At 37.0% G+C, this 72,089-nt stretch overlaps 1 long non-coding RNA gene across 2 annotated transcripts; it reads left to right on the top strand.

The window, feature by feature from the left end:
* The first annotated feature begins 16,965 nt into the window (after positions 1-16,965).
* LOC308064506 lies at positions 16,966-63,425 on the top strand. Of its 2 annotated transcripts, XR_013928413.1 has the most exons (4): positions 16,966-28,468; positions 31,556-31,710; positions 33,931-37,591; positions 40,214-63,425. It is a non-coding gene; the product is annotated as an uncharacterized lncRNA (long non-coding RNA). The 2 variants fall into 2 exon arrangements; XR_013928414.1 differs by having other exon boundaries at positions 31,556-37,591.
* Positions 63,426-72,089: the final 8,664 nt, after the last annotated feature.

The raw sequence follows: 72,089 nt of genomic DNA, 5'->3' as shown, positions 1-72,089 counted from the left end.
GAAATACCAGGATCTGGGATAAGCACATCAGAATGCACTTCAGCTTCCAGATACTAATGACCATGTGAAGATGTGAAGGGGTTGCATGCCTTGAACTAATTTCTGGGGGTTCTCTCTAATGTCTGCTCTTGTCATTCATGAAGTGCTGAGAAGAGCAGTCATTCAGTAAACAAAAGAGTTCCAACCCAGACTCCCATAATTTGAGTGAGATGTTCATTCAGAAGCAGTTCTCTAAGTATTTTTTAAGCCTCAGGACATGGCTACCTTGTAATTTTGCCCAGAAATTAATTGAGAACACCTATGGGCTGCCTCAAACTCTTCAGGCCCATCAAATCTGGCTTCAGCCACGCTTGGCCTACATTAACAAAGACTTTCAGATCCCATTTTCTGTGTGTTCTTGTAGTTCAGTAATTTTACTGGTTGTGAAACTCTCTAGATACCCACAAAACAGCAACATCTGCTGTGAAATCATCTTGCAGTTGCTCACAGCAATGCACCTAACATTTATTCTCATGAGCATTAAGTAGATTGTGCAGCAGAGATATGCTAATGTGTGCTGCAGGTCCTGAATACTGAGGTGTCCAGATCTGGTGCTGTGATTGCCTTTATAGCCTATCTGTACATGTGCACTTTTTCCCTGCATAAAGACCAGAAGATGGAGTAAAAGATATGCTTATGTCTGTTCCTGCGGAGCATGGCATTCTACCTAGATGCCAGACAGCAGAAGCGCACCCTTGCTTTGCAGTTTTGATGTAGTACAGGCATTGTATTGGAAGGAAATAAAATATCTTTACCGTGAACAAATATTTATTGTGAGATACCTGTACAATGACACTTTGTCTGAACTCACCAGTTTGTTTCACGTTTTCTCTTGACAGCTATTTAGATGTGTGTGTGTGTAAGACTCGGTTCAGCTCCTCTAGAACTAATCTTTCATACAAAGTAGATTAGCACTTGGACACCACACAACGGACTAAAAAACCTACTAATGCTCCTTAAGGAGACTTTGCAAGCATATTGTTTTGATGGACTCATCCAGTCTTTGTTGAAACACCATAACAGTAACAATATTATAGGTTAAAGTCAAAAATATTTCACCTTTTCAAAATCTTGAGAGGTGTTGAATAAATGAAGGTGGAGTGGGTTTTTGCTCAGAGTACATGTAAGTTTGCTAAGTTTTACACACTCCCACCTATCTACAGTAGAAAGCAGATTATGTTAGGCTCCAGAACAGAACTGAATGTGAAAAAAAAGACAGTAAAGTGATGCATTTTTGGAGCAGATTTGTTGTGGTTTTGTGGTATCCAGATCAACTTTCCAAAGTACAAAGTTAAACTGTCAGACTCGCCGGCTTTCTGTGGATGCCAGACTGGTTTATGATCTCTAGCAATACCTGGCTCTGCAGCTCAGACTTAATGCACTCAGCCACATATCTGCAGCAGCTTTATCAACACCTCGAAAATTTAATTTCCTTTATAGGTTTTCTGCACAAAATATTGTGTAATAGCACTGTTAAATAGCATTTACACCCTCCTTTTTAGCCCTTCAACTTTTGGTGCTGATGTTGGGAAGCCAGTCTCCCTACACACCTTGTGAGATCAAGTAAAAGAAACAAGCTCCATCTTTAACTGTCTTCCACAGGAATTAATTCATTTTTAGAGAAATAAAAGGAATTCAGCCTCATAACTTAGCCACCCAGATGCTTAAACATCCCAGATACCATCTCAACCTTTTTCCCATAGAGGAATAATTTCTTCTCAACATGTTATTTTCTAATGAAGCTGATTTTGATCAATCTATCAGAAATCTGTTCTAGAACAATCGTTCAACAGAAATATCAAGACACCGTATAAAGATGGTCAGTAGTTACAATTGAATAGGACCTAGCTAGCATTAACCATTCTTACTCCCTGGTGGAAACTTGGTAGGTATTATCACCACAGAAAGTGATGATAATTATGTATGACTATTACATATGTGCACCAAATAAATACCAACACCCCCTGTCCCCACCCCCTTTCAAATCAATGTTTTCAATATTTTTTTTCCATAAAATTCTTGGAGCTGACCACGTCATGCAACTCAAATTTTATTGAGGAAAGCAGAGAGTCCAGGAGAAATCAGATGAACGGCTTTATTATAGTGCCTCTGACCAAATGATCAGTAAAGAAGGGGCTTCTCAGACTTAGCTACATCCCTCCTCCCCCTGGTTAGAATAGCTTCTCTGCTCAGGAAGCAGCAGCGTAACACTGCCACCCACTGCCCCACTTCACACAGGTAAAGTCATGAGGGTAGACAAACGTTCAGGAGTAGTTGTGACATCTTTATTAAGTTTTGAAAGCTTCTCAGGGTAAGTTGGGCAGGCTTTACTTACTTTGTTATGAATCAGATGGAGTAAGATCGTCACCTGCTGCAGTAATTTGGCACTAAGCATTACACTACCTTCGAGTGTCAGGTCTTGCTTACCCACTTTCAGATGTTACCGTCTTCCTCTACAGCTGAATAGAGTAGTGCTTTGCTGCAGAGAAACTCATCCTCTGAGCTATCTCCAAGTAACAGGCAATCTCTGCGATGCGCACCCACCTTATCTAGCATATTTAGACAGGGAAAGCTGCCGCTATAAAGTTATAACGCATGACACAATGAGCAACATTTCAGCAAAACTGAAATACTGCTCCAAACTTTTCATTCTACCTTTCTGAATCACTGCATTTGCATATTTTACATTTATTTGAAGGAAACTTTTGCATTTCCCTTATCAAAATGACATTGCTTTCACTTTGCTGATGCAGGAATCATTAAAATTCTACTCATACAGGCTCATGGATGTTATTTGTTTTTAGTTATTCATTAGCTGGAAAAAAGAGTAGAACCACTTTAGCTTGAAACAACATATATATTTCTTTAATTGCCACGTTTGTGTGTGGTCTTAAATCATGCATTCACTTCTGTTTAAAATTGCATTCTGATTTGAAACTCACAGACTCAAAAGCCAATTGGAAATCTTGCTGATTACATTTTCTTCCCCCAGTTTCCAAAAACCTTCAATCACTGCTGGCATTCAAAAAGTACATGAGGCACAGGTCATGAGGTGCTGCAGTGTTAAGATATTAGAGATTACTGCAAGGTCTTCTCATTTGAGCACATACCACCATGCCCACTTTTGGACCTCTTGATATTTAAAAATAATAAAGAGGAAAATTACTAGTTTTGCTCTCAAATACTCAGCAAATTACTAAGCACTGCTTTCACTCATGTAAAATTAATTCACAAGCTTTGTGCCTGGCATCACTTTGCTATAAGAAATTGCATTGTATCTCACATGCATTGAATATAGGACTTAAGGAAAAAAAAAATCAATAAAAGAAATTAAATATAGCTAGCCTCCTTCAAACAATAAAAATCAATGCTATGTTATCAGGTACCTAAGAAGCAGGTTTATTTTCAGTATTAATCTGGATAGTAGTTTCATGGTAATTGATTTCTTTTTATGCTTAAGCTGTCAAAAACTATAACAAGCAATGATTACTTGTTATTTTCTAAATTCATAAAAGAATTGATTCTGTGGGGATTGTGTTTTTTCTCCTTCTGTCTTTCTCTGGCACTGAATTAGTTTTGTCACTGAAACAATCGCTAATCTTTCTTGTAGTGACAAAATTGATGACAAAATTGAAAAATAAATATTCACTAGGCCTTAGATGAAACTGCTTTACAACTGCAGTGAAACTAAAGCAATCATGTCTTCATTATTTTGATTGGTAAACAGTGTTGCAACTGTTATCTATGTCTGAACTAAATGTTGCATTGAATATTATGTTGTCATGAAATGGAAAAGGACTTATTCCTAAAAAATAAAGCTAAAAGCAGGCTATATATTCTTCAACTATTTTTACAAAAAGTTTTTTATCTTACAGGAAAACAGCATATCTGCTATATGTACTGTAGTACAATATGGAAGAAGAAAAAAAGAAAAGTATTTTTATTGAAGTTTTCTATGGGAATTCTGAAATGCTGGGTGTCCTTAATATAAAGTGAAGTAAGAATTCAGGTATTTCCCCCCCATATTTAATATATTTAAGGATGAAAGAAGGAAGGCAGGACAAATCTGCAAATAACTTAATTGTCTGCAATCTAGAAAGAGAAGTTAAATACAAAATAGGATGCAAATTAGCAGAAGGTTATTGCAAAATGAAGACATACCATCCTGTTTCAGGGATTAACTTTAGTTTTCAGTAGATCAATTAAAGTGTGTGTTGGGAGGGTGGGGGTGGGGGTGGGGGGGAAGGAAGGATTTCTATACAAAATCTAAGACTCCTTGCTAGATATTCTTGGTTATTTTATACAAACCTTATCCCATTACACCCTGTGCTTAGAGGAATAATATTATCTGGAGAGTAATGAAGTAGTGAACAAAGAAAACAGTCTTTACACTGACAGTCTACATGTAAAATTCCTTCCAGTTCCCCAAGACAAATCAGAGCAGTAACAGTCCTACTTATTCCAGGCAATTTGTAACTACGCGAGAGGTTTATTAACACAAACTTGCTTTCCATAAATAGCGGTGGCAGCTGGAGCAGCAGCCAAGTTCGAGCTGGCAAAATTAACATGACAGAGAGGCACACACCCCTCCAACAGCATCAGTATTGGCAACACGGCACACAGTATCTGATCACATTTATCATGAGAGTGGCATGGCTGTAGACAACCTAGAAGATGATATGTCATTAATATTGATATGGAGTTCTGCCCCAGAAGAAAAAGGGGCAGACACAAAATTCCTTGGTAAGCATTGTATTTTGATTGTTATGATCTGTGGAATGAAGCGCCACAGACTATTTTGTATTATTGGAGAGGGATGGCAGTTAGATGCAGAAAACAGGTATGAGGTTTTCAGCTCCATCTCTCTACCTGACTGTGAAGCGCTCTTCAGTATGTTTAAATCACTTATTTTCTAGATGTTTTAAATGTCTCAAGCTTTGTAATTTTCAAGACCTGCCATGCAAAAATATTCCACATTCCAATACCAAATGTTAATAAGATTTCCTTCATTCCTTTCTCTTCAGACATGGAGCTTAAATCTTTCCTTTTTTTAAATTCCAATAGTAATTATTCATCCTTTCCCTTCTGTACTGATTACAGACTTATGCTAATAGCAGCTTTTTTTCCCTTTTTTAGCTAGCACAGAATTTCTACGATGATCTCTCTCATATAAATGTGTGTCAGTTTGTATTTTGTTATAAATTTTTGATCACATCTACTTTAAACATTCTTAAACTATCGCCTTCTCGTTGTTGCTGATGTACAGCATTTCTTTTCCCAGCACTGCATTTTAATCTTTTCTATTAACTGATAATTTTTGACCTTTTTTTTTTTCCCCCTGAACTGTTACAATTCCTCACTGCCCTCCCGGCAAAAAGATGCCAAATGACTCGATCAACACTGCAAGCCAAAGATATGGGGAAGATTATAAATCTTTGTAAATGATGCAACCAAATGAGCAATACATATTACCATTAATACATAAAAAGATAACACTATGCCAGTATTTAAACATTCCTACATTATTAAAAGAACCTGAAACCTTCATTAATCATAAACTTTTTATTTCCTTTTTTTTTTCTTTTTTTTTTTTTTTTTGCCTCTCTCTGATGTGGAGACAATTGCGTTTTGATAGCATAAGTTAAAAGCCACAGGACTTTTCTTTGAGCAGATTACATTTTTTCAGTTGAGGATGTTTTCATTTTGACATTATGTCCTGTTTCTGTATATTCTTCATATTAGACATTGTTGCCATTCTTGCAGTATAGTTAGATATCTGCCTTGTAGACAAAGTAGTAAGATTATTTTTTTTTTTTATAATGACTTACTATGATATAATGAAATGTACTGGCAGTGCAGGAGGTTATTAATTTCAAAGGGTTTCAAATAAAAAATAAGAAAAAAGTCACAAAATGGGGGAAGTCCTTAGATGAAAGGCATGGATTGTCACTTACAAATGTGTAGACTTTTGTCAGAAACTGCAGAAAATCTGAAAGATCTTGCAGAAGCTTCTCCATTTTTCAGCCAACATCCATAAGCATCCTAAAGCTCAGCCTCTCAAAAGACAGGCCTATGGCCCACATGAGTAAAAAACAAAACCAAAACAAACCAAAATCACACTTCAAGGCATTTGTCTACATTTCTATTTTCATATAGGTATCTCTTAACGTGATATCCTAGGACCCCGGCTCTTAGCAGAGCTCCGTTGTGATAAACACTACACATGCATGCAACAGTAAGAGGCAGTCATAGTTCTGAAGAAAACTCACAACGATGTGTTGCAATGTCACCTTCTAAAAGTACCCCTGACAGGGGGTAACATGAGCTGTAATTTTCTTTCGGTTCTTCCAACAGATAAGAACACGGAAATAGAATTGTTTAGTTTTAAAGAGCAGTGAAACCTCCATAAAGATCCAATATAATTGCATTTGGTTTGACTTCCCATTGCTTAATAGAAGCTCTTGGTATGAACAGGTAATACTTTCCCAGTACAGGGAAATCTCTAACAAAATATACTGAATATTTCCATTAAATACTTGCAAGTCTGAAAGGTTAAGTGACAAGGTTAAGTGTCTATTTTTGCACTCTTTTTGTTCCTAGTGTGTTCTGAGGGTTTCCTTAATGATAGGATTAAATTTGGTTTCCAGCTACAAACAGTTGTTTGTCATTCCCTGTAGGTTAGTCTCTATATTTTGTGCTTATCACTAACAAAGAGGAAATAACTTTCTCAGTCTTTGAGAGTCTCTTAAAACGCACGCACTTTGGGGAAATCATATTTTCTTGCAGGAAATGAGGCATGACCAATCACACAAAACGTGAGAAAATCCCTTGATAGGTGACCTTTGCCACGTGTAAAAGAAGCTGTTCAGTGGCTGAGGTTTCATGGATTTCATGCATGAAAATCAGATTTTCTGGCCACCAGTGCTGTTCAGTAAATAAATAATCCATCATTGTGTCAAACAGTAGAAACACGAAGATACTGGCACTAACAAAATAGAGGGTTTTAGTTAGCAACTTATGCAACTCTTCAGGAGCTGTGCGTGTCTTTTTTGCAGTGTTTAGTTTTCATTACTTGAACTTAGGTTATTCATGTTTAGGATAAGTGTGAATGAAGTCTGCTAAGGACTATATCACCAGTTTGACTGTATATACGCAGATGCACATAAATAAAAGAGAATAAAAAATACTACTATCATACAATGCACTCTAGAAATGCTTTCTGGAGCCTTTCACAGAAGAAGTTCTTCTGCACTATACTGTTTTAAAAGAATGCTATAAACTTTCCTGAGGTATATCAAAAGCACAGAGAAACACATACTCCACACAAATTCATTTAGCTCTTTTACCTCTGTGTGTATTGTAAATTTGCATGAACTGGTAGAATATTATTTTCTCATCTATATTTCATAATCGCTGATCAAAACTTTTATTTAATTAATCAAACATTTTTCTCACCTATATTGTAGAAGATACTTTTCCCTGTTGTCTCTAGCAAGCACTTGCACTGTTTTTTTTCTTTTTCACCTTTCTTTTTTTTTTTTTTTGACAAAGGGGTGAGAAACTGGGTATTCAGCATGAAATGACAGAACAAAAGGATTTAAAAAGTCTTTGCATAGTTGTCTCTTTTCCTTAGTCAAGAAATTATCTACATTAGCTTTAATTTTGTTTATCTAAAAGGTATTTAATCAGTTGACATATTTAGTCTTATATGTAGAATTCTATTTCTTTAGTCTATTGTGCACAGTTTTAATTGCCTTTGTTATAAACCCAAGAAATATTAATTATAATAAGGCAAAATTTTTAGCTCCTTAGAACTCATCACTGTAATAAACAGCTCACTTTTTCCCATTCACCTCCTGGTTTCTCTGAACAAAGAGGTGCCCTGACTTCTTCAGTCCACCCCACAACTGGCACTTCCTGTTTGATTTTCAGCTCCTCACCGTTTCCACTGCTGATACTAAATAAATAAATGAATATAAAAATATATTTTTTTATTCTTCTTATGACATGACAAACATCTTTACTGCTTGTGTCCTTTTGGTCTTGGAAACAAGACTTATTTGTCCAGTTTACAGCTCCTTTCTACCTATCAAATACTACTGCAGATAGGTTACTGTAGTCACTCGCTGCAGCATGGACTCAGTATGTTTTATCAAAAATATTAGATGTGATCTAAAGGTCCATTAAAATGCATTAATAATATAAACCCATGTATCTAGTTGTTAAAAGAAGTTAAAATAGTACTATTGGGTATTTTTATTGTTGTATTTTTCTTAGAGGAAATGAATTTTTTTTCAGTTACAAAATTTCTTGTATCTTATTTTAAATCCACACTACTCTAGCACTTGAGTATGAAAGGATTCATTAAGCTTTTGCTTAGTATCCATCAGACTGGTTAGAAATTCACTGTCAGCTCTTGTCTGTGGATCAAGTTAACAAATTATGCTGAAAGAAAAATTGTTGGTTGATATGCTTTCATAGCCTTATATCTCAAACTTTTTAAAAGGCCTAACCATTCAAATATTTTGTGCTGCTGGTTTTCTTTTTTATTGTGTACTTATAATGAGAGGTTGCATCAGGACAAATATTAGAATCAATTTGTGCATTTGAGCATTCACACATACACAAACACACAATGTTCTGTTGTGATTTGTCCATGACGATGTGAAAATCAAGACTAAAGTGCTTCTGATACAGTTGTTATAAGACAACTGTGTTCTCATGCAGATACACACACACGCATAGATATAAATATAGTTTGGTTTATTTTTACTTGGTGATCAAATCAAGACTACATGTTAACTGATCTATGTTAAAAAAAAAAATTAAATGGAAGTCTTAAATATAGATCATCTTAATGAAAAAAGATCCACACCTGTCTGTAGGAAAAAGACGCAGAAAAGCTCAGACTTTTACCAGAAGTCATATGATGCTACCGTTCCTGGGAAAAGCCTTGACTTCCTTCCCTGAAAAGGAAATTCCCAGTGGTCTGGCTTTCCACTTACCAGGGCTTCAAGTCTGATGAAAAACAACAGACTGTCCACAAGTCCTTCCAGTGTAATCTATGTTTGCAGAGAGGACAAAAATGTAGACCAAGCATCCCATTTATCTTGCCTCTCCCTCAGCCCATATTGGATGTGTATGTTTTTCCAGTTCTGTCCTGTGACAGTTCTGGGAGACTTCTACAGGTGCAGAAGTTAGTGGCTGGTTTCACAAAGATGAAAGCTTTCCCTAGGCATGTCTTCAATTTTAAAGGAAACATTTGATATAAATTTTCTTTCCTTTATAATAAAATTCTGAATGGTATTTCATTATTATTAGATGGCTTGTTGAGCAAGCTGCTTGATTTTATCGTGACTGAAGGTAGCAGTGGGATTACGTTCTTTGAATGTACACAGTGTGACTTCTATAATGGGAATAAAGAATGCAAGCAAGTAAAATGAAGCAAACAATAGAAACTAGGTCCTTCTCAAAGGCAGGATCTTGAGTTCAAAAGGTGTCATGCTAATATAATAAAGGCAACCTTTGAAAATAACTTTTCTGATATTTTCATCTATCAATGAGATTTCCAAGATTTTCTCCATTCAGATGTGGGATACCGTCTGTTTTATTTATCAGGAAGCAGAATGAAATCTCAGCCTTTTCTATGTTATAAAAGAGAAAAAATATGATGAAATACCACAGAGAAGCCATAATTCCCAAAACTTTGGCTATACATGAATAGAGTTTTATATTTATTGAATTAATTTTTGTGGCATAAAAATACTCAGGTGATTATATGAGTGTAAATTGGGTATAGGATTCATTTGACCTACCTTTAGACATCTAAAGGTCTATTTAAGCCTGGGCCAGTCATGCTCGACCACCCTTACAAGCAGTGGAGTAAAACAGACTTATAGAAAAATGCATCTTGCTTATTGTAGACAGCTATTTTAGGATACGTATAGTTGCCTCCTGGATATGTCACTGTTGTCGATTAGAAAGAGAACCCAAGTTGACTGGTTTAGAGTCAAATGATTAATTTTAGATATACAGATTATCCTGAGATGAATTCCACCAGAATTTGAAAAGTTTGACCACAACCCATCAAAACGTGTATGTGCAACCAAGTTGTCATCGCAATTTGAAATTAATCCAGGCTCCAGTCCGCAGCTGGGCTTTAACCAAAGTTGAGGTGGAAAAGAAACAAGCTGTTTATGGCTCCTCTAGATTCCCTTCTTTGCTTAGAGGTGTCAGCAAAGTTCATGTTAAAATTTCACCACCACCACCACCATGGTATCTACCTCGTGCCAATACTTACTGCTCTCAGCAGATACACTGGGTCCGCACATTGCTCTGTACGCACTCAGGAACTCAATGTGAGCTGGTGGTTCCTGTGTCTCTGCCACTTTTTTTCACTCCCTCCAAAGGACTGGAAGCTTTTGGAGAGGCAGACTCAGTCTTGCACATCCTTCATCTCCAGCTGAGCCTTCAGTCAGCAGCTGTGAGGAAAGTCATGATAGACAGGCCAGGAGAGATGAGCGTTGAGAGGCTGCTGCTGACAGACCCATGGCTACCTCTGAGACTGCTGGTTCCTCCCTCCCCTTTCCTTCATCTCCAGATCAGAGTGGTTAAGTAGCATTCCCCCATTCCTAGCGGAAAGATTCAATCTCTTCTCCCCACTTCCTTTCTCTGCAGATCTATTAAAGACAACTGTTGTTATCAATTGTTTCTGTTTATTTTGTGTAGCAAAGAAAGTTCTTAATTTGCTTTTTAAAAGTTAATGTACGTTTTTATTCTGTCATTGATTTTTCTGGGAAAATAAAACAAAACAGTGACTTTTCATTTGGTTTAGTTTCTAAAAGAATATTTTCATTTTGGTTGTTAAAAAAAATCCCTTTTTTTTTCTGCCTTATGACTGCGTTAAAAATTCTTCATGAAGAAAAATGATGAAAAGTGACTACAAAGGAAAGGAATTGAACTTCTTACTCTTATTGCATGTATTTTAAAGAATTAATTTGATTTTCCTGTCAAATTCCCTCCTTTCTCTTTCTTGCACCAGAAAAATTCCTTGTTCTTATAGACATACAAGTATAAAGCTAACAAATGTCAGTTGCTGAATGGATAAAATATTTGAAGAAAAAACAACATCTCTTCTTGTAAGTGTTGAGTAGCCAACCTTTACAGGGAACAGTTTATAAATTCTGTTTCTTAATTTTTGATAGTTTCAACTTCAAATCCAACAATGATGATAGTACCAATTTTGGGATTCACGGGTAAGCTTTTGAAAGTTACAATTTTAAATTAAAAAAGCATACAATTGCTCATTGCAATGATAGGATATAGTTTACTCAAATGATGCATCTATTTTGGTGATTCTGGTCAAATGATACAGATAAACTAGTGGTATTCTATTTCTGTTTGCGTCAGCTTGATAGGAAGACGTGAAAGCAAGGCTTTTGTAATAAAACATTGCAAGATGTCTTGTCTTTATCAATTATAACCAGAAACTGATGCAGAGAGCAGAAGTAAAGCACTGATGAGCTTTTAATGTCATTTTCAATGAAGATTATGAATTTCAAGATTCAAATTCAGATTATGTTTTATGCATAAATCAAATTTGGTTATCTTTGTAATAGATAAAGCAGTCATTAAAACTAAACTACTGGAGAAAAGAATACTTTTGCTAAGCAATTCTACAAGATAAAAGAATATTATTTTTTTTTAACATATTTTTTCTGGATCCAGTTTTGGACCACTGAAGGTTGCTTGAAGTACATTGTAACATTAATCCAAGATGTTAAGGAAAGAGTGAGAAAGAAAAGGTTAGTATAAATATTCTTATATATTTCTTTGGAGACCAGAAGTATAGCTGGAACATTATGAAGGTATGGCATTTCATGAGCATTCCTATTATAACTGAAATATAATCCAGGTAAATAAGTGTTTCCCTCCCAGGAATGTTAGGAGATGAACAATTAGTCACATAACTGTAGTTAGACCCCTGGGAGCAATTCAGAAAGCAAGCACAGCAGTGCCTCACAAATAAAGCCCTCATTTAAAGGAAAACTTTAGGAATTCCCTGTAGGTTTACTGCATGGGAATGGTAAGAAAGGCTTTGATGAAGTCTGTTTAGGTAGGAAATCCCCTTTGTAAATGGCTAGGTAAAAGAGAGAAATCTTAAAGACTTTTAGAGGCTTTGATCCAAAACTCAGTTCAATCATGAAGGCGCTGCAGTCAGCCTCAAAGAGTCTGGAAGTATCCTGAGAACAGATCTGTCCTTCTTCGTTCCTTCTTTTTAGATCTAGGAAGATATGTCATTCTTGCATTTCCCCTCATTTACACTATCTGATATCAGTATTCTGTCATAATTTTAACTTCTCTAATTCCTATTGTCAGACAGCTGAGAAGGCATATTTCGTGTGCCCTGAAACCCAAAGAATTGATTTGAAATCTTAATCAACAGCTGAATCCTTAGGATAGTAAATGCAGACATACTGCCTTGAGGAGTCCTTGTCATTCGTATCGGAAATCAGAAACTCAATCCTGCTTACCTTTTTCAGCCTGCAGCAGAGGAGCACTGAACTCTTCTTCAACAGGCAGATACAGAAGTAGCAAATCTGGAGAGTACTGTGTTCTTTCTCTGTCCCTCTGAATGATGGAGACAGATATTTTTTTGCTGGGTAAAAAACTCGCTGGATGGCTGAGCCCAAAGAGTGGTGGTGGAATGGAGTTAATTCCATCTGACAGCCAGTCACAGATGATGTTCCCTAGGGCTCAGCATTGGCACTAGTATTATTTTTTTAGTATCTTTATCCATGATCTATCTGGATGAGGGGATCAAGTGCACCCTTAGTAAGTTTGCAGATAACACCAAGCTGGGGGGGAAAGCTGATCTGCTGGAGGGCTGGAAGGCTTTGCAGGGGGGTCTGGACAGGCTGGACCGATGGCCAAGACCAACTGTATGAGCTCCAACAAGGCTCAGTGCCAGATCCTGCCCTTGGGTCACACCAGCCCCGGGCAGCGCCACAGGCCTGGGGAAGGGTGGCTGGGAACTGCCTGGGGGAAAGGCCCTGGGGGTGCTGGTCAACAGCCGGCTGGACATGAGCCAGCAGTGTGCCCGGGTGGCCAAGGGGGCCGACAGCATCCTGGCTTGTGCCAGACACAGTGTGGCCAGCAGGACCAGGGCAGTGACTGTCCCCCCGTACTGGGCACTGGTGAGGCCGCCCCTCGAACCCTGGGTTCAGGTTTGGGCCCCTCACTACCAGACAGACACTGAGGTGCTGGAGCGTGTCCAGGGAAGGGCAGCGAAGCTGGTGGAGGGTCTGGAGCACAAGTCCTTTGAAGAGCAGCTGAGGGAACTGAGATTATTTGGTCTGGAGAAAAGGAGGTTGAGGGGAGAATTTATCATTCTTTACAATTACCTGAAAGGATGTTATAGCAAGATGGGTGCCAGACTCTTCTCCAGATAACAAGTGATAGGATGAGAGGAAATGGCCTCAAGTTGCACCAGGGGAGGTTTAGAGTGGATGTTAGGGAAAATTTCTTCCCCAAAAGGGTGGTCAAGCATTGGAACACGCTGCTCAGGGAGGTGGTGGAGTCACCATCCCTGGAGGTATTTAACAGACATGTAGATGTGGTGCTTAGGAACATGGTTTAGTGATAGACTTGGCAGTGTTAGGTTTGGTTGGATGCGATAGTCTTAAACTACGGCCTGTGGGCCGGATATGCTTCCCCAGGGTCCTCAATCCGGCCCCCTGTATTTACAGGCCCCCCCGCCCCCCCCCAGCGGGGGTTGGGGGGGGAAACCAAGCAGACGCAGATGACCTCCTGCCATTTCATCTGCGCGCTGGCCCCTTGGTTAAAAAGTTTGAGGACCCCTGGTATAAAGTGTCTTTTCCAACCCAAATGATTCTATGATTCTATGATCAATTCGAGTGAGATCTGATGTCGTTTACCACACTCATGAATTTTATACATGGCCTACCGAGATTGGTAAACTTTCAGAAGATGACTAAGCCTATTTCTTCAGTTTCAGACAGTGCACAGAATGTAGATTAAGTAATTAGAATTCATTGAGGGAATTGGTAGCACTGCTTTTGATTCAGAGGTGGTAGAACTTGTTTGGTTTGTTCATTCATAACTTACACTACAAGGAGACTGGAATAGGTATACACGTTACAGTAAACAATATATATTCTACAGTAAGAATATATTTCTAAAATATATTACAGACTAGTTTTTGTTCTTTCTGAAAGGCAAAAAGGGTGGAAAGCAGGTTGTGAGTATGTTATCATATTGTTGGAGTAAGGGACTGATTGCAAGTGAGGGAGAGAATGCTCCTTTCTGAGAGCAACTGAGTATGGGATAGAGTAATAAATAAGGAAGATGAAGCCTGAGCATGTCCTAGGAGTCTAATATTGAAGGAACAGGGACCTATTGCAGCACTACTGAAGTAAGATTTCAGAGATGGAAGACAGTCCCAGATTTTGTTCAAATCACGGTTCTTTTAAGTTGCTGGACTGCCAAGAACAGGAGGAAAGGTCTCCCATTAGCTCCTGGAAACATGCAGTGGCCGTGATATAAATTTACTGTGAGTTGTTTTATTTTGTAAGCAATCTCATACAGGGAATCTGCACTTTCCCTGTTTAAATTGTGGAAATAGCTGGCTTTTTGAGAATAGAGAGTTTCAGTGTACTTTGGTTAACTTGTTTTAAAGAAAAGATGAGTAGTTCCAATTTAAGAGTTCAGCCAACTCAGATTCACCATAAACCCTAAGACTAAAATGATATTAGGGCACAGAAGAAAATACTTGAAATTAGTAAATATAAAACATGGGTAAGAACAATACTTTTATAAATAACTTCATTAATTTAAAATTTAATATCAAAATGTTTTTTTGAGATCATAGTAGGTGTCCAAAACCAAAATTTTCATTTCTGAAAGGGTAATACATAGGTCTTACAGCTGACCCACAAAAATGTATGTTAACTGATTTTCAAGCCAACACCTGTTTCAGTACTGAAAATCTCTGAAAACCCACAGACCAAATCATACCCTTACATTCTTGGAATAAGGTAATTTTGAAGGAAAATTAGTCTGTTGTGAGGGGGAAAAGTTTCCTGTAGTAGAGTATTTCCAAGCTATTTTTAAAGTACTGAGGAAGTTATAATGTTACATCAAGACGTGATGACAGATTATATTCTACTTGTGTTGTTCTGTATGCTGCTATTTTATTTTGGCTAGTACACATAAGTACATGAAGCGATGCATGTAATAGTGGTAGGATTGGTATTCATGTAAGTAGAGTCTTCAGCTGTTCTCATTGTAAAATCTGTTTAAAGTTTAAGTAACACAAGACCCATTCTTTCATGAGAGCCCTCAAGTCACAAGATAGTGTCTTTAAAAACTGGTGACTCAAATACAAGAATTGCAGATAAGAAAACGGTCACTTCTTAATGTAGGTGGGATTCCAAGAGGAGGTTAGGGTTTTTGTTTCCTTTTTGTTTTCCAAAGCTCTCCTGTGATTTCATAAAGCACCAAACCAAGAAAACAATTCTACAAGCCAAAAAAGTTAAAATACACATAACTCCAGTACTCTTGAGATTTAGGAACAGTGCATGATAAGTAGGAAGAAACAGCTTTGAAATGAATCCAATGTCACGTCATTGAAAACTCTAACTGGAAAGATAACTTTTATTTTTTATTTTTTCAGTCTGCAGTGATTTACAAAGCTTCAAATGCCCACAAATCTACTAAGCCAGGCCATTTAAAGAATCTAAATAAGCTTGCACGGTTTTAAGCTTTCTGACTTTGAATATTAGCTTTGAAGTCATGCCAAAAACTGGCTGCAGCAGAGCTGCTTTAGAGCTGAATTCCTGACACTGGAATTAGTGTTGGGTGTGTGGCATGCCTAATGATAATCTTGACCACGCTTACTGTAGACAGCCATCACACATGGTGCCTCTGAGTCAATAATTCTCCCAAGATAAGATGTGGAGCATCCTGGCTTTTTTTTCGTTTTCACAGACTGGTGTTTTGGACACTGTCCATTCTGCAAATCCAGCTTGCTTAATGACACATGGTGTTTTTCTCCAGGACAGAAAGATCACTTGAACGCTCCTTTAGTTAGCTCCTGGTGAACTGTTATAGCAGGAACTTAAGAAAAACATTAAAAGTTAAAATGCCTCACATATAGGCTATAACCAGAATTAATTGTATTCTCAAGTTACTTAAATTTCCAGACTTCTTACAGCATCAGTGTTTTGTTTACACAAAAGCTTAATATTTTTATCAATACAAATATCATCACTGTGTAAAAGAAGTAAACTAGCATGCTACTTCATCTGTGTAACAGCACACACCCTCCCTGTCATACTTTTTTTGTTCTCTGTGCTGCAGTGAAGAGTATATGCTTCTGTTCCTGAAGGCTTTTGAAGTAGTACAGTATGTCAGAGGTAAAAAGAAAATCATACACCAGTAGACTGAGTTTTTTCTAAAACACATGCACATACATCACTGTCTTCCTAACAAAAACAAAAAAAAAAAAAACAACAAACAAAAAACCCCCCAAACAACTCCTATCCTGTGCTCAGAAAGGTAACCAACAGCGTTTTCATTGAATTTAGTGGAGCAGAATCAAGATCTAGGTTCCCAGAAAATAAATATGTCTTTCACTCAAACATTAGTCACTAAGAAAGAACAGATAATTCATTTGAAATATGGGACTCTTAAAATGCATTCTTCTTCCTGGCTAGATGATTTCATTTAACTTTTATGACACGATTAGTCATCCTATCGTGATGCAGCACAACGTAACTGAACATATCAGGCATTTTAAATAAGAGTTGCCTTGCAGATTCGGATGTTGGCAATGGTTTTACAGCCCATTCTGTCTTCAGCATAGGAGTAGATTACACAAACATGGCAAATATTAAAACATTCTGAACCCTATTTATGAATTTTCCTGCATCTCAAATGATATTCCAGTCCTTTATTTAGAAAAAAATAGAGAGTGAAAACTCCACAATGTAAACATGATACCTGTCAGCAAAATTCATGTTTCACAGACCTTTGGCAATTACAATTTTCTAAGTTAACGTATTGCTACAAAAATTGTGTTTGAACTTTATTTTCCACTGCTTTATAGCTTGTGAAATTACTACTGCTTTAACAAAGAATGAAAAATATGGCATATAAAATATATTAATTTTGTAAAAAAAAACAACATTACTTATCTAGAAATCTATATTTTAATTACAAAAAGCCTTACCAACAATAGCAACACAAAATATAAATTTGAATTTAAGATGAGAAAGCAAAACATATATAACTAAGAAATTACTTGATGCTCAGAAGCTGGGTTAAATTTCATTCCTTTTACTTAAACATAACAACCACTGGCTAAATTTAATTATGATATTCTGAAATAAATTCTGAGGTGCTGTGTTACTACATCTTGGAATATTTGATGTGTGAAAAATATGTAGAGAATTTTTAAAATTCTTTTATCATGTATTGAATGTTTGTGAAATTATATTTTTTTAATAGCTGTCACCTCTAAAATACTTTATTTTGTTTTAATGGTCTAAAATTTGCTGTTAGAAGATGTTACATGATTTACTTAAAACTTTTAAATTTTTATCACTCACTTTCATGGACTGATTATGATGGAAGATATACATACACTAGGTATTTTATCTCTAGCTCAGAAAAACAAAACCAAACAAACCCAAAAATGTTGGAAACTAAATATTTTTACGTGCAATACTCAACATCTCAAATCTATCCTCCATTTTGCTAAAGCAATTCCATTTGTCTCATGGGTTACTTCAGCATTTTTGTGAGTATATGTTTCCAAATGTAAAATATTCTACAGTCTGTAAACAAAAGATGCTTTCAATAATTTCCTGAAAAGAACATAGCAAACAGAAATATAATGGTTGTGAAATGTATATATATTGTCTGTTTGTAAAATATGCCAATACCTAAGGGTTTAAGTTAAAATACAGTCAGCTATGCCATTTGTTGTGGGTTTAGTTCATTTCATACCGTTCATGGTGCGTTGCAGCAAAACTTTCAAGTTTTTAATTAAGAATTATTTTCTTTTCAGAAGTTCACTTAAGGAAGGGAGTAGAATTATATTTACTAAAAGATTTCCCATCCACCCCACCCCCGCCCTTACATTTATAGAACTTACCTTTCATGTTTATATTGTAGCAGACATTCTAAGGATGATTTTGCTTTAATTTTTCTTGCTTTACATGCTTTTTTATTTGTGTTAATAAATTAATATTTTTCAATCAAGACTTTGATTAATTGAAGTCATAATATTGTTGCGGCTACCACGATGCTCAAAGGATACAGGCAGGACAAATTATGAAGGAAGAGAACTGTCTTTTAAGCTATGTGTCAAAAATATGTTTTGAATTTATATGTCACTGATGGAGTCATGGGAAGTAAACATAATTCTAGAACATCTTGTATTGTATGTGTAAGTAGCCACTTTTTAAGCAAATGAAGTTTCCCTCTTCACTCTCATTCAGCTGTAGTTTTTCTTTAAACTATTAGATTGTGTCACAGGGGTAGGTTTTAACTTTAGAAAAAACATATTGTTTAAAGAAAATAATTCTCACAGATATTTCTTAATATAACATTTAAAGATAAAGAGGATCTTCTGTCTTTTATTGCTAATTCTGTGGAAGTGTAACACCATTAGTCTCAAAACTATCACTTGTGGGATAAAAATCCTGGCTCTGCTGATGTCATAACTGTCACTGACCTCACCGTTATCAAGACATTGCCACTGATTTATATCAGTATGAGATAAAACTCAGGCTTCAAGATATTGTCTTAAATTTGACAAACCAAAACTGAACAGCTTCTCACAGGCCTGCAAACAGAACTGTTCATTCTTCTGAGTCTTACATGGAAATGCCAAATGTCAGCTGCTTTGTGCGCTACTGTTCAGAAAGGCTGGCATACTGTGTTTCAGAAATTGGCCTTCAGAGTGGAACAAGTGCATTGAGAATGCAACCAGCTGCTTCTTCATGAGAATAATATCATAAATGCATGTTATCTTCCTACATACAACCTAAACAAAAGGACTGTCAAATCAGAAGTTGCCATAGATAAGAAATCTGCATCCAGTACCTCTGCTTGTGTGAATTGACTCTATAGAGCTTGCCCTTTTTCCTCTGGTTGGGGATTTACCAACATGAAATAGGTGGAGAAATAACTTTTTCATTAAGTGCAAACAAAGATAAATGCTCTGTTTCACCTCACATTTTCTTGACTTGACAAGGTAGTTTTTTCCATCAGAACACATGCATTTTTCATTGAAATATGGAACTTCTGAAATCTTTACTAAAGTTTATTGTACATGCTAAATTCTGAACATCTACATATGTATGTGCATGTATATATACATACATATATATATACACACTGCCAAATGCAAGGGAATTTTGCTAAGAAAGCCAATATCTAAGGAGAAGTTATTTCTTAAGATTTCCTTTGTTTATTTTATAGATTCCTAGGTCAGACTATTTTTTTTCCATATATTGTTTCAGCTTCTGCTTATACCATAGCATTTGTGTTCCTTCCATTCTAATTGTGTAGAGGGTATGATTTCAATTTTCTAGCCTTAAAGCTTGAAATATTTAGGCTTTCTGGGGTCATAATTTTGCATTAAAAAAAAAAAAAAAAAGTAAACCAAATCCACACTCAAACAAAAAACAGTGCCACAATTTAGTCATCTAAGATTATTATTTGGGATATAGGAAATCTTTTCTTATGTTCATAGCAGGACGATGCCCTGCTTTCTAGATGCTGCAGCAATATGAATAAAACTCAATGATTTGCCTGGGAAAAGAACTTTACGCATTTTTTGAAAGAGACTAAGCAAATGTACAGTATATGTATCTATAAATAAAGCCTCTTTATCTTGTCTGAGGAGGTTATACTTTGTTTCAACAGCCTATAGTCTAGAATTCTTTGGAATGAAAATTACCGTGCAAACGCTGAATATTTACTTGGTCACTAGTTAAGGCACTATGTCAGAAAGAAGTCATGTAATCTCTGTAAAAGCATGATTCTCAAAACCAAAGTAAACACTCAAAAAAAAAAAAGTAAACACAAAAACTCCTCCAAATGACTTTTATGATATTGGGGCCTGATTCTTTTTTTTTTTTTAATGGTAACATAACAATAGAAACAAAATGGAGAATAAGCCCCACAGTTTCTCCCTTTTAAACTTCCAGCTAGATAGATTGAATCTCTTGCCTCTTAATACTTTTCATAGGCTTTGAAATAGCTAAAAGTAAATCAGACATCAAGCACTAACCTTTACCTTCCCAGAGATACAAACCAAGGGAAAAATTCCGTTCTGTTTGGGACCCAAGAGCCAAGCATGCTAGAAATTACTCCCATCCCTGTATTATTAGTAAAAGCCATGGCTGTGCAGACCGACAAAAGATTTCTATCAAAGCCAACAAAAAGTAGCTAATCTGCTTTCAAGTTTCGAACTAAATCCCCCTGAGATGCTGTAGCTCTAGAAAGGTTTGTTGGTTTTGGTGTTGGGGGCTTTTTTAAGTATGTTTATAACTAGAAAAAAATATATATCATAGACTACAAAGTGTGGAGCACTTTTCAGTTCTCTTTTAAAGTGCTTGTTTAATTGATTTTTTTTGTTTTTGTTGCAAATGGTGATTTCTCTCTTGACAACAGCTGCTGTGTTTTTTGTAGAATCTGGTAAGCATCAGTGCTCCAAATGAGCCTGAGTCTCAGGAGGAGGAAGCAGGGAATCAGAAAGAGCATTGTGCCTCTTTTGTCACTATTCTGTTAGCAGCCTTGAGTTAATGTATGCCTGCCTCTCAGGCAAAGAAAGCTCGACAACTTGTCCTTGTTTGAAACGATAATACACCACTGGCTCAATTTTCTAAAAATCAGTCTTCTCAGCTGTGGCAACAGACATGTTTTTTCTGTTGTGTGATGTATGCAAAGAGTATCACCATACGCTCAGCACTTGGATGATGGGATTTTAAATGTCAGGAAATAAATGAAAATATCAACAGTTTGGCAATAGGAACATTTCTGTTTAATGTGAACCTGACTTTCTGAGAGTCTTTTTGTGAGCTACTCCCTAAAACCTAATCAGCGAATATTAATTTAAAACTGAAAAATGACAGTAGATTTGAGTTTGCCTATGTGTAGTGAATTTCATTGAGGAAGAACCAGAATATTGTATCTTGTTATGGATACAGTGAGAGGGATACTTGAGGCAAGGTTAAATCTATTCCACAGTTTAATTTTTAAGATTAATAGAAAATATGAATTTTCAGATTATTTTCAATTTGTGAGATACTTGTCAGTATTTTAGAAGATATTTTATAAAATTTCCTTATTGAAATGTTGTGCTATTTTTCCTGTTTTGTTTGGTTTGCACTCCTCAACATTCACACATACATACACTCTTACTCATTCACTCTTAAAATAAGCAAAGTAAATACTTTGTTCCCCCTTTCATAATTAAATTGAGCTTATAATAGAGTTTCTGCAGAAATCAAACTGTTCTTCATTCGCAGTAACATCTCCTGATGCCCTAACTTAAGGCAACATATCTGTGATAATTTTTTGTTAAATAAAAATTTGTATGTAGGCAATACCCCTGTTTTCTGTGTGAAATGTGAGAAAAGTTAGAGTAATCATGAGAGTTTGTAGGGATTTATGATGTCATTAGTAGGGAAAAGAGTAGTAAAAGAGTACTAAGGACATTTATAAATGAGTTTGTAGCAAGGTCTTAGAGAAAATAGAGGGTGGCAGTAGTCTGAGTGAGATATAGCAATGAAGTGAGGTGAATGGCGATACAAGGCCTTGCATATGGAAAGGAATTCACCTACAGAAAGAACTTTGCTTCTGCATCTGTTCCCATTACAGTCAGTAGGAAAATTTGAAGATATCTGTCACCTTCATTGGTAAAGGCTTATAAACACCTTTCCATTCATTGGAATGAAAAAAATGACATTGCCAAGACTTCCGTTCACCTAAGAAGTTATTTATTTGCCTCTGTTTTTTGTGGAAATAACACTATGGCAATCTAAACCCTCACTCTCTGTGTATGTGCGCATGTACATACGCTTCTGTGAATAAATGCATTCAAATATACATATACCAGGCAGCAATATAAGCCAGCAGTGCTGAAACTGAGTGCAACTGAGACATTCCTACATTGTTTATTCTGAGTCTGAAGCAAATCTATTGTAATATTCCCTTCAGCCATCAGCACTCTTACTCCTTTGTAATATAGAGCAGTGCCGATATATTCTTAGTGTGTTTTTAAAAAGATTAATGCTTAGCAATGAACTCCATATAAAAGGTTTCCCTTCAAATGGCATCTTGGGTTCACTGAATCAATGTAAAACATGAGCTTGTATCATAAAGGTCACAGTTAACACTGTACTTGGCTGCCAGGTGCTTGGTTTAATATAAGCTGAATTAGACCCCACTTTTTTCCCCCAGTACAGAAATTTAAGAGTAACCACGACTGAAGCAAGAAGGTTTTTTCAAATGTAACTTAGACACTGACAAGTATTAGATTCCTGGAGGTGTCCTTCACATTGGCCACCTAACTGATAAGGTATTGCTTTATTTTAACTGTCAAATATTTTTAAAAGTGTGGTGTGGCTAGAGTTCAACGAGGACTAAAAGTTTGGCTCCAAGGTAATGGGAGACACCTCTCTCCATCTGGAGTAAACAGCCCCGAGCCCTCTTCTGGGGTTAGGCTCTACAAGAAGTTCAAACTGAAGGAGAAAAGGGGCTCTTCTCAAGTAAAGCTTTCTGGTTCAAAAAAGTTCCTTTTATTCTGCAAAGGACTGAGGTCCAAATCCCTCTGCTGACAGGCTAGGGTTCAGTCCCAGTGTGAATTCCATCTTGCCTAATTAGATATTTGAAAGTGAGACATTCAAATCTAAACTAATCTATCTAGCTTTCCTTTGTAGTTACTAGTAAGAGGATAGGAGCTTCTGCTGATTATCCCAGACAGCTATTCTAAGAGATATCTCTGGATGTGTCTATTTCTCTATGGATTATAAAGTCAGCCCAGGGTGAGTACTTCAGTCTTAGAAATGAAGCTTTTAGTTGGCTGAGTTAGGATAGATGAATCCCTCTCCAAGTCTCTAACCTTAATGATAAAGTACCCTAATAGAGTGAGTCTTGGTTAAACCTGTTTCAATTTGAATAAAAGAAACAGCAATATTCACTTGGGGGGGGGGGGGGGGGGGGGGCGGGGCGGGGAGAAGGCAGAGGAAAGATTTCCTTGCCAGCTGATTGAGTCATAGAAAGCTGCTGGATTGTCAGCCCACTACATGTTCTAATGAATATGCATATCGAGAAGAATAACACAAGCAGGAGACAGTGACAAAGGCTCACTTCGGAGTATAGGAGCCCAGCATGCTTAAGGCTGTGGGTGCCCACAGATCAAATCCAGTAAAGGAAGGGTGATGTTCTAACCACAAAATTTAGTCATAAAAGGTACTTTTTCTCCTCATTATGCATAGGTAGACTAGGTCCTAGAGGTACGAGTGGTAAAAAATCCTTAATTTTCTTAATATTTGCAGATGTTAAGATCTGAGTCGGTCATCAGCTGCCACTGCACTGTCAAGCATTTAAATCTTCTGCCAGTGTTCAGGGCACAAATTAAAGTGCTTATCCTTGAGAGATTTACACTGCTAGGAGATTTAGAAGCCACAGAGATTATGTGGTTCTTTTGAAAATCTGGCATTGAAAGAGGAGTATGTGATAAAACAGATGGCCACCAGGAGCTCCAAGGACCACCTTGACTTATGGCATTTCAGTAGAAGATTGGAACTGCAACCACAGGTTTAGCCTAAAGAGAAAGACATGAATATTATTTTTTTTTCCTTTAGTCTTTAGTGTTTGCTATGCAGAACTCTTTCAAAGGGTGAAAATTTGTGTCAGTTCTTAGCACAAACCTAAAGAGTTATTTCTTACAGTCACTGAGCAAACATTTTGTTCTCCATCTTCTACACTGCAGTCAGGTCTGTGAGGTCTAAGGATCAATGTTGCCTGACTGTGGCTCCCAAGCATCAAGGGCCTAGCCACAGCTTTTCAAACAGACTTGCTCTGTAGTCAATGGAAAGAGGGAATCCTGCAGAGAGTTATTCATCTAGCTAGCAAACTACTTCATCTCCAGATAGGTGTACAAGTGAGTTGGATCGATCCCCCTTTGGAAAGGCTTATCTCTTCCCACAGAATTTTTGCTCTCTACAACTACCTGAAAGGAGGTTGTGGCAAGGTGGGTCTCGGTCTCTTTTCCCAAGTACAAATGATAGAACTAGAGGTAATGACCTCAAGTTGTGCCAGGGGAGGTTTAGATTGGATGTTAGAAAATATTTCTTCCCCAAAAGGTTTATCAGGCATTGGGCCAGGCTGCCCAGGGAAGTGGTAAAATCACCATCCCTGGAAGTGTTCAGAAAATGTTTAGATGTGGTGCTCAGGGACATGGTTTAGTGGTAGACTTGGTAGTCTGGAGTTAACAGTTGGACTTGATGATCTTAAAGATCTTTTCCAGCTGAAATGATTCTATAAATTACAGAGACAGTTTAGATGATGAGTTGAGCTTACATGGCTGAGCCTTCCAGTGGCTTAAAGGCAGATGAGATAAAACCCACTCAGTATGTCCAGTACCCGTAAAATCTCTCTGCAAAGACAGGTCTTCACATTAACTCAATTTTTTGTTGATTTTTTAGGGGGGAGGAAGTTTTATTTGTTGTTGGGAGGAAGATGGGGAATGGGATTACAGTAGCTGTTGTTTGGGGTTTTTTTCTAGAAAATGTAAGTAAATAACTGTTTTTTTTATAACTTTTTGTGTCTCCATTCGATACGTTTTATGCACAAGAGTAACCTTGATTTATTGGCTGTAGATAAATGCTCAACTGTATCTTCTAATATTAGAGAAGGTAACCTCCTCGTCTTTCACCATGTATTTCCTCTTCTTCAAAGAGGCTTTATCTAGACTACAGAGTGCTTGACTGCTTCCACATTTCTATAAAGTCAAAAAGTAGATGATCTACTGAGAGAATCGCCTTCCTAGAGAAACCATAAAAAAATCCAAGAGGCAGATACTATGCTAACAAATTCATAATAAAAACGGATCAATGTTAAAACAGTCTTTGAATACGTCCACAATAAAGATCGGAGGGGATGGGTCGGGGGGTAGGAAATAAAAAATTATGAATCTGTGTCTAAATGGCCTTTCCACTTACTGTTACAGAAAACATAAATTATACACTTTGTTACCATCTGTAATGTCAGTATCAGCAGCTGCTCCCAATTTACTGCATGGTACTATTGTACATATTATTTGCTTTGGAAATTATTTGCAGTTTCTGGAGCTACATCTTGACTGATTTATTTTTTTTTCTGCATTCCACAAATTTACAAAGCTATAGCTAGTTAGCAGGAGTGACTCTACAGTTAATTTTTCTAGTACTGTTTTCCTTTCTGCCATCTTCCACCAATGTTTATTTAATGTTATGTACATGAGAATGGTGTTTGAGTATGTGTATGTGTGTAAATTTACAACCTGATATATGCTGACAGAGTTTACTTTCCAGATATTTGTGGAAACTGCTAGTGCCTTCTGTTAGTCTGACTTCACATCATTTGGATCTTATCCTTTTAGGATAATTTCCTAACTATGGAAAAGAGAGCACTGAAAGAATAAAAACACTGAAGACAGCAGATGTAAAACCTGTTTAGAAAATAATCTTTCAGGAAAAAATGAGGAGGAAGGAAGAAATAATTACAATGCAAAAAAATTTCCAGTGATTTTGGCTATAAACTTCCTTGAAGTTCAAATAGACACAATTCTTAGGTTTCTCTTAGGTGTCAGTTACGCTCTCACACAGGGGATGGGCCAGGCTAGTATGGAACTTGTGTGTTCTGCCCTGTTTGCTGGCTGTCGAGCAAGGAAAACAAGGTTATATTAAGCAAAAATCCTAAGACACTTCTTACTGGAATGGTATGTTAGTCATATAGTGTGTGATGGATAATGAAAGATAATCTTGACTTTGAAATTTAGTCATTTTATTCCATTCTTGATCAAGGACTGTAGCGTTAGGCTCTTGTTGTCTGACATAAAAATAACTGATGGTCTGGATAAATATTCAGTTGTTTTCCTGGAACATATCAAGAATGTTCATTAGAAACACGTTTCTGTACAGTGTCAGCCTTATACCTTTGTGGCTCTGTGGATTGTAGCTGCTCCAGGCTATTAAATATCAGACCTTCACATTCTTTCATTTTGTAGTCAGCAAGAAATGCTTTGCAAAAAGATGTTGTAATAGATGAGAGACTCTCAAAAGGTCTTTTTCACTAAACTTTTAGAAAGTTCACAATTTAAATCACTAGAACCTTTGTGTAGTATAATAATTTCTTCCCTTCAGCTTTACTTTTGTAAGGTATCTTCTGGAAATTTGATCATCTATTTTCTTATACAGTGTTCTCCTCCCACCTCCTTTCTCTTTTTTGTCCCCCCTCTCTCTTTTCCTTTCTCTCCCATATTTGCTATCAGATTTTCTTTTTATTTTTCCTTTTTTCTTACATTCCAAGCCTAAGTTTTACATTTTATCTGTGGGTAGATTTGGTGCTTGGGCATAGCTATAAAAGACCACTTGTAAATTATTTGTCAGCTAATACAATCTTTCATAAATGATCTCCCAGAACTTCATAAAATTAAGTACTTGGTGAGTTAATACTTGAAAACACCATTCTCAGAAGGCTGTGAGGGTGCTATTTGTTTATTTACTTATTTTATTTTCTAATGATCAAAGTTTCCTAAGTAAAAAAGATCCACTAACTTTTAGCTGTGCTCTGAGGATTCTTCGGCAGTTTTGGAAGTGTTCTTTCTTGCCTCCAGGGTTTCCAAGGCAATAAATTTCACAAAGAGTAAATATATTACAGAAATAATAATAAACCAAATTAAAATAAGAATTTTATAAATTATTTTATTTATAAAATACAAAACCAGAAATAAACCAAAACAGAAATAAGTGTTAATTGTTGCTTTTAAAACAAAATAGAAAAATAACAGCAGGGATTTTGGGGGCGGGGGGGGGGGGGGCGGCGGGGGTGGTGGTGGCGAGGGTTGAAGACAACTGTCATTTACACTTCCTTTTGCCCTTCAGAATTTCAGTAATTTAAGCTGTGTTGGTTTGGGGTTTTTTTTGGTTTGGTTTTGGTGTGTTTTTTTTTTCAGGAGAAACCAAGACAATTCTAACTACCACTTCTGTACATCCCCTCTGTTTCATGCATTATCCCAAACAGTAAGAAATAAAGACAGAATAAAATCTGAATGAAATATTTAGTTGAAAATTTTGTAAGTAATCTGTATGGTCAAACATAGTATTTCTTTATTGTGTTACAATGGAAAGACATTCTGAAGGTGACAAAATCAGAGCCATAAAAATTATTTTCTACTAGTGTTAAATATGTAAAGAAAAACTGAAATAACATAAATACTGGCATTCAAATACCACCAGAAGAAAATAATTATTAATAATAAAAAATATAAATAAAAATTAATTAAAAATAAGGTCAAATGAAATAGGATTTTTTTATATAATTATAGATATTAGCATGTTATGCTTCACAATGTACATACGTCTGATAAGTGTAAGTATCTGGGACTAGGCTGAAGAGACTCGGTAGATCTTGCTGTTCTTCCTCTGTCCCAGACTCTCCATGACCTTCAGCAAGACCTTCATGTTCCCTATCAGCAAAACAGAAACAATGATATTTAGAGAAAAAATCTGCAGCTACAGCATTTCAGCTGCCGATCTCACCCTAAGAAGGATTCCCAGGCTGCTAGTGATTATGTCTGTGGGAACACATTTCTGGTAATGACACCGCTGTGGTGAAAAATGAAGGTCATCTCCTGCCTTTAATGTTCCTGTGCAGCCCCACTTTTGCAAGAGGTGTTAACAGCAGAGTCCTAGCTATGCTCTGTCTCTGTTTATTGCTCTCCAAAATTCACTTGTAACTGGATGTAGACTGTATGTCCTGTCTGAGACCCCTGCGTGGGGGCAGCCTGGTACGGAGCTGTCACCATGTTCCTTTTGCGGGACTGTGGCATCCGGACGGGGTCTTGGCAGTTTTTCTGCGTATGTGCGTGTGCGCAAGCGCACACATGTGTGTGTATGCAAGTTGATTACTTGCTCCTTTACAGCCACTTCCTTTTTTTTTTTTTTTTTTTTTTTTTTTTTTTTTTTTTTTACAGTCACCTCCTTTTGTGTAAAGTGAAAGCCGAGTGGGGAAAAACTGCTGTAGCGATATTCTTTCTGCAGGTGGAAACAAGCCTGTGTAAGGCAAGGCAAAGGTGAAGTCAGACTGGATACTAGGAAGTATTTCATGGAGCCAGCCACTGTCTAAGGTAGCTGTATGAATAGCAGACTTCATGTAAATGTGGTTTTGCTTTCAGTGTACTTATTTTTTTGAGCTTTTGCATTGCTACAAGCCTGCTGACTGCAAAACACTCCTGCCATTTTGTGTTCTGGCTGGAACCAGAAAGACAACTTATTCCAGGCTATCTGCAAGAAACTTCATTGCTGTTTCTCTTTGCAGCTTTTATTAAAGCTAATCTAAAGCAAAAAATTAAAGAGGTGTGTGTATACTACCCCATTTAATAAAATGTAAAAATGTTCTAAAGAAACTAAAAACTTTATAAAGGTACAACAATGATAGCTTTTTAAATGTTTAATTTGCTAGCTGCTGCTCCAAGACCTTTTACATTGCACTTTGAAGTACTGTCTCCTATAAATGCTGCAAAGAATCAAGGAAAGAGTAAAACAAATGAGATGCAATATAGTTTTCAAAATTAATCATGAAGAAAATGTTAGCATTCTTGATGACTGAGCTAATTAACAAGGGATGAAATGAAAGATGACAAGATGGAAAGCTATGTTAGAGACTTAGTGTCACAGTACATTGCTTAGCTAAGCAAAACTCCTTTTCAAAGGAACAGTAAACATTAGCATGCTTAAAAAAAAAAGAATTCTGAAGCACAAGAATGTTCTTAGTAACTAATATCATAGATAGAGTTTGCTTCAGTCTTCAATACTCTTTTCAAAGGTAAGCTTTCCAGGCAACTGAACGCATTAAGTACTCTGATACAGTACAAGAGCATGTTAATTTGTAAGAAAAATAAATAAATAAATGAGGAGTGCTGTAACATGGAGTTGCCACACAGGTTCTGCTGCTGCTGTACAACGGCTTCATTGAACTGAACTTGAACTGGTAACATCTAGCAGGGAATGCTTACAAGTTCAAAAGTAGATATATTCATATTTAACTTAAATTCTGTGCAATTTTTTTTTCCCCAAAAGTATTTCTTCAAACTTTTCACTCTGCTTCTTAAAACATTCTGGAAAAGCCTCTATCTTTATCCTCATTTTCAGTTCCCATTTAGCCACAAGTGCCATCCTCAAAACCCATTCTTTGCTGCTTAACTCTGTAAGTCCCTGCACACACAAGGTGCTGAAGCTGGATCCTGTCAGGAGTTAGTTTCTTTAAGCTCTTGTTCAAGTTACGATTCTTGACAGTTTCAAACTCTGCCAGAAAAAAAAGCTTTCTTATTAAAAAAGTGTGATCCTTTATCTTCAGAGCATGCCCAGAATAAAGAAAAAAACACACAAACAAAAAAGCACCAAACCCTGACAGATTACATAGCAGGACAGACTTGGATGTGTATATTTTCTGAGCGGTTACCAGGAAATGCAGCATATTTCTTTCTCCTCCAGTAAGTATAACTTACTTATGTATGATGAGTAGCTCCAAAAGATTTAGAGGCAGATTTAAGCCAACAGACCACGGTGAGAACAGTCAAATATAAAATGCTCAGGATCAAAAAATTCCTCCTTTGGCTTACTCAAGGCAGTCTGGTAATAGGGATGTTCTTGAAGGATATAGAAAATTAACTTATATTGTTTCTCTGCATTCAACACCACATAGGTGATTTATGTTTCTTACAGCACTGGTAAGTAACTTACCAAGCTGCTAACTATTCTCTTTCTCTTCAGATTTTTGTTGATTTTGTGCTTTTGTCTTTTCTAGAAGAAAAGGGAGTAAAAGGCATGCCTTGCCTTAACATGGAACTTTGAATAGAAGCTTAACTTCAGTTTAACGTTCCATAGTTCAAGAACTTAGGAGAAGGAGATAATGTATAATTTCAGAGATGCTTACTCATCTCTGGCTACTTTTAACAGGTAACTCCCAGGCCATCCTCTGCTCATCAATCATAATTAGCTCAATCAGGGCCTTGCTTAGCTACTATCTAAAAATTCCTTCCTCTAAATACGATCGAGTACTCTAGAGGTAGCTGAAGATTAAGCAGGAATTATTGCGGTCACTAAATATGTTTAATGATCTGACTCTAAAATCATGAGCTCAAAAACCCCAAAACCCTCCACAAAGACTCTCACCTAAACCCAAGAAAACAGGGGAAAAGGAACTCACCTAAGGAGGATTCACATGCAATGTGAACATCTCTGGAAATTTTATTTATGCAGTGCTGAGGGAAATTCATCCTCACACCAAATCCTGTAGCTGGGCTAATGAACTTGAAGGCATCAAGTGTTTGCTTGGCCCTATTCTTAACAGCACTGTAGTTAAAAGGATTTTCAGTCTAGAGGAATCTTTAGTAAATGCACTAAAAGAAGACCTCATTCTTTGTCCTTTACAAGTATGTAATGGCAGGGCAGGATAACACGCTTCTTTGCTTCTGTTCAGAAAGAAAGAGTTCACCCTAGAAGGATATGTGATACAGTTTGACAGATAAGTACATCACTCTGTTTAAACAGTCTATTTTTTCTTTGCTGTAAAAGGTTCAAAGGGGTGGATACCCAGCCCCTGCAATAGTGACACTGCAGTTGTGAGGCTCCTTGCAAGGCAGGCACAGTCCTGATTTCATTGCACTGCATGAGTTCAGCGGTCACTGAGAACAATATTAAACCAATTCTGCTTTTCAAAATCCAAACTATTTTGTACATGCCAAACTAAAATAAATATTTTCAAATATGTTCTATTTGCATCAAAAAAAGCCATTGTAAGACAGGGCAAAGTCAACTTGCTTTGCAAAGCATCATTCAAGTATGTAACAGAAAACTAAAAGAAAACAGACATTTACAATTTATAAAACACAGGCCATACTAAACATCTATAGTGTGAAAAGAACATTTGCATATTTCTTCAGTGTAGTGTGCAAGAGAGACTTACCAGGAGATGCAAGGAAATGTACTGCATGACACTGAAATTAACTTTCCCCCCTAATGGTGGGGTCTTGCAGTAATGGACCAGCTTCTGAGGTTTGAAAAGCAGGCAGACTTTTCAAATTCCATGCTTGCAATTCAGAATTTTTTTTTATATTTTTTTTTTTTTTGGGGGGGGGGATAATCAAAGGCATGACAGTTTGTCTACAAATATGTCACTATGTGTTTACTTTACCGTGTGTCAATTGGATTAGCTTCTTATTCAGGAAGAAGCAGCTGAATCAGCTGTTGCAGATTCCCCGTTGCCCAGTCCGTCCCTCCAGCCTGGAAAGGACCCCTCCTGCTACCAGGGAAAGCAGGGAGTGAAAACCCAAATAACATGCCCTTGACTTTGTTAAGGAAAAAACAGGTTAGTAATAAATTAAAGGGGCTTCTATGGAGACAGCCGTTAGCAGTATGCATCAAGCAATAGTTTGTGCAGGTGTCAGAGGAATCTCAATAGTTTACCAATTACTGGAAAACTCTTGGAGTCAAATGTTTGGCTGAATGATGCCTGGATATTTTTTAAGTCTGCTTTTCCCTCTGCAAACAGCTGATGCCTGCATTAAGCTAAGATCAAATGAAAAATATATTCAGCATTTCAGAGATACCCAGAAGCAAAATAGCAGTATCAGGAGCTAAGCTTTCTTATGCTTCCTTTGTATATGTCAACTTACATTATCCTGTGCGACGTATCAACCTTCCCAGTGTATTTAATATTATAATGAAAGAGGACCATTAATATGGAAAGTCACAAGACTATTTCTTTCATATGCAAAATAAATTGCATGCAACCACACCTCTGACCTGAACTTTTGAACCTGGAAGCTGTAAAATTTGCTTTTTATACAGTTCTGAGAGTTTTCATAGGGCCTGCTACTGGTTCTTTTCCTGACAAATGAAAAATATCCCTGTTCGTAGTCTGAAACAGCCACGCTAAAGCCGTGATAACTGAATCACTGAAGGTCTATATGACCCCTTCCTAAAATGTTTGTTCTTATTTCTTTTACTATGAAAGTGCGGTACAGAAGTGGCAAACTCAGAAGAAATATTCTCTAATATCCTAGGAGGGATAAATCTTACAGAGAGAGAGAAAAAAAAATATATCTCTTACTGTTTCTTTTTCTCTAAGTTACAAATCCTTCTATTTCTCTAGCTGTGACTTTTGTTTTGTCTCTTTTGTATTGGTATCTCCATTTAAATGTGGCATTTTTGGTTTGTTTGCTGGGGTTTTTTTTTGTTTTGTTTTGCTTTGCTTTTGTTGGTGTTTTTTTTTACTTATATATATTTAATATAATTAACATGACACAAAATTAAAAAAAAAAAAAAAAGGGAAGGGGCACAAATAAGCACTGAGCACATCATGCAGCCTCCGGCTAGTGCTATGAGCTCCAAGTCCAGGGGTCTGATTCTTCTTCCTTAGAAGCCAGTCAATATTTTTAGAGATCTCCATGACATCAGAGAGTGCTTTTGGGTTTTTGCTGTCATTTAGGTTTTGGTGTGGGGTTGGTTTGTTTTTTATTATTTAAATTCTAAATAATCTATTCAAATTATATTCAGTGGAAGAGCAGGTCCACTCTTTATCCCAGATGTTTCACCTGACCCATGTGGAGCAGCCAGGATAAGGCCACCATCCTCTCAGCTGCTTTGTGGCAGCCTTTTTAGCAATATGTATTTCACCCTGGTATAGACTAAAAATATTTTAAAGAAAAATCTAAACCAGTTATGAAATCCATTCCATAGGTCAAGGCAGCTTAAGGTAAACATGTGCTAGGATGTGGCAACAAAATGTTTTTGGCAAGCAGATAAAAAATACCAACTACCAAGTGGTCTTTGAGAGAAAGAGAAAGAAGAGGAGAGGGAGAGGGAGAGGAGAGGAGAACTGAAAGCTGGAAGCTTCCAGAATGACACACAAATTACTTCCATCAGATGACTCAGAAGAGGTACCCTGCATATAAATCTCCATCACTTAGCAAACAGCTGAAGATTTCAGTTTTCCAGTCTAGGCCCTTGACTTACTGTGTCCTACCTAGAAATTCAGCAGAGTCTGGAACGTCAGACCTGTGTATAGATGAGCTTCATTTTTACAGTTATGACAAGATTTGGATCTTCTGGGTATAAAGTACCACCACCACCACCCCACCATGGGACAAGGAAGATATACAGCCCAAAATAAATACAAGGCACTATACTTAGGGTTAAATTGAAATAACTATCTTACCAAAACCAAGTAAAGTGTACTGTATTAAGGATGAATTTGAAAACTCACAAATGTATATACTCAAAGAAAAGGACCCTCACTGGCTGTCTTAATATTTCCAGTATATGTTGTATCTCATATTAAGCCTCACGGTTTGCCACATAATTGCATCATTAGTAAACCAGTGTTCATGTTCAGTTTCAACTTTCTACTGGCTTAGAGAAAGGATTTAAAATTTGCATTTAAATGAAATTGAGCGAAGAGTGATAAAGGCTTCAATTAAAAGACCACCTGTTTTTGTTAATTCATTTTTAATAGGAACAGTAAATATTTTCAGTTGATACGCTTTCTGCTGCATGATTGGTGCATTCTTCTCTTCTTTATCCCCAGCGTCAGACACCCCTCATTAGAGGAGTCTATCATTTTCTCTGACTGAAGGAACCTATCTCAAGCTTTATGAATCTCTTGGTACCAGAGAAAAAAAGTAAAGTAAACCAAATAGCTATTTAGAAAATGTAAGCATAACAAGTTAACATGATCAAAGTAAATTCTGCAAATATATTATTTTTAAAACTCAATACATTCATGGGGGGAGGGGGGAAGAAAAAAAAAAAAAAAGAAAGAAGCTTTTTCCTCAAAAAAAAAAGCCATGCTTTTTCTTCATTTACAATGTTCTTCAAGCTTACTGACCTCACTTAGGCATGCTGGTGTGAAACAGAAGTAATCTTCCATGTCACAATTATGTAATGCAATTAAAACTTAAGGATTAGAAATAGTAAACCACAAATCATGGCAAGCAATTCTCATGGAGTACAAACCCAGCTGGTGTTCACAGAATATGAGCTTCAACTGGCACCCGGAAATATTACATCTTCCTGTAAAACTTCCTCCTTTGGTGCTAAATCATTTGCTCGTTAGTCTTGGTTTTGTTGTCGCCAGCTTTAGTTTAGTCCAGTTGCTATTAGTAACACAGTAGCTCATCTTGTTTTTCATACTTTTGAAGTAATTTGTAGCCATAATTGCTTCTGTTTTCCATTTACTGTAACCATAACTACTAATTTGCTAACAACCCATACACTTCTGTTACAACCAAAGCTTAAAAATCCAAGTAATTTCCTCAAGAACAATTTGCACTGGACACTGCTCTCTTTGGAGATGCAGTGTAAGCATTTAAATAAAGAATTGAAGCATTTAATTAGTGCATGCTTGCTTCCTGCTAGCAGGACATCACACTAGTGAGTAAGTGGATTTAGTTTCTTGTAACACAAGCCAGGAGACATCTTGACAGTTGTCTTTTTCATTCTCAGATGTTTAGTTAAGGGAAACACAGGGGTCCAATCCCACCTTCAAAAAATCTTTGACTTAAATTATTATTGTTTTTTGATGCTATGTGATTTTCCACAATAAACTTAGCAGGAGATTATGTTTTTCTTTTCTGGTTGAATGAAGAAGGGAATTAACAGAAATGTAAATAGAAGTTATTCACAGAAAAGTTCAGGTTAGGGGATTTACCCCCTGTTTGTTACAAGTCAAACACTTACAAAAGAAAATAAATACTGCAGAACTCTCTCTTTTCTCACACACCCCCCCACCCACTCCTGTATTTATTTCTGATTGAAATAGCCATATAATTTGTTTGGATATATATTTCCTGGATGAAGGAATGTATCAAGAGTTTTAAATAATTTATTTTTATTTGATTCCGATTCTACTTCTTAACTGGTACCTGCTGCAGTTGTTTTCTTTTAATGCTTACAAAGCTGAACTAAAAATAAGTCTTGACATTTAGCATAAGTATGTGTTGCAAAAGGTTTGGACCTAATGCTCTGCCATTGAACAAATATATTAATCTTTTTCTTTAAAGTTAGAAGGTGTATTGGATTTGTGTGGCAAGGTTTTACGTGGGGTGGGGGGGTGGGGGGAGGGGGGGGAGGCCACAGGAGTGGCTTCTGCGAGAAGCTTAATAGTGGAGCAGATCTTCACCTGCAGCCAATGGAGAAACCTAGAGGAGAGCAGTGGATGCCCGAAGGAGGCTGTGACTCAGTGCGAAGCCCACACTGGTGCAGCTCCTGGCAGGACCTGTGGCCCCATGAAGGGAGGACCCCATGCTGGAGCGGGTTTGCTGGCAGGGCTTGTGGCCCTGTGGGGACCCACGCTGGAGCAGTCTGCTCCTGAAGGGCTGCACCCCGTGGAAGGGACCCACACTGGAGCAGTTCCTGAAGAGCTGTAGCCCGTGGGAGGGACTCACATTGGAGAAGCTCATGGAGGATTGTGTCCCGTGGGAGGGACCCGCGCTGCAGCAGGGGAAGAGTGTGAGGGGCCCTCCCCCTGAGGAGGAACGGGCAGCAGAAACAATGTGTAATAAACTGATCAAAACTCTCATTCCCCATTCCCCTGTACTGCTGGAGAGGAGGAGGAGGTAGAGAATTTGGGATTGAAGTTGAGCTGGGGAAAAAGAGAAGGGTAGGGCAAAGGTGTCTTCAAAATTTGGTTTTATTTCTCATTCTCCTATTCTGATTTGATTAGCAATAAATCAAACTAATTTTCCCAAGTCAAGTCTGCTTTGCCCATGATGGTAACTGGTGAGTGATCTCCCTGTCCTTATCTTGACCCATGCACCTTTTGTTGTATTTCCTCTCCCCTGTCCAGCTGAGGGCAGGGAGTGATAGAGCAGCCTTGGTGGGCATGTGGCATCCAGCCAGGGTCAACCCACCACAGAAGGATAAAGACACTGAAAGCAAGCATATCAATAAGTGATTTCAGTTCAGCTCAAAAGACCCTAACTAGTCATTATGCTTATGGAGAAGAGACTGCTTAGTGCTGTCCAATCCATCACAAAGGACTCAGTCCTCTTCCTCCCACTCCACTGGTAAAGCTGTGTATAAGTAATTATTGCTGTAGCTGTTACAGATTTAGCTGAAACTGGGAAAAGAGACTACATGAAAATCAGATAAAGTAGTTGGAAATAGCAGCTTCTCATTCAATGGCCACTTGCAGCCCTACCCTATGAACACCTGAGTTGTTGACCAGATCACTGTAACGGCCACAGCATGCTCTGACTTACTGACTAATGTATCAAGTGCTGAAGGAAACGTATTCGTCTAATTCCTATGAATTTCAGCCAGCCATAAATATCTAAACAGATCTTCCAAATTTGGAAGTCTCCATTACCTTTATTCTCATATCAAATGGTCTAAGTTCATTTGTGCCCGGTGAGGAGCTAGATTCAATAAGAAGCTAGGTTTTCTGCAGCCTTTACCACCTACTTAAAGGGAAAAGACTTTCTTCTGTAAAAGCAGTTAAGAATTTCACCAAGTGGAAAACTTATTTTGGAAACCTGTACACAACAAAGTTAAATTAAAGAAACAATTCTATTTTCATTTTCAGCATTAATTATTTATTTTTTTATTTAAAAAATGCTTAAAAACAAGTGACACTTGACATTTTGAGGTTTCAACAGAAACAGACATGTTTTACTAAAAAGAATGCTCTAAAAACCTGTTTTGAGACACAACTCTATTTTGTGGAGTTATAACTACCTGGTTTTTTCCAATGCAAAAGGAGCAGTATTTTTCAGATCAGCCCTCTTTTTTGAGCTGAGACATTTATGACTATCAGATTAAATTTTTATGATATTTGGATAATTGCACAATATTCCTAGTGAGGATAATGAACCATTTCTCAGAAAAAAGGTAACTAGTGCTGAACAGAAATCACATTTTATTCATAACATTTATTGGCCAGTAGAGGAAAATATTTAAACGTCTCATTTTACTGGGCTGTGAATATAAATCTAAAGGTTCACCCGTAATTTACAGTTTTAAACCCTGCAGAAACTTCCCTTTTAAAAACCCCTAAAGTTCAGATACCCATTCTTCGATTTTTGGTTTGTTTATTTATTGGGGATTTTGTTCATTTGCTTGTTTTGCTGGTTGATTACAGAGTAGTTTTGCTAGTAGATTACTGAGACTGGGCTGAGAGCTCTTTCAGCACTGATTTCCTCGAATATTGCAGTGGTGGTCAGTGAGCCCCACCTGAGCAATGCAATGAGGTAGGAATTTTTCACTGTAGGTTGGTGGTATCTGGACAACAGTTAGCAGGAAGCAGCAACATGGCAGATAAATCTACCATGATGTGTCTCCACCTCCTATGGTGGAGCCTACCCTCTACCATGGACAGGACAAAGATAAATGCACTAGGCATGTCACTGTCATTGGTTGAGTTGTGCCATTCCTTTCAGCTTCTCTGTCCTGCTCTAGGTCAGTAAAGAAGCCATAAACTAGTTTACATTCAAACCACCCTTTGGGCTTCTGTCCATCTCAGGAGTAATACCAGCCAAAATTGCAAATTCAACCTAGCTTTTTTCTAATTCTGAGGTTTTTGGATTTATCTTTGTCATGCAAGAAGATTAAAACATCTCAGTTGTTTAACATGTCCATATAAGTAGTGAAAGGCAGGGGGTAGGACAGGAATTTTAGTTTACCCTGTCAAGTAGAGGCTAATGATAATGTTTTCTGCTAACTATATTCCCCTGGAAACTTTACATTGTCCTGCTGTGCTGTTCCCAGTTTAGCTCAGTCCATTGAATAAGTGCCATTCAAACTGGTCCAAAACCTCGGTGACACTGTAACCATCTTTGTCCATGCAGTGGGAATAACACACATCAGAAGAGTTCAGCCTAGTACTGAATTCATCAGAAAACTTCACAAAGAAATCTCTTGCTCAGCTTTAATTAGGATTAACCAGTCAGAGGTGATCCTCTATTCTGATTAATACCACTTGTACCACCTGAAAAATAAATGGATTACAGGATTAAGTCTAGTTTCTGAATATGTTAAAAAACATATTAAACCTGTAGATGATACTAAAATATAGTTAAAAATACGTTATGAAAGAGAAGCTTTGCACACTTTTTTTTTTTTTTTTTTTTTTTTTATTAGAGCTTAGCTCCGTTTTTCTTTAACAATCCAATTACATTTGTAAATAGTCTAAGAAGATTTTACCTCATCATATCCCTGATACACAACATATACACAGGATGCCTCGTACATTCAGTGGGGTTTTATCAGAGAATCTCATTGTCACTTTCTCATTGTGTTGCTTTCTCCAAAGAAAGAAAAACTAATGTTTTTACTTTGATAATATGGAAAATAGATAACACAAGTTCTTAAAGTTCTAATAAACCTTCAGAAGCCATTATGATAATAGAAAAGGAAAGATGGTTCTCAGTTAACCAAGCAGTTTAAGAATCACAGGCAATTACAAGACATAGTGCACTTTTGTAAAAAGTCACTGAATTTACATTTGAAAATGAAGGATGGGAATATATGGAGAAGTAGTAAATTGAAAACATAAAGTAATATGCAATAAAAATACTTCACCATCTAAGCAAAGCTAAAGGAAGGGAAGGTGAGAAAGAGTACGAAAGGTTTTGTATGTGCGCTTGAAACAGAATGTGTAGAGATATATATATATACGCACACACACAAGATATGTGTTTACAGACACATATATATTATATACTCACAAATATACACATTACACATATATGAAAAAATATGTGATTGTCACATTTATGCTCTCATTGTTCCTTCATAGTTGTATGCATCTTTCTTGCATGTCCGGAAGATGTCTAAGGGTTTGAAGTTCAAAGTATCTTATAGATACGGTATAGGGCTTCGTCATTACCTGTAAGTCATCAAATTCACTCAAGAAAAGAAGCTAATTTACTGTCATGATTAAAAGCACCATTGGAAAAAAGTTTTGCTCCTGAGCTCAGTGAGAGCACAAAGTTCTCAATGGAGACCTCGCCCATGGTTAGCACCGTTTAAGGTATCGCAAGCAGTTCATCTTTTCACATTTATTCCACTCCCACTGTGGCATATGCGTAGTACTGGTCAGTCTTTGTATTGAACTATCTGCTTTTTGGTATTTTTAATCAGATCGCCTTCTTCTCAACCTTATGTGAGATCCTTTATGCAGTGGAGGTGTTTCTCTTTAAACACCTCTGATACTAGAAGTGTTGGTCTTTGCCTAACATGGAGCTCAGTTGGAACTCATGAAATACCTACTCTGCTGCAGCATTTTCCATATGTGTCCCACACAGAATCATTTTAATGATTTCTGAACCTCACCAAATACTTTATTAATAACACACATGCACACACACACATGCACACATACACATTTAATGCATTTTTCATCTAACATTTAATGTTAGAGAAATCCCCCCTTCCCCTGCTCCCCACACAATTGTTTGGGTAAAGAAGGTGGTTAAGCTTTCTCTACATAAGATTCTGTCTAAAATTACTCGATACAGGTCAACTTTTATGTGGGTTTAGGACCATACCCAATACAGAACTAAGCCCAGAAGAAACGGAGAGGTGGAAGGAAATTGTGTGACCCTGGATATATTACCTCCTTTGGGAGTGCCTGCTGCATTGGATATTGTTAAAAGGATGGCAAAAAGCCCTTTTAATCTCCCTAGTAAATCTCCAATTTATCACAGTTGTTGTGGTTGTCATTAATTTTAACATTTTACTTGAGGTTGTCTAAAGCTTAGAATGAATTTGTGTGTAGGAAAAAGCATTCAAGAAACAAATGATTTCCTGAAAAATGAAACATATATATATATATATATATATATATATATATTATTTTTTATTTTTTTCAGAGCCAGCAGTATCTGTCTATAGTGACTGGAATTATGGCACTTTTCCCTGGAAATTCACTGTGAATTGTAAGTGCAAAGTTCTGATGATATTTGTTAAGCTATCATTGAAACTATAAGAGGGGTCTTTGTGTTTATTTTTGATACCTGATAAAATAGTCCTGCTTACTGAAGCTCATGTCATGCCTTATCTTTGTGCTTTACAAGGACATTACTTGTTTTCTATTAAGGTTTTTAAAGCAATTAGTTGATCATTTTTTATTCTTGTTTCATGATGAAGTAAAATTTATTTTGATCCACACAAATTTTAATTTAAGCTAAATTACAAATTTCCTTGCTAACACCGATTTCTTTCAATATTCTCCTTTAAGTTTAATTTTTAAATATAATCTTAAAAATGAATAAGTTGCAGAAAAATAGTATTTTGAAAGTATTGTATATGTGAAACTGAAAGCTCAGAAAGCTGCATAGCCTCTCTGAAATAAATAGGTCTAGGCTTTATCACCTTTCATTGCATGTTGTACAAAACACAGGGAAAATGGCTTTGCTTTCTGTCTTGAGAAAAAAGTATGTTAGCATATTGTATATTTTTTGCTCACTTTATTATTATTGTTCTCCTTGCATGTATCAGTGCATTATCATATACTTCCATTTATTGTTTTAAAAGGTATTTTTCAGTTTTCCTGTATTCCAATATTTTTTAAAAATCAGTTCATGTACATATGACATTAATTTGCAACTTACTTTTAACTGATCCATTAATAAGAAGACATCTATAATATGTCAAAATTTGATTATTCAAAGGATTATTATTTTTTAAATCTGGTGAACTTGGCAGTGGAGAGACTTTCACCATACTTAAAGACTTTCAAAATGACAATTTCCTAGTGTACAAAACTAACTTTATATAGAAAACAGAATCATTTCAATGTGTGGGATGATAACCACTTTGGAGATATGCTTCAGCATTTCAACACTGATAAAATGAAATATTTCTCATAGTTCTGAAATTGCTTTTGTGGATGAGGATAAAATAATTGAAAACTTTTGTTACACAGTTTTAAGGCCAAATACGAACACGCCTGTAGTGTACTTTACTGCATTATGCAATACACGAGGCAAGCAATTAACTCCAAGCAAATATTCATTTTAGTTTCCTATTAACTGGGTAGTCAGAGGGATGTCCTCCAAAATTAATCTTAGGGGTACTGGTTGCAAATGATGACATATTGTCAAAGTTCAAACCATTTGATTGTAGTATAATTTTTCTTTCTTCAGATAGTCCTATTTCAGTTTCATTGATACCCTGAAGATAATCAGGCCAACAGTGGATTATTCTCCTTACAAGTGTGCATCGCAGAACAATGATCACAAATTTTTTGTAATTCTGCTATATTCAGCGAAAATACATTGTTTTCAGCAAAGAATTAACTGGTTTATTTTCAAACTAGAAAAAATCTATATATTGTTTTCAATACATCAAGTTTTTGCTTTATTAAGATTCACTGTGCGAATTAATCTTGGAAAATAAAAGCATTTGATTCTTTTGTCATAAATTAAACTATATGAAAGGTTATAGACAAATTCTCTTATATCTACATATTTTTTATTTTTCATTATTAGTAACAAACAAAAGGTTTTATTTTCTTCCTAGAAGGTACAGTAGAATTATTTCTATATGGCACTAAGCCATTTGCCTGCCATTTGTGGATCACCAAACTTTGCAGTAAAACATAAGAGCATCTTACATGAAAAGAATTTTGTTTCTTATAGCTCCTAAAGTGGTTTTGGTTTTGGTGATTTGTTTTTTTGATTTTTTTTGGAGGGGGGGGTGTTTTGGCTTTTTTTGTTTTGTTTGTTTTTGTAAGGATTTTATTTTGGTGCATTTTTTTTTTTTTTCATGGTACTTCAATCCATGTATAAAATAGTCTGAGATACCATATTCTAAAAAACAGAAGTCAGGGAGACATGAATCTATACCTATTCTTTCCTTCAAAATATGCAATTTTAGCAAACTATAAAAGGTTGTGGTGGGGGTTTTTGGTTGTTATTTGAGAAGTTTATAGTCTTGTTAAAGACTCAGTGTTTATATTAAAGCCTGCATTAAGCACAAGTCACAGATTGCCAGACACAGTGCAAACCTGCAGCGGAAACACCCTGCTGGTCAGATGGGAGCACTGGGACCATCCTGTGAGGCAGCGTAACAAACGTTCTGCTTCTGAGACCAACGGCAGAAAACGGGGTGATTTAGCCCGTTCACAGCCACCCTGGACTCCCGATTCTGATGAAGTAACAGCCACGTGCACTGAGAAGGGCAGGCACAAATTCATGATGTAACTCACTTTTGAGCCTTTGGCTCCAAATAAAAATCTTTTAAACCTTGTGCCCTTTCTAGATCTTATGAGGCTGTGCTTATGATAGCAGATTTGTCCTGTGAACATGTGAATTTTAACAGCATATACAATGTTATTATTATTGCTATTATTATCCTTCTGACCCTCGTTCACTGTTGGTTTTAGAAATGTGATAGAAAGGGTACTTTTTCACAAAAATAAATACTCATTTGATTGTGAGTTTAGGATACTTCAAGAGATGTTATAATACAAAGGAGTATTCCTTGTTTGTTATCTAAGTGTTGCATGCTCACTTGAAATTTTTGTAAACAGGAGAGAAATTGAAGAAAAAAGGCCATATTTTATGGAATCAGATTTATCCATGTTTTCACAGGATGAAGAGCTGGAAAGACATGCTGAATCATTTCATTCAGAATGAACTCAAGCACCTTCTATAAAACTGTATTTTTAAGAGATTTTCCAATATAATTATTTCTATGCGTGTGGATCAACTAGGCAAAAAACACTTTCCTTTATTTCAAGATACTTTACAGTAGAATAAGGAAAGTTGACATCAACTGTAGGGTCAGCTACAGCTGCTGTCTGTGCAAGGACCAGGTGAGAAGAGCGGCGGAGTGTCTCCGTTAAAACAGAGGGCCAAGGCTGACACGAGGCCGTGGCTGGGGTGTAGCTCCCCCTCACCCAGTAGCCGTTACTCTTTCCCCTGTTCCCATGCAAGCAAACAGAGCGCGCTGTACTGGTGAGCACTCAGCCAAATATAAAGCACATATAAATTGCACTGAATAAGGAAATTGCATTGTGGTGACTTTGCGGCGTAGGATTTCAGTTCTGCATGGATTTGCACGGAAAATTAACTCTAGCCCTCTGAATAGGTGACAGCTTTTTGTTACTATTTCTGAGGTGAGGCTGCGTGTGGCTCTCATTGGGCCTTTCCAATTCACTGTTCTCCCCAGACGGTAAACCTGTGGTTAATGCAGAACCGAATTTTGCTCTGAGCTGCAAAACCAAAGCCAAACATCTACCGGTTTAGCAATCACAGAGTATAGTGATTTCTCTGCCTAGCCATCCCACAAGAAAGGAAGGTTTCAGATACCTGCCAGAACGTCTGGATAAAACCGTGGCTCACAGGAATTCACCAGGCATGTCCAGCAAGTCCAGATGAACTCAGGAGAGTGTGAAGATTTATGAAACTGCCTAATTTTTTTTGTGCTAAAAAGAAAAAAAACAATTATTTTTTTTTTAATCTGGTTGTCCTCTTCACTCACCAGATCAGAAACTTTGATTATTGAGAGAAAATTTATTAGAATAGCTATTTCAAATTAAAATGAAACTGATGTTTCAAAATACTCTAATTCTTAGTGTCTTTCCAGAACTGTCAACTGAGTAAGATGGAAAAAAACACACATCAGCAGAAAATTTGCATTTTCTTGGAGATACCATTCAGACATCACTCTGCCCCAACACATTTCTTGTAAAATTTGGCACATGTAGTATCAACCAATGTATGTAAAACTAAATCTAGTGTTTTAATTACCATGGGTACTGTGCTGATTAAAGTTCAGTTACAGTGGGTGGTAAGAAAAAAAACAAACAACTATGATAAGATATATTGGAAAAGTTTACCTTTCTTAAAAAACAGAAATGCATTTATTTTAAACGCACAAGAATTCTTAAACCTATTAGGAGAGGGATATCTTCAGGATATCTAAGGCTCAGTGAAATATTTACCTAAAATATGTAAACAAAAAATGTATGTCTTCTATAGCCAGAAGCTAGACACTTATTGCTGTTTTTAGTTTCCCTGACTCTCTTTTAACCATATTTTTTCAGGCTTTCATCTCGATTATGAAATTATTTGATCACTTTTTTTTTTTTTTTTAAACAGAAAACCCTTGGATAAACGAGCAACACTTTTTTTTTTTTTTTTTTTCCAGCCAGTGTCATATACATAGTAACAAGGCTCTAAACCACTTTCCCTTTAACTTTTTTCCTTACTAACTAGAAGTAGTCACAGTAAACAGTGATTGCCTGCGGCCTAGTCAGATCTCTCTAAAATCTGTGAAAAAATCCCAGAACTGCAGGGCCCTAATTTTTAGCATGAAATACAAAGTGCTCCTATCTTTCTTGGGAAGTTCCCAACAAACTAAAATATTCAGAGCTTTGCAGGATTACCATATTGTTGATTTACTCTTGAATTCTTTTGGTCTCATTGACAGTGATGGAGTAGAAGCTTTGTTGTCAATAACATATTGAAATACATGCTTTAAATCTAATTAAGGCAGCTTACCGAAAACTACAGATAGTGGGTTATATGTTTTTTATATGAAAAAAATAGGAATAAGCAATAAGGAGTAAAAAGAAATTGAAATGTGCTCATTCCTCTGTCATGAACAATCATAATAAAAATTTTATATACTAAGTTAAATTAAAAACACATAAAGGAAAAGAAAAACAACCACTCAACAAAAAAACTCAGCCTCAGAAAGAGCATGAAACCTCTGCCAAATAAAAACTCACATGCACTTGAGACCTTAGTGGTTGGTTAGGAAATACCAAGAAATCCTCCTAGAGAACATCAGATAATGTAATGAAGTGGATAATGAGGACAACATAAGTTATTTTCCAAAAGTGTAGAATTATATTTCTTAAATTAAAAACAGTGAAAAATACAAGTAATATTGTTTAAAAGCATGAAAGTCAACATTTCCAATACTGACCAATAACTATACTATTAAGGATTTCTGTTTTGAAGATTTGCAATCAGCAGAAATTTAGAGTTTCAGTACATAAAAGAACAAAAAGTTCATCTAAATTACTTTTCTGTTTGGAATTCAGATATAAATTAGAAAGGAACTTAATCCCTTTAAAAATTAATAATGAGTGTATAACTGGGATGGTGTCTGACACAAGAAGCAGCATCCTGTGTTAAGCTTCCACAGGGGTGCTGGGACAAAATCAAGTATATCAGAAAAGAAACACTAGAAGTCAGCAAGCTGAGTAAGGTATAGCTTAAGCAGACTAGGACACGTGTGAAAACCTGTCTGAAATGCTACAGACAGGTGTTTCTTGAAACAGTTTTCTCTGCAGTGCTTGCTGAACACCCTTATAATTAATTTTATTCCAACTCCACCTCATATTAAAAACTCTGAGTCCTTCCTCCACGTGTGGTGTTTAACCTTTTGTTAGGTTATGAAAGGTAGGTTTTCAATACTAAGTGAAAGGAGAAATCTGAAGATAAACATCCTCCTCCACGAGTCTTCCAAGTGTAGGAATATTGCATCAGGAAGTTGAAAGCCTGCTGTCCCTGCTTTTTGAATACATTCTGCTCTAAGAGCTGTATTTTGACAATAATTACTGGAACAGGTTCCATGATGGGAAACTTACGCAGGGAATGTGTACTTCCTAGGTCTCAGTCAAGGCTGGGCGTAAAGTAGGGTCCGAATTGTCAATATTATCTGCACTAAAATGTTTCTGAGCATACAGAGAAAGTCCCTAGTGTCCAGGCAGTTTTCATACTGAAACTGGGATACTAATAAAGTCATGATTTCTTGTTAATTAAGGAGAAGCTGAGCCTATGTTTTCAGGATAATCATTAAATATAGTGAAATACTTTAGAGATGTGAATTCTTTTGGGAGAATTTCTCCTTTTTGGACAATTTTGCCCATAGTCCAACCCAGTCAGCCATATTAGTGAGCTGATAATCGCCAGTATCACTGGTTTTAGAATTCCCATATGTCATCTCATTAAAACATTTGAAAGGCAAACCACTGACATTCATGTAGCAGTATTTTTTCTACAGCCATGTTTGAGGGGAAGGAAGAGAAAAGGAGGCAGAGAAGACGGTAACAAAGCAGAAAGCTGTCTTTGTACGACAGTGAGCTTAGAGGGTTAGTATGGTTCAGCATTGTGTTCAGTTTCTTTTCATTTACCTGCCAGAAACACATTAACTGTTTTCACATAACTATTTTCCCTGGGTTGATTTCTTTCGGGTATGAGTCTTGTGCTTGCTGTGCCATGCTCTGCATTCTCCTCCTTTTCTTCATCTGCATGACAATTCATTTAGGACCACCTCTGTTCACTTTAGATACACATTCTTCTTTTCCTTACTGTTTTTGTTGCCTTTTCATGCTTCTTTGCCTCTTTTTCCTTTTTTGTATTTATCATGCTTTCTTCTTCATCCAGACAAATCCTGTGATATTTGTACAACAGTTGACACTAAATGATATATAACGCTGTCAAACATCACTTGGAATTCAACATTGAATACTTCTGAGATGTGCTCTACTTCTACTAGCTCAATGTTACCGAACAGAGACAGCAAAGAACCGCAGAACAAAAGCAGATGGTAGGATGACAGAAATCATGCAGAACCTCAGCAGAAAGATTCCTACAGACACTCAGTGAGTCAAATGAGACATTCAGTGCCAGTAAGCGCAGGTCACTACCACGTGTATTTCCCAATTGACTTTAGTAGGTATAGGCACATCATTACATGTCTAACAGAACAGAAGTCCTAGCAAACAAGAAAATAGTTGCATGCTTGCTAAGATTATAGCATTCCAGTCATCTGTAGAGAAAAGAAAAAAGAAAAAAAAAAAGATTTTGCAGTATTTTTCAGAGTATTATATTTTATATTATAGAAGTATTGATTCTCTAGGTATGAGCATATATTATCAGATTTTAAATATTTCCGGGAGTCTCTTCCACGAAAAATTACTACTTCCATTAACTTCAAAGGTTTTCTTTAAAATAATTTCAAATGAACCATATGCATTGAGTTCATACTAAAATGTATGCAATATTTTCACATGAAAAATTAGACCTCCATACTGAGATTCTTCTGCTACAGCTCATGGCGTGTATTGAATTTATAAATGCTGCTTTCTGTCAAGCTTTTTCCCAATAATGTGTATTAAACTGATTATATAAAAATAAATTGCATTACACAGTATTGTAATGTTTTCAGAGATGACATTACATTAGTCTAACATAGGTCAATTTTTTCCGGTCCTCTAATAGCATGGATAATACCTTGCTCTGTGGGTGTTTTTGTTCTTGTTATTTCTCATTTTCCCTTTTTTCCAGGAAGAAATGTGCAACATTTCCCGGCACACATAAATAAGATCTGTTTTTACATTGTACTGCAGGCACTGTGTCTAGGTTTACTTCAGCCAGCTAAATCTAATAAACATCTACTGGGATAGTAATTTTCAAGTTCAAGTCCAATATCAAACATGTCAGCAGTGCACTTAGCAAGAAGCAGGGCAGCAGTTTGAAGAAAATGCAGATCCAGTCACCAGCAATTTTTATCAAATTATAAATCCTTGTTAGAGTGCTGGGATTTCATCAGCTAACAATACTTAAATAAAAGCAATCCTTCTGTAGGAGATGATTGTTTTTCTTAGGCATAGGTAGATTAAACATCAATTCATTTACATACTTTTGACACATGCTCTGCCAGTCCCATCTTCATTATCCACGGTTGTGAAATCAATACTAGAGTTTGCATGCTGTTATCAGGGTTTCATGCTGATCAGAAATGGACTGGCATTTGTATTTATTGTCTTATATCTACTGATACCAGTTTTCTTTAAGGTAATTTTTTTCTCTTTGTAAAATAATGGCTGATGACATAAAAAAAAAAAAATCATCATATTTAGAGGTGTGAAATAATGTGGTAAATGATACATAATTATTTTAGAGGGATTAGTAATGCAGTATGATACTGAAGATCTGTGTATATTTAACAGAGAGATTAAAGATTCTGAATACAATTTTCAAACAACAGAGGTTACTTCTGGGCTATGATTACAAAAAGACATAAAGGATGGCTTTTTTAAGGTGGTTAAATCCAAAATTTAAGGCACTAAGATTTTTGTCCAGTGGCTGCTGAGGAATTCTGAAGTTATCTTGTTCCACTACATGCCCACCAAGTTCTGAGACAGGTAAATGGTTTGATGCCTAAATCCAAATGGATTCTTAAAGTACTTATTCCACCCAACCTGGTCTAGATTCAGAAAGGATTTTCAGCAGTCACTTTATGACCTGCATCTTCCAACTAGAGAACCTTTCTGAATGGGAGAGGCTGACAATGCTGGAACTGCTCATTCTGGAGAAGGATCAAGGAGATCTTAGTGTGTATTAGTAGCTGAAAGGAAGAAATGAAGAAGATATCCGTACTCTTCTCAGCAGTGCCTATTGACAGGACAGGATGAAATGGGCAAAAATTAAAACTCAGGAAATTCCAAACACAAGAAACCACTTTTTACTGTGAGGGTGGTCAAACACCAGCACAGTTTTCCCAGAGACACTGTGGAGTCCCCATCCCTGGAGACTTTCAAAATCCAGTGGGACATGGTCCTAGGTTTTTGGTTGAGCAGCGTAGTTGGGCTGCATAATTTCAAGAGATCCCTTCCTGTTTTAACTGTTCTGTGATTCTATGATTCCGTATTACAAACCAGGAGACAATATTTCCAATCCCCTATATCTAAATGGAATGTGGGAGACCTGTGTGCAAGTACCCACATCTGACTTGCCTGGAGTTCTGGACTTGCATGAGCCAGTTCTGATCCTTCTGTAGTACATATTAATGCTCTGGCTACAGCATACTCTGGAATGGATCTTCCAGTATTATTTTTTTAAATTTATTCTTCCCACTGAAGCTCTTCCATGTGTTTCAGGGACTATAATCTGCATATCTAAAGCAAGGGGAAAAATAAACTCTATCATTAACCTACTCATTTTAGTTGTAATCCCAAAGGAGAAAAGTACTTAAGAGACTTTAGAAGATAAGGTTTAGAAGAACGTTTGAAGTGGGAAAGGACCTTTGGAGATAATCTAGTCCCAACATCCCCTGCTCAACCAAAATTGTGCAGGTTGCCCAAGATCTTGTGCAGTTGGATTTTGCCTATCTCCAAGAACAGACACTCCACAACTTCTCGAGGTAAGCTGTCAAAGTGTTTGATTGTGCTAAAAATGTTGTTTTCCTTAAGTAAATGGAACTCAAAGAACAGTTATTTTATATTTTTGTACTACTAATTCTGTTTCCCTTTACAGAAATATGCACCTATTATGTCTTCGCTACAAATTGACTTTGAAATAAAATTCCATCACTGTCCAATAATGCCGTTATGCAAACTGTTCTAATCAAAATGGAGGACCAAGTTTTTTGTTCATGCCTGGAGTCCTAAAGCCACATCCAGCTTCTTACAAAATAAATGATAACATCTGTCTCAAATCAAGTTTAATAAAGTGATTATGAAGTTCTGAGGTGTCTTCTGTGATGCCCTTAAAACTTGCAGGTAACTTTCAGACATGTCTCCCTTCTGATAAGAACTTGAAGACTTGAGCTAAACCTACGTAACTTCTGATGAGTTCATATCATTTTTTATATCTTTTTCTTTCTTCTCAGCAGCTCCTGAGGCTAAACTGGGGGTAAACTGTGCTGATTACAGCTTCAGTAATTCGTCTTGGTCCACAGTCCACCCGTTAGCTTGATAAGTCAAATTCCTTTTGCCTCTCCTTTTGTTGAGGTTACAAGTCTGTTATTCTAAGGCCTTTTTTTTTAAAAAAAAAAAAAAAAAAAAAAGAGAGAAGAAGGTACTATTTTTCAGCTTGTGAATGACAGATTTTTCACAGGGATTTGGCTTTTAACTTCCTTCATGCTTTCCTGAAACTAATTTTTCTCAGACTGGTGTATCTGAATTGCCTCTCGTCTAGTTCCTACAGTATGCTTCTCTTTTGCTGATGTGCTGAGGTGCACAATTTAGACTTTTTTGCTTTGTTTTTGTTTTTCAAAACTTCAATCATAAGAATAATCTCCTCTAGTTGTAGAAGTCTGCGTCAAGAGGAAGTAAACTGTAACCTAGATGTGCTCCATTCATAATAGTCCTGGCATTTGGAATATTAAACCCAAGATAAATAAATTGACCATAGTATTTTTAACATAACGTCAGCAAAAGAATGAACAAAGTTATTCTGCAGGTTTGTTCTACAGATTTCTGTTTCAGGAAGTTGAAATGAGTTCATGTAGATTTTACCTGAAATTCTCAGCAAAAATCTTTCAAAGAATTTAAATCAGATCCCTGACGCACCATAGGGAACTGCATCCTTTCTGAATTTGTTTGGTGATACAGGAAATTTTTTAAACTTCTCCAGTGTGATTTTCTTCACTTCATGGTACTTCTCCTTTCTGTTCTGCTTAGACATAGAAGAAGGAATTTCAGGTCCCAGACAGACAATGTGATCTTTGTGATGTCCTGAAATTTGTGCGAGGGGACTAGAAATGCAATGTTGCTAAATTGGCAAGATAGAAATGTGAAATTCAAACAAAGGACAATCCAGGAATGCTATTTTTCTTAGAAGATATTTATTTAGCTATACAATATTTTCTTCCTAGTCGTGGATAAATAATATAAAATAAGAAAAAAACACAATTATATAAATTGTATTTTATAGTAAACTTATCAAGTAGAAACTGCACAGAAATGTCATCCATTATAAAAACAGAATAATATAAATAATAAATCTAAATTTATCGAGTTTAGACCAAATGGCCAATTAGTAGAAAGGAGAAGACCACCTAAAAAAGAAATGAGAAAATACCTTTATATAGTTCCATGAATTAATTTGGAAGTAAATAGCTAGTAGTCTGCCAGAATTTATTTCTGAAAGGGGAAGTAGCAAAGAGAGTTTGATGGTTTTGTCAGAGCAAAAATATTTACTCACCTCTCCTTGTCCAGAAATTTTCTTTTTATAACCCCTGTGAGACATAGATGTAAATATGAAGATAGTTTGAAACTATGTGTGGCAAAAAATAACTGTGCTTTCAATGGATTTAAAAGGACCTTTATGTCTATAGTTAAATTTGTGCCTATGTGCTCACCTGGACTAAGTAAGGAAATCCTTATAAAATGCATAACAAAGATTAAAAGAACTTTCTCAGCATTATCTGTTGAACAATATATTAAATGAAACTTTTCCAACACTGCATTCTGGATCCCTGTTGCAGAAAGTAATGAGGAGGAACTAAACTGACAAACTTCCCTAACCAACTGCACCTCGCAGTCCAATTATGTACTTATTCATTTTCAGATGAAATTTGGCTTTGATGAAAATCAGAGCACTGAAGCTGAAAATTAACATTTTGATTTTTTTTTTTAATTTTGTTTCTTTTCATTAAATTAGCACACATATAAAGGCACACATCAGTAGCCCTGGGCACTCCGAGAGATACTGCAAAGGAAGTCAAAGAAGGGGTAACAAACATCAAACAAGATAGTACAACTGCTGTACAATAGACTTGTAAAAGTAAGCGTCGCTAAACAGTCATGTCCTTACTAAGTGCAATAACCAACAGACTGAATTTGCAGTATATCTTGAATTTCAGCAGACCTATGCTGTTTAAAATAGGCTACCCATTTTCAAAGCTGAGGGACTCACTTTGAAAGTACTTTAGATAGTCCAATCCTTTTGCATTTTGACTGCAATTTTAACCTCAGTTATTTAAATAATGTAATCAGGCAATGTTGAGAGGAAGGATGTCCTACGTCATTTGAAACTTCACAGATAAAACCATATTGCTAAAAATGTCTATATTTAGAAAGAACTAATCTTCCTTGATTTTAGATATTTAGAGATAAACTTCTAAGTCTAATCTCATCGTATTTATATAGAAAGAAACAGAAGGCATTGAACTAAAAATTGTAATATGTGATGATGGGGTTCATTTATAACCTCAAGCATCTATCAAGTTTCTTTACTACATATATTTTGTAGTCAACAGAGAGGCAGCAAGTCACCTCCAGAGGAGGATTCATCTTTAGCAAACTACAAATTTATTTTAGAATAAGATAAATTGCCATTGGATACAGCTCTTTTTATTCCATAGAATTTGAAACAATTGTATTCTGCATTGTTTAATTGTTTCCCTAAGTAAGAAAAAACAATCATCTAACTTTCAGGTGACAAAAGCATGGATAACTTAATTCATCAAACAGAAGCATCAGACATTGTTAGAGTCAGATGTCAAAAAGGTTTCTCATTCTATTGAAGAAAACTGCTGTTTGAGTGCAAACACATTTTTTCAGAATTTTTCCTGCTGTTATTCACTAAAACACAGTTGTTATACTGCCTGCTCAGCAGTCCATACATTGTTTAATTTGCAGGAAAATTCTTTAGGAAGTAAAATGCAGGAGGGGGAATAGAACTATTCATTTTATCTTTTTTTTTTTTTTTTTTTTCATTCTTTTTAAAAGCACTTCAAATTACTCACTTCAGATCTATACGCTCCTACAGTAGGTATCTGTACATTATCAGGAGAGAAAAAAATGGAAAACAGGCACAAGAGACTTCGGTGGCGGGGTGGGGGGAATGAGAAAGAAATCTCTTAGAAAGCTCTTCTAAGTGATAAAAATCAAGTAATTCCTTTCTCTCCCACCATTTTTAGTTTAGCACACTAAATAGTCATTTTTTCTTTCCCTGTGTGACGTTAGTATCTCTCTTTGTGTTGCATATATTCTATACCGCCATAATTTTTTTTCTCATACTTATGCTAAATTTAACTCATGTCAAGCCTTGGGATGAATCCATACTAATTAGTTAAAAATTCAGAAATAAACATTCCTATCCATATGTTTCCAATCTCTCAGCCTTTGGATGAAATCTTGTCCAATATAGGACTAAACGAGAGGTTCAGCTTTGATGTCTGTGAGGCTAGAAGGTTCACTGAGTTTTGTCTGATATGAGACTATAAGGGTAAGTTCTGAAAAGAAACCTGGAGAATCCCAAACTTCTCATTTTGATTAAAAATCTGTGATTTAAATCTGATGCATACTTTCTTCCTGTAAGACCTATGGGGAAAGTAGGATAGGAAACAAGCCTAAACTTTAGATTTCTTTATCAAGGACCTAGAAATTAATCTAATTCATATCAAGGAAGTAGCACTTCTCACCTCTACTTGATTTAAAGTAAGGAAAATGAATGTAAACATTGAGTTAAGGAAAATTTTTAATAAACTTGAATGTATTGAAGCTCATGAATTAAATAGAATAATTGATTAAAAATATAAAATAGGTCAGGAAAAATAATTAACCAGAGAAGATAAATTGATGCTTAATAATTTTCCTTCACAAGTTGAGGTTTTCTTTCAATAAAATATATTTACCTGGATATGCTTTCCAAGCAACCATAAGTAATCCTGATTTTATTGTTTTAAACAACACACAAGTGAATTTATAATATACTGAGTGTATTATTGTATATAGAATGATATATTAAATGATATCTTTTATATAAATATACTATTTTTTAAAATTACACTGTAATTAATCATATCAGAATCCCAAATCAGCAGTTGTATCTATCTCTGTGATAGGTCATATTAACTCTTTAAATTCTAATTCTTTCAATCTTTGTGTGTTAAAAAGCAGAAATGCAAGTTTGATTGTTAATGTTTATTCCTGTCTCTAATTATTCATTGAACATGTTTGCTAGTCATCAGCCTTGTCCTGCAAACCCTGTGAGTGCATTACTCTCCATGAAGCTAATGAGGCTGTTAAAAAGTTTAGTGTTGATAAAGTGCAGAGTCAGAATCCAACCCCTGAGTGCTCCACTGCTGTCGGTGTGCAGCTGAACCTCTTCTTTAATCTCTTACTAAAAGCTCGATGGGACTTGGACTGGACGTTGTCTACCACCATGTGCATATATAGATGGTGGCTTATGATGTTGTATTGGGCCTGGCTGAGCCCCGTAGCAGCCCCCACAGCGCTGCGCTTGTACTGGTAGCTGGAAAGGCGGTGAGAACACGCCGGTGCTTTGGCCGCTGCTGAGCGGCGCTGGCGCGGCATCAGGGCTGTGTCTCCAGCATTGCCCCCTCACCAGCAGGCTGGGGTGGGCAAGACCTTGGGAGGGGACATAGCCAGGACAGCTGACCCAAACTGGCCAAAGGGATATTCCATACCATATGACATCTGCTCAGATATAAAACTAAGAGAAAGGAGGAAGGGGGGGCATTTTTTATTTATGACATTTGTCTCCTGGAGCGACTGCTACACGTACTGTAGCCCCACTACCCAGGAAGTGGCCGGGCATCGCCTGCTGATGGGAAGCACAGAGTAACATCTTTTGTTTTCCTTCCCTTCCACATTAAGTGACTTTTGCTATTGATTCATTAAACTGCCTTTATGTTGACCCACAAGGTTTTTTTCACATCTGATTTTCTCCCTCCCTGATCTTCTGAGGAGGGGAGTGATAGAGTGGTTTGGTGAGTACCTGGCATCCAGCCAAAGTAACCCACTACAGACACGTACATACAGAGAAAATATCCATTTCCAGAGTAGATGAGAAAAAGGAATAAAGAAAATGTAACCTCTTTGCAGCTTCATGTCCCAGACATCAAGACACCTGGGATATTATGATATAAACCGGCACAGGCCAGTAGAAAATGCTTCTCTATGTATGTGTGATAAGGCAGGAAGAAGGATACATATCAAAAGACAGCTCAAGGAATTTGTGAAATTTGCTGCCCTACTTCCTCAAAGTCATGATCTTCTTCCTAAAATCTTGACTGAAATCTTTTATCAGAGACTACTCCTGAATTTTTTATTGATAGTATGCATTTTATATATTAAATATGCATATTCCTTTTAAGTAACTGAATCCCGCCTAGAATGTTTGCATTAAGGTAAGCTTGATCACTCTCCAGGTGCCTAAAACAAGATCTACCTTAAACACTTAGAGAAGTTTAGACAAGTAGGATAAAGCTGATATTATACATTAAGGGTATATTAAACATTTGGTACAGTTACTCTTATATAAATATTGAAATTGTGGTGCTGAGTAGGTAAATATTTTTTCAAATAATATCTTTCAGAATAGTCCTATACAATCACTGTGTAAACTCAACAACCTATCACAGTTCATGGTTTAAGCATAGAAAGGAACCTAATGAAGACCAATAAAGACAAGCGTAGGGTCCTGCATCTGGGGAGGAACAGCCCCATACACCAGTACAGGCTGGGAGCTGACCTGCTGCAAGGCAGCTCTGAGGAGAAGCACCTGGGAGTTCTGGGGGACAGCAAGCTGCCCAGGAGCCAGCAGTGTGTCCTGGTGGCCAAGAAGGCAAATGGGATCATCCTGGGGTGCATTAGGAGGAGCGTGGCCAGCAGGTCGAGGGAGGGGATCCTCGCCCTCTGCTCTGCCCTGGTGAGGCCACATCTGGAGAGCTGTGTCCAGCCCTGGGCTCCAGAAACTGGGGAGCTACTGGAGAAGGGCCAGCGGAGGGCTACAAGGATGACCAGGGGACTGGAGCATCTCCCTTGTGAGGGAAGTCTGAGAGAGCTGGGGCTGTTGAGCCTGGAGAAGCCTGAGAGGGATCTTATTAACATCTACAAATATCTTGAGGGTGAGTGTCAAGAGGACGGGGCCAGGCTCTTTTCAGTGGTGCCCGGTGACAGGACAAGGGGCAATGGGCACAGACTGCAGCACAGGAATTTCCACCTGAATGTGAGGAAAAACTTCTTTACCTTGATGGTGACAGAGCCCTGGAACAGGCTGCCCAGAGAGGCTGGGGAGTCTCCTTCCCTGGAGACGTTCAAACCCCACCTGGATGTGACTCTGTGCAACCTGCTCTGGGTGAAGCTGCTTTAGCAGGGGGTTGGCCGAGATGATCTCCAGAGGTCCCTTCCAACCCTGACCACTCTGTGATTCTGTGAAAGCAGAAATTAGAAAAATAAAGTCTTGGCACAGTTACGACATTTTGCTTAACCTTTGTTGAGATGAGTTCTTAGTGTCATAGGTTTCAGGGTTTGGTCAAGGATTTAATAGTTTTTGAAAGTTGTTCTCCTTCGCTTATATCAAAGACCATTAACAAGTGCACAAGTAGTTGTAACTGTTACTTTATCAGCCATAAACAACTTTACTCACTTTTTGATGCCGTTGCACTTTTCTTGTGAAGAACAGTACACAGGACAGGATGGAATTCAGTCTGAGAATTAGACACCTAGGCTTGGATGTCTACAGACATGCAGATAGGATTCAGTTGCTTAAACAGAGGCATATAATAGTGTTTGAAATATCCTAATGTAACTGACTTGACTTCTTATTCTTGTTCCAGAGGATATGGATCTCCTGCAGTTATTGTGCTATAAGAGCCAGCCCTATGTGGGTGCTCAGTAAATATGTGATGATGCACAAGATCATTAAAATGGTGCTAGATGCATATGTTTTAGCAATTGAACCCCATCTTACTTCTCTATACTTGAAGGAGAAAGAGCTGAAAGCATCAGCAGAGTAATTCATCTCACCTGAATTTCAACATGTAAGATGTAATTCAGTTACTTAACCATAAACCTTTACCGTCTTCGAGATGAACAGAAAGGGTCCAAAAAAGGCCTCTAATTGTTGCACCAGAAAGGCACTAATTTCCTATGAGTCAGTTTTGTGTGGACATCTTGGATGGCCGCATAAGCTATTTCTCAAATAGCACAAGATGTTTTTGTGTAGGTAACTGAGCCCAGTCTTGGATGTTTACAATAGCAGGAGATAAATCCCTTCTCAGGCTCCACTGACAAGGTCTCCATAAATTGTAACAGAATGTAGCACAAGAAGGATAGAACTCAGTTGCCACGATTACAGATGCTCCTGGGTACATAATCCACCTCTTGGTTGTGGGCAATTGAATAAAATTTCTTGTGTGCCATCCGTGAACCCACTCCAGGTTTCACTGACTGTTTTGATTAGGTTTCCACAGGCTGTGGGGGAAGCTTTGACACCCGTCTCCCTCACAACACCTGAAGATTTGGAGTCTTGGGGTTTAACTGAATTCCACACATAATGACTAATCCTCAGAATTCTTTATCTTTCTTGCTATAGAAATGTCTTTGATGTATCAAAATAGGTTTTTAATGAAAGCAAAAGATAATGTTACAGTACTGCACGACACTCTGTGGTAACTTTGGGTCCAGGCTGACTTGGGTTTTTTTTGGCAGTGTTTAATTTCCCAGTGCTGGCCTGGAAATCTCATAGTCTTTATAAACGTATTTTATAGTAATGCTACTTCCATTTTGAGAAATAGATGAATTTTCATTTTGAAAATTATTTATGCTTTACTTATTTCCTGAACTTTGTATATAACATCTGTTATTTCAAAACAAAACAAAACCATAGGATGTCTTTATATCGAGGTCCTAAAGCTAGGTTTACATAATGACATTGTTACTTTCTTTGAAGGCAAATAAAATTCCTCAAACACTTGCCACTTTAGGTGGCCAAGTATGGAATTCTAATCTTTTTAAGTCCTCACAACATTTATATTGGGTTATAATTTACATTATAGATGATAGTCAACCATGTCAACATGGTCATCTAGTACTATTTCAGATATTTTTATATCTGTACTTCTGTATAGGGCCTGCAAATATGACATGGAACCTGCATAAGATAGATGCCTTTCAAGAGCCACAGTACCCTAAGACATCTAAAACTACCCAACTGTTTTAAGGTAATTTAATTCCCATTATAGGATTAATTATGAAGGCTATCAATGTCACGGAATAATAACCACCACAATATCAACCAATATTGCAATAATGTCACAAGAGAGATCTCACATTAGAGTCTTCCTGAATTTTGGTTCACTACACTACAAAGAACAAACTTAATTCTATTTTCCCTACTTAAGCAACATTATTCTTTATACAGAGTTTTTGTAGTAAAGAAACAGCAACCCTAAAATCAGAGGATTAATTTGCAGTCCAAGACACAGAAGAAACATGAGCTAATATGGCCCTCCTCCTCCTCTCAAAAATACAGAGCAAATATATTCATGATCTGACTGCAAAACACATTGCTTGGTATCGTTCCGCAACATTTACTGAATCTGGAAAGACACATACTATTAAAGCATCATTCATCTATTGCCAAGATTAACTTTATCCTGCACTAATGTCAATATGATTGTTTAAATGTTTTGCAAGTTTGAGGTTTACGTTTTAATCTATTCTTGTTAACTTCATGACAAAGCAACTAAATCTTTAATAGTTTGCTTACTGGAATGATTTAGTTGTAATTTCAATAGGATTGTGCAAATTGACAGCCATATGTATAAAACCTTTCCTGTAAGCAGTATGCATTTAGGAATTAGTCCATTTTAGACACAGTAACACAAACATCATGAGTAGATGAAGTGTGCTTATACTGAAGAAGTATCAGGCAAAATATACTGCTAAGTATGGCTGTATGCTTCAGCCAGTGTGTATCGATGAAGCCCGTTTAAATCAGAGGATCCTTACCAATCTGCATTAGCTAAAGCCCTGGCCCTGCATTTTCTTCTCAACAGGCCTGAACATCAACATTGGTTTTATTTCCTTATGAAATTCTATATTATAATAAAGTACTTAGGTATGTTTAACCAATCAATTTGCTGGGTAAATGGAATAGTCTTAATGCTGTAATTGTGCAATTAGAGTAATTTGGTCTGTGTAGAACCAGCCACTTTTAGATTAGCGGATTGATAAGGATACAGAGAAGGCCAAAGCAAATTTTTAAAACTGAAACTTTATTTCGTTTTCATGTAATTGGGTTAGGTTTTATTTTGTTATTCCATGTTTCAGTGGGTATGATAAATATGTGGTGCCCTGAGGGTGATTCTCATGCTATGATTTGCCTTGTCCAGGGTTTATCTGGGGTAACATTACTGTCCCAAGATTTAGTTTTGGAGCACATTATTTGGAAAAGCCCAAAAATCTTGGTAACCATGGAATTAAATATGTTGTGCTTTATCTATATAATTTTAGCACTTATGCTTTTGTGCAACACAAGTTTGTGCACTGTCATTGCTGACTTCAGGAGGAAGTTATTGTCATTGCTAATTTATGAGGGAAGGCTGAGAGAGCTGGGGCTGTTGGGCCTGGAGAAGACTGGGAGGGGGTCTTGTTAGTGTCTATGAATATCTTAAGGGCAAGTGTCAAGAGGACAGGGCCAGGCTTTTTTCAGCAGTGCCCAGAGACAGGACAAGGGGCAACAGGCACCAACTGCAGCACAGGAATTTCCACCTGAATGTGAGGAAAAACTTCTTTACCCTGATGGTGACAGAGCCCTGGAACAGGCTGCCCAGAGAGGCTGGGGAGTCTCCTTCCCTGGAGACGTTCAAACCCCACCTGGATGTGACTCTGTGCAACCTGCTCTGGGTGAAGCTGCTTTAGCAGGGGGTTGGCCGAGATGATCTCCAGAGGTCCCTTCCAAGCCGGACCACTCTGTGAAAATATTAATTGGATTTAAACCAACACTGTTAAAGATCTTGCTCTGCTTTCTGTTGCTTTACTGTTCTTAACAGAGCTTAATGCTAAATGTGAGAAAGCATGGGAAAGGAATGTTTAGAAAAGATATAAAATCTTCAGCAATTATTTTTAGTTCTATCAACAGTTCTCTTCTTTGTACTAGGATTATACTAAAAATATAAATGAACTGTTGTACATTAATGAAGAATGGAATTCACCTTCCTGCTATATTTATCTCTGCTGTCTTTTTAGTGGCGTATGTACAGTACAAGAAGGTTATGTCTATAGCAGGATATTAAACAATTCTTAGATAATAGCATACAATTATACCTGCCATTAAATTGTTTGAACAGTACGTGGCATGCTTCTGGCCTCAGCCAAGTGGTACTGTGCAACACAATTCCTGGACATTGTTTGGGATTTAACACCAACCAGGAACATTTCTGAATTAACAGTTTGGATTTGGCCACTGTCTTTTTAAGCTGAGAGTTTAATACAACAGACCTATGCTGCTTTGTGCTGGTTGGCACAAAACATTGGAAAATAGTCCCAGGCACTATTTAATTTGTTAGATTAGATATAATGTGTGTGTTCCCTAAATCTTTCATACATTTTCTTTTCTGGTCGTTTTTTTGGTTTTGGTGTTTTTTGTGGTTTTTTTTTGTTTGTTTTGTTTTGTTTTGTTTTGTTTTGCTTTGGTTTGGTTTTTTGGTTTGTTTATTTATTTATTTATTTATTTATTTAAACAAAGGTCCTCCACCTGTGCCAATGGGTTATTTCTGACAGTGGTGACAGTCAATGTTTAAGGAAAGAGCACAAGAAGTTATTTACTGGATATATGTTCTCAGCTTTCTGAAATCTGACTTCTGAAGCAAGAGGCTGCATCCAACTTGTCTTTCATGAAGCTGTGCAGTTCCTTCCTGAACACATTCTGCAGCGTCCTGTGGCAGCGCATTCTGCACTGTATATGCACTGTATGCCTAATTTGTTCTAGAGTGGTACCTTACAATTTCATTGTGTTCTTCTTTGCCTCTTATGACAAACATTGATTGTTCCATCCCTATTCACCTGTGTGGTGGGCTGACCTTTGCTGGACACTAGGTGACCACCAAAGCCACTCTATCACTCTCCTCAGCTGGACAGAGGGAGAAAAATATGATGAAAGGCTCATCTGTTGAGGTAGGGACAGAGAGGGATCATTCATCAGTTACCGGCAGGGGAAAACAGGTTCAACTCGGGGAAAAACTAATTTAATGTATTACTAATAAAATTGGAGTAAGATAATGAGAAATAAACCCAAGCATTAAAACATCTTTTCCCCACTTCTCCCTTCTTCTCAAGCTCAACTTCACCCCCATTTTTCTCTGCCTCCTCCCCCACAGCAGCACAGGGGGTCGGGGAATGGGGGTTTGGTCAGTTCATCACATGTTGTCTCTGCCACCCCTTCCGCCTCAGAGGGAGGCTCCTCACACTCTTCCCCTGCTTCAGAGGGGATTCCTCCCATGGGAGACAGTCCTCTATGAACTTCTCTAGTGTGGGTCCTTCCCATAGGCTACAGTTCTTCACAAACTGCTCCAGCGTGGGTCCTTTCCATGTGTCTTTCCCACAGGGTGCAGTCCTTCAGGAAGACTGCTCCAGTGTGGGTCCCCTACAGGGTCACAGCCTCCTTTAGGTGCATCCACATGCACCAGCATGGGGTCCTCCACAGGCTGCAGGTGGATATCTGCTCCACCATTAACCTCCACGGGCTGCAGGAGGACAGCCTGCCTCACCACAGTCTTCACCATGGACTGCAGGGAAATGTCTCCTCTGGTGCCTGAAGCACCTCCTCCTCCTCCTTTGTCACTGACCTTGGCATCTGCAGAGTTGTTGCTCTCACATATTCCCACTCTCTTCCAGCTGCTGTTCTGCAGCATTTTTTTACCCCCTTCTTAAATATTTTATCACAGAGGCATTACCACTATCACTGATGGGCTCAGCCTTGGCCAGTGGTGGGTCTGTCTTGCAGCTGGCTGGCATTGGCTCCATTGGACACAGGGGACGCTTCTGGCAGCTTCTCACAGAAACCACTCCTGCAGTCCCCATTACCAAAACCCATCATGCAAACTCATTACAACCTGCTCCACTGAATCCATTGTGTTATAGATCCCTCTTGTGTTACCCTTTAAGTAATTTATTTTCAAAGCTGGAAAGTCCCAGTTTTTTCAATATCTTCTCACACATGATATTATCCATAAGATTTTTTATCTTATTTCTTTTCTGTATCTTTATTATTTAATTGTATTTTTTTTTAGTTCTGTGTCTCTGTGTATGCGTACAGGCACATAGGCATGACCACATCACAGCACAAACTGTTGAGCTCCATATGTAGGAATGTTTCCTTCCATAGTAGAAAAGCAGAGCGCCTGCTGCAGCATAAATGAATATTTTCTTTTATATTACATATTTTAATTTATATCCCTGTAGAAGAGAAAACAAGGTGAGAAATTAGATTCTTTGTCTTTAGATGATCAGAGAAGGGTTAAAACAACACTCTAAACCTAGCTACAGCAGTGTACAGCGGTTTTAGCAAAAGAAATCCAGTGCTTTAGTGGTTTTGGTAGGGGTTTTTTGGTTTTTTTTTTTGTTGTTTTTTTTTTATAAGGCTAATTCTAACATTAGAATTAAGAAAATGCTACACACCATGGAAGAAAGTAAGTCTAATCAAGCTTAGAACAAGCAAATACACAAAACATTATATGTTTTTACTTTCATTAATATCTGCTTATTAAAGCAGGGGTTTATGCTAGATTTCAGTTACAAATTTTGAATGACTTCTACAGCCCAGAAGATCTGAGGAACAGTGAGCCTAACTTCATATGGTTTTGGTATTATTCTCTCTCTTCCCTCTCAGTCTGGTTTTAGCTCTACAAGCAAAATTTTGGCTCTTTCTTTCATGTCTAGAGTTTTTATGCTTTTACTTTGGATACTTTGTTGTTAATCTCCATGCTTATAAGGGATGCTGTGCCATTTTACTGCTCCTACACTGGCCCGGAAAGCACTGTTAGTGTCGAAACAATCTACTACTTGATTTGATAAAGTGATTTAATCCAATTAGCAGGTTTAATAACTTCAGGGAAGCTAATTGTGCTTCAAGTATGTCAAGTGTTTAAATTTTCTTCATTAAAAGAGAAGTGGTTTTGTAGAAGGAGGCTTTGCAGAGTGTCCAGTTTGCAGTTAAATACAGAATTGGTGCAATTAGTCCATTTAGGGTAAGACTTCATGACAATAAAGGTTCTAGTGTAGAAGCTACTCTATTAATATTAAGATAATGTATGCTCATATAATTCCTCCCTCTCACTAATGCTTCTTTAAAGCACAACAACTTCCTGATACAGACAAACCCATTCCTTTCCTTCAGGTCAAAGTCTGTGAGATTCTGTGCTTCTTGAAAAACCTGGGGCTGTAGTAAATCCTAGCATTCAAAAGTACAAATCAAAGACGCACACTCCACAAAAAAAAAAAAAAAAGTATTAAAAAATCTTGTATCACACAGAACAAAATGAAGCCACAGTTTTTTATACTGCTTTGCTCTTTACTTTTCAAGAAAGTATTAAAAAATCTTGTATCACACAGAACAAAATGAAGCCACAGTTTTTTATACTGCTTTGCTCTTTACTTTTCAAGACAGACAGACAATATAAAGCATAAAAAAGAGGGGGGGGGAACCATAAATCAGAGGCAGTAGATGGCATTTAATTAATGCCCAATAATTCTACTAAAATTAGGATTCATTTGATCTAAAGAAAAACTAAGCAGAAAGTGGGTTTGGTTTTGTTTTGTCTTTCCCTAAAAATGAGGATTTCCTTCACTCTGAACATCTTTGCATGTAAAACAAATCTATTATGATATGATATCTTTATCTTACAGTAAATAATCTGATGCAGCAAATTCCTTGTCAGGCTTGGGTAGGACATTGTTGCAGTAAGAGGTAAAGCTGAACGCTCTTTCCAATTCTGACAGCATAGAAAACAGCAGACTGATCAGTTCAAGAGAAAGAACATGTTATTGTGCACAGAGTGTATTAGTACACTAATCTCTATTGCTACTTCTGACTAGTGACAAAAAGAAAATATTTTTTGTTGATTTTCTGTCTGCAATGGCTAACTAAGCATGCAAATAAGCTCAGGGTCTTCATACAGATTTCAAAACTTCAATCAGCTTGAAAGTGGGAATCATAAATAGTAAATGAAGGAAGGAAGTTCTCAAAAATATGTCTTCACTTCTGCCAGCATCACCTGACTGAGCTTCAGCTAACATTGGCTAGACATTAGGAGAGATGACAATGATGGTGCTACCTCTAACTCCAAACAACAGGTTTACTAGCAGAGGAATAATGATATAGGGAAATCATCTGGTAGTATCTGAAAGGAAGACATGGGCATTTTCCTGGTCTTCTGCTTGCCTTCAACAAAATGCTGTTAATAAAACAGTCCACAATGACATCTAATAGAGACAGTCATATGGCTGGAATTCCAATGTGTATGGACAAAGACTGCTAGAAACCAGCATAACTGAATTCAGCCGAACCGAATGAATACAACTGAAACTTCTTCCATCAAGGAAGGATTTGGCCTAAAGATTTTCCTTTCTTTTGTAGTAGTAAATTTGAAATCATAGTTCGTGTTTCAACATGTTTACTCTGTGTCTCCTGGGTGCACTATTGCATGGAAAACATTTGCTGTATCAGATTTTTCAAAGGTCAATAACTGCCAGTGCATTCTACCCTTAGGATTTGCGTGTATGGATTCTGATGCTGAAAATTTTTATTCTGTTGTCTTGCTGAAAGTGCTGTAAGAGGTCTATTAGTTTATTTTATCTTCAGAATGTCATATCCTCCGAAGAGAACTCATCATGTTGAACACAGAGAACTATTTGTAATCTTTAATTAAAGCCAAATTAATAGAGTTCTCTTTCCTGCTAGCACTGTTAAGACCATTAAATTTCCATATTAATTCTAGGAATATTTCAATTACAGAGGTTGTTTAGATATGAACATGGGCTCATGTTCAACTGTAAACAAAATGTTTTTAAAAGAAATAACTAAAACACCATTATCAACTATCTCCACAGTTTCTAATGCTGATATGATTAATCTTTAATCCTCTGTGGAGTTAATGAATACAAATATATGTTTTGACTAGACTAAAGCACTCTGCTTAAAACACTCAGTGGAGACCCTGGGCTATATCTGCCAGCCCCAGAGTGCACAGTTTGTTAATACTCAGGTGACACAACCTGGTTTCCAAAATGACTTAAACACAAAAACATTTCCTCCACCTATGCATCAAAAGTGCTAGACTACAACCTTGCTGTTCCGTTTACCACTCATACTTTAAAATTTAATGTATATGCCATTCTTTATATCTCTATCCACTTCCTTATAATACAGACCTTCCCACATAATGTGCCTTCTTACCATTCAGAGCCAGTCTTCCAACCGTTCCCAGATTTTTCCCCTTGAGCTAAACCTGAGTGAAAGATAGTATGGGCAGTCCTTGAAGTACAATTGGATCTCTGCATTTCTCATGGAGAAGCAGCCAGCCAGTTGGATAAGGACATTTTGGGAACAACAAAGCTCCTTTAGAGCTGGAATCGGCATCAGACCATTATGTTTTATTGACTGAAAATTAAGATTCCTGTCTGCACACATCTGAAAAGAAAAGGATGTAGTCAACGCATTGTTTAGGTCATTATTTCATTACATATCGAGTGCATGAAAAACTTCATTGGCTTCTTAGAACAGTGTATCTAGTGTCTGAATTTTAAATAAGCTTTCCTGTAAGTGAAAAAGCATTTATTTCCTTGAACACTGATGGAAATCAAATACCAGAGTTGTGTGTGGGTATAGAAAAACTAAATCAGAATAAATATTTGTGTAATTTTGTACAGTAATGATGAGGTAAATAATAAGTACGTATGAAGCAGAAAGAATTTTGTGTCAAAGATAACATCATAAAAAAATCCAGTTTCCCATAATATTTTAGGTTTAACCTTCAGAATTAGAACAACAATAATAATATATGTCCATATATATACTAATAGTAGTCTATATGCTGCAATACATATGGAAAATAACGTGGAATACAGATGGAGATTTTTTAACTGCTCTGGGCTTTGATTAGATCAAGTCCTGTTATCAGAGTGTTTTGAACATAATTTATTCATATGTAACTATCTAAAGGCAGTGCAAAGTGGGATGTTTTTTAACACTATCCATATCATATCAAATGGAAGAGAAGATACAGAATATTTTTACTGAAAGAATTGCCAATGCATGTTTGAATTATAATCATAGAGAATTATGTTCTTTTCTTTGAATTTAATGATGGCTAAGTGATAAGAGAATTAAGAAATAAGGTGTGGAGAGGAGGGAACATAAAAATCAGTCTGTAACATTAACAAAACAAAGCTAAATATTTTTGACCAAGAAACACGAGTCTTTCAAAATTCATTAGTACCATTAAAAGGTAAGCAAGGGAAGAAACATGAAATGACTGAAGCTATGTCTGCCGAAGCAGGCTGTGCAGTGCATAGAGAAGACCTCTAGTGAAACCCTGTAGAGAAACAGTGCTGAGGAGCCAATGTGCATTCTGGACGTGTTTTGGGGCAGGGGGGAGAGGAGGGTACTTAGGATTAGCTGCAGTCTGAATGCCCATTAAAGGCTGTAGGATTCTGCATGTGCTCCTGGCATGTGTCTTTAGATTTAGTTTCATCAGAAAGGCATCCAGCTCATGCACTCCAGTACCTCTCTACAATGACAGCAAAAGTACAGAAAAATTGGAACAACTGAGAGATTTGTTTCTCAGATGAACTCCTAAATCAAACTAAGGCATTAATATAAACAACCCATGCAATAAATAGAGGGCAGCTCCTCTATAAACAGAATAGTGTCGGAGCTCAAACTTGGTTCATTTTATCTTTAAGATGTCCAGAAGTGTCTGTCTGCCTTGAATCTCTTTGGTAAAATCAGAGAAGGACTTTAGGGCAGGGTTCCCACTCACAGACTTTGAGCAAAAGAAAGCATCACAGCTTTTTATATCCAGTGAATAAGGGAAAAGCTTATTGAATAGCCAGAGTCCAGGCTGCTGCAGAAAGTCAGAAGAATATTTTTTTTCCATACATGTAGAAGAAACAAATCATTAACATTAGTGTTGCTCTAAGTAAAATTTCCTAAATGTAATTGAACAATTGATTCTACTTCTGGGAACAAATGAAGTGAAAATGAGCAATACTTAAAATACAGAAGAAAAATCATGAAATCCTTAATCTTTCAGCTCACAAAATTAAAATAGAATTTTTAAACCCTAATCCAAATAAATCTTAATTTGGTAAATATTTTTGTTCACAAGACCATTGAAGTGCAATATTTAAATGGTACTGACGCCACTGGAATTTATATACAGTTTTAGCATTTAGATATAATTTTACAAGGCTGTCAGAATGGGGAAAATTGCTTTAACACTCACTATCTGGGATATAAACCAACAGTTGGAAGCTCTGGCATTTAAATTCCTAGAACTGAATAATTCAGAAATTTGAGACCAACACCAAGATACTGCTTTGGCCCTACTCCTTACATGTCCAATTTAATCCAATCCTTATTCACAGAAGGATCAGTACATACTGAGGTCATTACAAGACCAGACATTATCTGTTCAGTCATTTATATAGCAGATTTCACCTGGTATCAAAACCCAAGGGATTAATCTCACCTCATTCAAATAGCAAAAGGCTAGTCATTCCAGTCTAAGGTAATTGTCAAATTCTCCTACAGTTTGCAGAGATAAAGAGGCACTTCCATAGAGCATCTAAGATCATTGAGGCGATCTGCCTTCTGGAAGTGCTTTTTTCTCTATTTATTATAAAGGGAGCATATAGAAACCAGCTTTGGTTTACACAACAAAATGTGAAACACGAAAACTGGGAAGAATACTTCAGATTTTGGTGGCAGGTCTCTGTTTGCTTAATGGATATTAGGCTGAATTGGTACACCAGCTCCAAGTCATCCCTAAACTTCATAGAAGCCCAGTTCTGGGGACATTTTCACCTTGAACAGGTCTGCTTTCAGCAGTGAAGTGCATAGTCTTGGTTCTGTTTGGACCTGCTCTTCTCTTCATTTCCTCATGTTCTTTCTGTCTTTACTGGGGGGAATGGGAGAGTGTGGTAGAAGAAAATCACATTCTAAAATTTGTTCATTTGTTCCTTTGAGCTATTGTTTGTATATGACTAGTTTAATCATGCACAACATTCACCCTTCATTACACAGAACATTGTTAGTAGTAGATGCCTCTGAGCACAATAATGCCTCATTTGCATTAATCTTGCTTTGCTCAATTCTTTTATAGTGATACAAACATATGCCACAAATTGCTCTGTTCTTTAAAACACAATAAATATATGAGCTACACTCCCATATTAAAGAGCACTTAATTTACTGAACTCCTCTAAAGTAACTAAAAATGTTACAACCAAAATGTGTCAAAACAGGCAACAAAACAGTGTCTGCATAATGATGCAAACAGGTAATCGAGCATAAACAAGATTCCCCAAACCACAAATAAGTAAATAATTACACTGCAATACTGGGCTTTTAAATTTTTTGTCTTCTCACTCCTTTACTGTCCTGCAGGTACTATTTTTGCAGGTGCAGTCCAGACAGTTTCATTTATTTTGTTAGGCTCTCTAAAAGAAGGCTTTTAGATAAATATAGCTGTCATATAGCTTACGCTGAATGTGGTATCCATTTTGTTTTCCATTTACATTCTCCAGTATATACCACTTCTTTGTCATTCATTCCAATTGCTAAAGTTCTACTGTAAGTTCTTGTGGGTTTTGTTCAGAGAAGTTTGCATTCCCCCAGCATATTTAAGAGATGCTGATGTATGACTTCTGTGTTCTAGTCCAGAAGCCATCAAGTTAGTGCAGAAGAGTGTCGTTCTGTCTGAGGCACTATAAGCCCTCTTGCAGCTCCCAAAAGGGGACTACCCAACACTCTGTTGGTTACTCAGAGCAAGGAAATGGAGTAGCCTCTAGCTCTCAGGCCCCCTAGGTTCCCTCTTTTATCCAGTAATAATGGTATTCACTTCTTCCTCTGGTTTGAATAATGTACTGAAATAGACCTAGTAAAAAAGATCAAGACAAAGAATCTTACAGTAAGTATTATGACTGTAAGGCCAAATGGCTCTGTCCTGTCCTAATGTTGCTCCTGTTTTCATCCAGCAGATGTACAATTTCATCTTACGCAGTGGCACATCTTTAACAAAAAAAGAGGCTGAAAATACCCTGGGTATCGTAGACTCTCATGGATATGCTCCTCCTTAAAGCAGATGTAGTTTAGCACAGTCTCAGGCAAAGGAGCAAGTTTCACCTGCATATTTTGCTGAGCAACTTTTCTAATCACCAAGTAAACTGGGGCTGTCACTTAATTTTTATTTCTTTCAGTAACATTTCCAAATAAAAAATTGTTCCCTGTTCAGTTGCTGAATAAAAAAAATAAATACATAGACATGTATCTCCTCCTGAACGGTTGGAGTTGAGGGTTCCAAATGGGATCATGTTTCTGCCTACATCCTCATTTAAGACACCTGGGATGTGGACTAATTTAGGTTAACCCTATGTTATACTTTTTATTAGCTCTGGAGAACTGTGCACATGTTTAGCAGCATGCCTACACTGTGCGGTTATCTCTGAATCTTGCCAAACTACCTGTCTGCAGACTTGACTGCAAAACAGTTGTTTCAATGCTGACACTGAAACCCCACACAGCTCACGAGCTATTTCTGATATCGTGTTGGCACAGAGGTAACTTAGCAAGCCAAAACCTTATCTGGGATGTGTACTCAGACCCTTACATGCATCCAAAACACCCACCATCAACATCTATATAAATCTTTCCATACTCAGTAATACCCGAACAGGGAAGCTGCAAACTACAGCAGAATTACTGATAGGGCGATTGCTAAAAGGTGAAGGGCATCATTCTGCATACTGTCCTCTCTTCCCCATGCTATATTGCTTCTCAAGGATAATTTTGTCCATGAAAATCATTGGAATTCCAAACTGGAACAGCTTTCAGAGGAGATTAACCTTCTCCATGGCACAGCAATTTTCCCTCCTAGGGAAAGCCATATTATTTCAGTCCAGAGAAGGTGTCTATTACTTTAGAATTTAAGAACCCACATGTTTCTTCTCGGAGAGAGAAGCAATTACTTTAACTGCTGTGCTCAGCATGAAAATGTTTGGGGAAAAAATGCCTCTCTTAATCATATTTTGACATCTGTATTTAATATGGGGCTAAGTATATGAAAAACTAAAATCTAAGTTAAAAATATGCACCTATAATAATTATCATGAAACTGTAAAATACAATTTATGCATTATTAATACTTTGCTGTGTGCAAGTACATTTTAATGTAGTATTCTACATTAAACCTTTGAGGGACTTTTCTCATTAAAAACAGTTTTGATGAAAGATATTCCCTTAAACAGAAGCATACTTTGGATATATAAGTAAGCATGGACCTTGATTTATTATTCATTAATGGTTCTCTGTTAACAACTGAACAATTTTTGCAGTTAAAAGAGGGAACTCCTCAGTGTTTTTCTACATCTGACAAAGAGGATTCACCCTGTAATCTTAATATACTACTGCGAATAAAGTGTTTGATTACCACAAGACACTTTCCATTATCAGGTAATATATTTTAGTTCTTTTTTTCCTTTTGTTTCTTCAGCCAGCTACAGTATGTGCAAACACTGAAGCAAATTATATTGAAATTCTTCTACATCCTTCCATCTCCCTTATAGAAAGGAAAGGCTAATAAAATTGTATAACTGCAAAGAACCAGCTCAAAGGATACGCCTTTGGCGGTGACCACAGAAGTACAAACTGTCTGGGGTATAACAAGTGCACTGGGCATGGCTCATAGCCACCCATGCGCCTTCCCAGTCACTCCTCCTGCTGACAGTCTTGCTGCATCTTCAGGGGCTGGTGCAGCACCAGACAAGGACAATCTCCCCAGGCAGAGGGGACCATCTGTTTTAAATCATCAGCCGCCATGCACAGATACAGCACTGCTGAGAGGAAAGCCTGTGGGAGACACGTTTACTTACCACAGGATACCTTAATGCTAACTCAGCTGTACATCTAAAGCCTTCCCAGGCATCCTAGAAGTCTACGGCTCAGTCAGTTCATTTACCTTTCTCTTGCCCTTCCTTCTCTTTCTCCTATCCCCTCATCTCCATGGAGTAAGTTGATAGACACTAGGAGATACAGAACAGTCCAGGGCCATGTGTAAAGTACTTTTTGGTGACAGGACCGTACCATGTATCCCCCTCTTCCCTGTCTTCCTGCTCAGCCTCATGCCGGTGGAGTTTCCCTTTCAGGCAGTTCCCACTGTGGATGGTTTCCACAGTCATGACACCTGCAGAAACACTGGATAACCTCAGTCTGTATTATCTTCTGAGAGGAATCGCTTAATCAAAGAGGATGGAAAAGGGGATGGGGGATTATTAATGACTTGAATATTTTGTTCTACACTACAGCTTGCTGGAGCCTGTGAGTGAATTAGTGTAATTCAGTCTCTAAGTGACTAACTCAGCAATTTTAATGAGCAGTAAATTCACTGAAAAAATTAGGCCAAAAGGTAAAAAATACATTGTCATCATCATCAAATTAAAAAAAAAATCATTCATAATACAAAGTTTATGGCCAAATAAACATTATAAAAAGGAGCACTGGAAAACACATTAATTTGAGGGCACCTTTCCCCTTCTCGGTTCTATTCAAAGAGAGTAACAGGGAGATTAAATCAGTAGGAGAGATATAAATGTCATACATGCAATTTATTTTAGTGCTATTGAAAGAAGACATCTGAGAACAAACAATCTACAGAGACAGGAAAAGGCTTGATCTGTATCAGTGATGAGGAAACAGGCCAACCATCTACAGAAGAACTTGCAAAGCACGGCTGTTGGAGAACTCGGTACAAATAGCTTTGCTGGGGTTTCTAAGAACTCTTTGAAGCTCTGTTTCACTCTCCCTAAATTGTTTCCTTAGTGTTAAAGCAAAGCTTATATGACAACAAGGTAATTCAGCTGCAAACTGTGCAGTGTGTTGCCATCCCTTTCTATGTCTTACTTGGTATCAGCTTGGAAATAACAGTGTGTGACCTGTGGACAAAAGCAGCAAGTTCCAGTTCTTAAAA

This window comes from Falco punctatus, assembly GCF_963210335.1.
Source record: "Falco punctatus genome assembly, chromosome: 5".
NCBI classification, from domain to species: Eukaryota; Metazoa; Chordata; class Aves; order Falconiformes; family Falconidae; genus Falco; species Falco punctatus.
The sequence above is the reverse complement of the archived record's forward strand: the minus strand, read 5'-3'. Positions and strand labels throughout refer to the sequence as shown.